At 42.8% G+C, this 72089-nt stretch overlaps 2 protein-coding genes across 5 annotated transcripts in view; both read left to right on the forward strand.

Moving 5' to 3' along the window:
• Positions 1 to 9554, forward strand: part of LOC135552426 (protein S100-A1-like) — a 10128-nt gene extending 574 nt beyond the window's left edge. Inside the window, exons 1-3 of one of the 3 annotated variants that reach the window (XM_064984023.1) lie at positions 1 to 5540; positions 7600 to 7766; positions 8896 to 9554. The exon at positions 1 to 5540 is cut by the window's left edge and continues 574 nt beyond it. In XM_064984023.1, coding sequence (XP_064840095.1) covers positions 5522 to 5540; positions 7600 to 7766; positions 8896 to 9066 — 357 coding nt within the window. In that variant the 5' untranslated portion in view covers positions 1 to 5521 and the 3' untranslated portion in view covers positions 9067 to 9554. The other 2 variants (XM_064984024.1, XM_064984025.1) reach the window with 2 other exon arrangements.
• Positions 9555 to 15652: 6098 nt separating this feature from the next.
• LOC135552428 (tripartite motif-containing protein 46-like) lies at positions 15653 to 46794 on the forward strand. 2 transcript variants are annotated; one of them, XM_064984027.1, is made up of 12 exons: positions 15653 to 15844; positions 21920 to 22184; positions 22369 to 22522; positions 24643 to 24841; positions 24921 to 25067; positions 25436 to 25531; positions 27608 to 27861; positions 29093 to 29214; positions 30341 to 30679; positions 33998 to 34227; positions 44465 to 44532; positions 44882 to 46794. In XM_064984027.1, exons 1-12 carry the CDS (start codon positions 15830 to 15832, stop codon positions 45339 to 45341), a joined length of 2349 nt encoding a protein of 782 aa, XP_064840099.1. In that variant the 5' UTR covers positions 15653 to 15829; the 3' UTR covers positions 45342 to 46794. The 2 variants fall into 2 exon arrangements, with proteins under 2 accessions (XP_064840099.1, XP_064840098.1); XM_064984026.1 differs by lacking the exon at positions 15653 to 15844 and adding an exon at positions 16837 to 16895.
• The last annotated feature ends 25295 nt before the right edge of the window (positions 46795 to 72089 follow it).

Raw genomic sequence — 72089 nt, forward strand, 5'->3', positions numbered from 1 at the left:
AGCTCAAGTTTGTTGCCTATGTTGTAGGCCTAGTGTTAGTTTGACTCATTGTGTACAGTACTTTGCTTTATTTGACAGCATTATTTTAAAGGATTTGAGGGTTAGTTTAAGAGTTGGGGAAAACAGGGCAATGAGTCATTAGATCAACCATTGAAGATTTTATGCACAGGGAATAGGCTGCTATAAACCCATAGCACTGTTGATAGTATACCTTGGATACTGTGGATTGCTGCATGTTGCATACATGAAGTGTATAAACCCTGGATGACTGACAAGGGGCGCTGTATTGAAGTCCCCTCACAGCCATCTTCGCATCTCTGCAATGTAAAACATATTTTTGAAGATATAGAAGTGCATTTATTAATGTCTACATTCATTTCCTGACACATTTATTATATTACAGACACCATAATGCACACTTTTAAATTATATAATGTGAGCTAAACATATACATATATATATATATTACAAAATCCTAAAAGTATATATTTTTGGAGAGTACTAATGGTACTGTCCCCAACAACAACAAAAATATTTAAATAGCCGTGGGAAGTAGGGGTGCTGCAGATAGATTACAATAAAAAAAAAGTGTTAATAAAAAATACATATGTTTTTTAAAGAAAATGAAAAATGTGTTTATCACTAGGCCTTTATTACTCCTGTATGAGAGGAGCAGAGAAAAAAAACTCCTTATCAGCAGAGCCCGCAGAAATGCCTCCGTTCTTTCACCATTCATTGTTCCCATAGGGGGATTTTACAACCACTTCAAACAAGGTCTGTGTTTCATGTAGGCTTTCCCTGGCGTGACATTTTGATAACCGTGTCAATCTCTCTCGGACAAGGTGACTTTTATCAATATATTCAGCTCTATTTACCCCCAGATTCTAAAATACTAATTAGCCTCAAAGGCAACATGTGAAAAACTACAAATCCCTGTAAGCTCCTGTGAGTCATCTCTAGCTGACACCTTTGCTGTCAGATAGCTAACTACTAGCTACTGTGTTAGAGCTGGGCTGAGACAAAACCCTTCCAATACTCCTGCTCTTCAGGACTTCCTGCAATGACTGAAACAGACCAAAGCAGGAGAATAGTATTCCGGGTTGAAACAGTTTACCTAGTTGAGAGGTGATAAGACTCAGGCATACCCATTGGTTCTGGAATAGAGAAGGTTTGCAATTTTGCATCAATTACATGACAGTTATTCTACCTAAAAAACAAACGTGTGAATATCAATTACCTTCCACATTGGTAGTTACAGTCTTGTCCCATCTCTGCAACTCACATACGGACTCGGGAGAGGCGAATGTTGAGAGCCATGCCTCCTCCGAAAACACAACCCCGCCAAGCCACACTGCTTCTTGACACAATGCACGCTTAACCCGGAAACCAGCTGCACCAATGTTTCATAGGAAACACCGTAGACCTGGCAACTGTGTTAGCGTGCATGCTAGAGCACGATGGGACAAGGACATCCCGGACGGCAAAACCCTCCACTAACCCAGACGACACTGGCCCAATTGTGCGTCACACCATGGGTCTCCTGGTCGCGGCCTGGTACTGTACCAGGATCTGTAGTAAGGCAGCTAGCACTGCGATGCCATAGTCCGCTGCGCCACTCTGGAGGCCCCAATTCCAATTAATTTCAACCATATTATAACAAGTAGGACTAAATAAGGTTACATAACCGTGTCTAGTAGCTTTACTAATAATTTGCTGTCCAGAGTGTAACAGCAAACAGATCAATGTCTTCCCGAAGTAAAGTAAGTAGAAAGTTGACTCAAGAGAAGCAAATCAGTCAAAAACTCTCAAAAAGCCAGACCAAAATAATACAGCTAGCTAGCTAAACTAACTACAAGTCAGGTAGTAGGTTACTGGAAATAGGCTTCCCACCCCTCACCCACAGACACAAACAAACATGATCAAGAATGCCTCGCTTCATCATCAAAGTTAGTTAGCTAGTTAACTAGCAAGCTAGACTGTTGGTTTATAAAAGCCAAAGAAAGCTAACGTCGTTGTTAGGAATTTCTCATGCATTTAAATATCAAGACAAACAGATGGCTAATGTAGCCAGTCTACACTTAGGCTCCCAAGTGGCGCAGTAGTCTAAGGCATTGCATCTCAGCTAGAGGCGTCACTATAGACAACCTGGTTTGAATCCAGACTGTATCACAACCGGCCGTGATTGAGAGTCCCATAGGGCGGCGCACAATTGGCCCAGCGTTGTCTGAGTTTGGCCGGTGTAGGCCATCATTGTAAATAAGAATTTGTTCTTTACTGACTTGCCTAGTTAAATAAAGGTTAAATAAAATGTAGAAAATGGCTAACTAGCTAACCATTCGCTAGCCTACAACTCAACATCTTACAGAAACGTTCTCACTGGCCAAGCACACGCACGTTCGTGAATGGTCCGGTCACTTCTGACACCAATTTAATGAAACAGACAGGGAGCAGGTCTGTACCCTCAACCTTCTGGCACGAAGTCCAGCGCGCCATCGACTGTGCCCCAAAAGCATGCTCGAGCGGCAGAGTCGATATTTACGCTTATAAACCCAGGGTCATTACAGTATTGATAAAAGTAGATGTAACGGCGTTCTTCTGTTGAAGGAGGAACGGACCAAAATGCAGCGTGGTGGTTACTCATGTTTATTGATGAAAAATGACTAGACATGAAATAACTGAAACGTACAAAAACACAACAGACGGAAACGTGAAAAACTATACAGCCTATCTGGTGAATATAAACACAGAGACAGGAACAACCACCCACGAAACACTCAAAGAATATGGCTGCCTAAATATGGTTCCCAATCAGAGACAACGAAATCACCTGACTCTGATTGAGAACCGCCTCAGGCAGCCATAGACTACGCTATACACCCCACAAAACCCCAAGACGAAACACACCACAATAAACCCATGTCACACCCTGGCCTGACCCAATAAATGAAGATAAACATAATATATTTTGACCAGGGCATGACAGTAGACTTGTCTGAGAGTTATTTACACAGTTCTCAAAAACACAGTTATCAAAGTGTTTCTAAAATCCCCCATGGGAAAAAGTAATGGTGGAAAAACGATTGGAACCGTTTCCATGTTTGACCACTAGGTTTTTATGGGTATTATGACTCATACTGTGATACTTTATGGCCAATACATAGCATCAGCAATCCAGGGTTTATATACCTAAATGGTTGCATATTAAGGGTGTGTTCGTAAATTCACTCTAGAGTGTCAGAGAGCACTTGGGGTGTGCTCTGGGCGTTAGTAAATTCAGAGTGTTGTCAGATTGTCCATTTGTAAATTCAGAGCTGGTCCGAGTGTTCTGACCTCGCCCATTTTACTCGCCCTAGCAGAGCTGGTTAGGATGTTTTCATGTTATCGAGAGCATTGGTGATGATAACTGTGACACTGGCAACAACTGAATTACTTTTTTTGCCGACGTTTACTGATATCGGTCATATTGAACGGGTGTTGCACGTTCATAAATGCATCAGTTATTCTGCGCTCTGGCACACTCAGACGAGTGCTCAGAAATCGGAGAAAATAACCAGAGTGAATTTACGAACTCACCCTAATATTACTATTGTGATGTATAATTGCTATGGTAATTTGGAATATCCAGTCAATGAGCATTAGGGGTAATGTAGTCATTATACAGAATCTACATTGCAAGTGCTTACAAGTGCTTACATCATTTACATTGTAACAGCATGGTATCCCAGGGAAAAAAATGGAAAATAAACAAAAATACAAAACACAGGAGGACATGTTTCTTTTAAGCCTAAAATTAAGATATTCATCCCAAAATCAACTGCAGTTTAGAGGCTTAAGGTATAGATGCCACATTAATAAATGCCTGTTTAATTTGAATTTGTTTGCCCGGGTGTTTTCTTTGTGAATAAGGTTTTTGTTTTGTAGAATGAGGAATTTATAAGGAATTTTTTGTGTCAATAACATATGTACCAGTAGGCTAATTAATATGTAATAATAATATTATGCGGTGACACCATTTCCTTGTACTATAAGGATAGTTGAGATCAAATTGTATTAACATGGTTGCATTGGTTATGCTAGTAAATTAATGAAACTGTTTCCTATAAAAGTATAGCCTAACGAGTGTGTCTTTCTGAAATTCTGTCAAAATCAGCAAAAGCGTGGTAGGCTGTCTGTCCTGTCCCAGTATGGCGTCTGTGAGCGCACAGGCAGCGCCATTGAAACACACCATTGCGAACTCTCTAGGCCTACATCTCTATGGGGACAACGGGAAATAATGGGGAAGTGGGTAGACTCTCGTTTCATGATTATCAGTGAAATTAACGAATGTATAAAATATGAATGACTATGTATAGCTTTGTAAGACTATAAATATCTATATTTGGAGTAGTTAGAATGTCTGTTCCCCTGCTTTTGGGAGGAGCTAGCGACTTCCAGCAATTGTGCTAAAATAACGGGTTGGCTGGATATGCTTCCTTCAATAATCTCCAAACTGCATGCAGAGACATTCAAATGGTAGGTCTATACCTGCGTTCGTCTGACTCTGGGTAAGTAGAAAAACGACTTAAACAAATATAGTAGGCGACAGTATGAAGTTTGGCATAAACTGCTTCTCCAATAGAAATCCCACTTCTGATACCAGTGTACCGAACGGAGGGGAAGGGAAGAGAAAGGCAAACACACCCTGGTGCATGCCTGGGTTGAGAGGCAAACACCCTCGCGCTAATAGGGTTAACTCACTCGGTCGGAATTGTAACATGGCTCATATACTGGAGGATCGCTACAAAATGTTTTATCTTTGCCGTTAATAAATTGACAAAAGACCCAACGACGTTTGTAAAGCGTTTTTTTTGGCACGCGTTGATGAATATTTGCAATCCCACTTGACAGTGGCGAACCCACTGTTTTTCCCCCGGTGAACAGCAGTCATTTATTTTGTAGCCTAAAATATCAACGTAATTGAGGCCACTTTAACAGGGTTTATTAGGCTACACATGCTCAGGCTATATAGTCAGTTTAACCCCACCCCATTATATTACAGTGTAACCAGCCAGCAACAGCAGAGACAGAAACCCCTGAATCGTGGTAGATTTGCCAAAATTTATGCGATTCGGTAAAGGAAGGGTGGGAGACGTCTGAGCGGGGAGGATCCCCCCAAGCGCATCATCTGGCAGCACTTGGAATTGTACATTTTTGTGATCGGATGATCGTTGTGCCTACATTTGATTTCGTTACAAATTTATTTTCTCTCTTCCATTTGGCTTCATTTTTCTATTGGGTTGCAGGCCTATAATGTAGTCTATAGCCTTTACTTGCTTGCGTCCAGTTCCAGCCTTACTGCGCAAAACAGATGCCTTATTAGGGCAAGGCCTACTTCAGCTAAATTAACTGATCTTCCAGGATTTATGAATATCTATTTTGCAATATTTGCCTTTATGGCACCTGTTGTTATTGTTATGATAACGGTAGGGGTATCATGTGTAATTCATCGAAGGAGGCACAGTCGGATTGAACGCTCGCTTCAATGATGGACGCTCTGGTTCGTGAGTAGCCTGTGTCTGTGGTCGTGTCAGTGTGTGTTTTGTCTGTGTTTACATGTTTTGTTGTTTTCCCGTTGTAGTTATAGCCTCTGACATTTTATAGGCTAACGATGATGCATGCAGACAAATCTCCCCCTCACCCCTCCTTGTGGCGGGGCAGAAATACCCCCCCCCTTTCAGTTTCTATCCTCTCCGGGAGCATCGCTCCGATAACCATGGAAGAAACCTTCCTATCATGGCGGCTAGATTCCAGGTGAAGGTAAGAAATGCGCTGTTCTGGAAAACAAGCTGGTGAGAGACAGACGTCGCATTGCACAGCAATTTGCTCTGAAATAGGCTATCTGAACAAATTGCTGGTCTACATCAGTGTATTTTAGCATAGCATGCACTGTAAAGAAAGGGGGGGGAATAAGTAATTGTTGTTTTTAAGGTAATATACTGTCTGCCATTTACCTGTACTGTTAAAGCAAAGTTTAGACCTATTTGGAATTTATGGTAGGCTAACATACTGCACTTATCCCCCCCCCCCCCCCAGTAATTTACAGGTAACTGGCTGACAGTAAGTTAGGGGAGACCAGGGATGGATGTAACATCGGTTGATTGTAACACTCTCAATATCCTCAATCAGGAACAAATTAGAATCACAACTCACTGTGCACATGCCGTTTAATCCTCAACCCTCATGTGAAGAAGTAAGACCCGGTGATAGATTTTATTATCACAAATCTGATTTTGAGGTAAGAAAGTACTTTTTTGCAGATGGTATCACCTGCTTTGTAGTTTGATTCACCAAACGTATATCAGGTTTATAACCAGTGTGTGTAGATATTTTTTATGTAAGTCAGCAATGCTAGAGTTTTAATATGTAGCTGAAATTAAGCTAGCTGAAGACCGCAAAGGGTCATGGTTAGTTGTAACAAGCCTAAGGAGGTCTGGGTGCAGTCGTAGGAATATAAATGATGGGCCCACCAAGCCTGTATCCCAAGACTACCATGCCACTGTCCCAACTGTGACTCTGATTGAATGAACATGTACAACACACATGCTCTGCCTTTCTCAGACTCACTCATTCACTCACTCACCCTCACACATACATGCACACACACATGTTTTTGTTAAAAAAAAGTTAATGGAGCATAAAAATAATACACATTTTATGATTATGATTTATTATATTTTTATTTAAAAAAAATTCTGCCACACAAAATGTTAAACATGGCAATGTTGTTCTCATGTTCTCAAAAAATACCTTAAATATTTCGTTGCATGTCATGATTTATGCAATTTTTCAAACTGTTACATTTTACCCTAAGCCCTGTTACCACTGTCCTGGGAGGTGGGGTAAATTGTAACATTTCACTCCTTGCATTTGAGACAAAGTCACACCGTGTCTGTTTGATTTAGAGAGATAATACCTACACTAATATGTAGCAGACAGATGTAAGTTGTTCGTATCTCATTTTGAATATAGTAGCTCAAACAGTCTCTGAAAAATGAACAAAAATGCAAAAAGTGTTATAACCAACCCTACCTAAAAATAACATGATTTTTTTTACAGTGTGGATATTCCTTGTTTAATCGGCCGCTTAGACTGAAGCGTAAAATATAACATTGATCAATAGGGTAGAATGCAGGAATTTATCAAATAAACCATTTAAAAATACTTTTGAAAACAACACATTATTCTTCATGCATGTGTCATTTTGAACACTCATTTACATAGGGTACAGCTGTGTGACTGTTAATGATTCTTTCCTAAAGATGTACTGTTCATAATTATTTGGTTCTTTACTAGACCCACACTACTTTTTCAGAAAATTATTTGAAATAGCGCCAACATTCATTTACATGCATTCAAAACACGAGTTGAAATGTCAGTTACCTGTGTGATATCATAGGTCTGAGTAAACTGTTATCAATTTATCATGGATATTCTGCATGTAGTAATCACTTACTTACATGATGTACTTTACTTACTTACTTTATTCCTGTGCAGAACATAAGGCATTCCAAATGTAAGCTGCTTGCCTAGTAGTCTACTTATAATAGTTTCCACCCCCAGGATCACCGTCAGTCTCAGACACCATGGCACAGCCCACACCACTGGAAACCTCCCTGGGACCCCTCATCATGACATTCCACAAGCACACTGGCAGTGGAGATGCTAAGACCCTCAGCAAGAAAGAGCTAACCAACCTCATCAAGGAGGAGTTGCCCAACATAACTGGGGTGAGTCAATGCAACAACTCGGGCCAGTTTCCCAGACCCCCATTAAAGCTTATCATCCTGGACTTAAAAAGCACTTTCAATTAAGATTGTCCATTGAGCATGCTTTAAAAAAAAGATGTAATCTGCAAGGAGGAAACAGCAATGTGGTATAAAAAAGGAAATACAGTGCATATTCTGTTGTTCTATCGAGCCGACCTGGTCTCAGAGCATTTCGTATTATTACTGTACGTAAGACCGATAAGCTCCATTTAGAATGATATGTTACATTTGGTATGGTTACATAAGACAGATGGTTACTTAAGGCAAAAATCAAAGGAGGGTGCTTTGGTGGGCGTATAACGCGATTGTCTAGCAACCCAAAGGTTGAGAGTTTGAGTCTCATCCCGGACAAATTTAGCATTTTAGCTAATTAGAAACACCTCAACTACTTACTATTTTTTAGCTACTTTTCAACTACTTAGTATGTTAGCTAAACCTTCCCCTAACACTGACCTTAACCCTATAACTTAACTCCTAAACTTAACCCTAACCCTTAACCCCTAGCCTAGCTAACGTTAGTGATCTAGCTGAAGTTAGCCACATAGCTAAAATTCGTAACATATCATACATTTGCAAATTCGTAACATATTGTATGTTTTGCAACTTGTAACATAATACCAATTGTAATTCGTAACATATACAAAATGAGTGATGACATCCACAAATTAATACATACCAAATGAAACAAAAATTAAGTATTCCAGCTTTAAAGTCCAGGACTAGGCTTAATCTATGTTTGGGAAACTGGTCCCTCATGAGACAGCGAATGCTATTCTAATGCTACTTTTTATTGTCAAGTGTTGTGATTTTAATAAAAAAATGCACTTGAAATAAAGTTTGATTGTGATTGACTGATTCTATATAATATAATAATAATAATATATATTGCATGGAGTCTCATTCATTTAGGACTAATGACAGCAAAGTAAAGAAATCTTCATGTATTGTGTCTTCCTTGTGTTCTAATCCCCTGCTTATGTTCTTTTGACATGAGTGAAGTGTCAGCAATTCAGTGTGAATGACAACAAAATACAGAAATCCTAATGTATTGTGTCTTCCTTGTGATCCTATATTACATTGACATGAGCAGAAGGGTGGTCCTGACGTGGGTGAGCTGATGACAATGCTAGACCACGACGGTGATGGAGCTGTGGACTTCAAGGAGTACATCACCCTGATTGAATCCCTTGCCTGCATGTGCAACTGCTTCCTGGAAGGGAAAATGTATCTTCTATCTGCTTTCTGCAGTGTATTGCATTAGGCCTGCATGTCACATTAATAATGTCTCATTGAGTAAATTGCATACACGCCTTCCTCTGTGTCCACGCGCATGCCCATATGCACACAAAGACGCAAAGAGTTGCATAACTCTGCAACAATTATAAGACTGATCCTCAAATACATGCACCCAGGTGGATTCTCTTGTCAGAAATTGGCTCAATTGGTAGTGCATGGCGCTTGCTATGCCAGGGTAGTGGGATTGATTCCGGGTACCATCCGTACGTAAAATATATGCATGACTAAGTCGCTTTGGATAAAAGTGTCTGCTAAATTACACGTATTATTATATATTAGGCTATTAAGATCTAAGGAATGCTGCTACACAGAGCATGTGAGATAGTAAACACGATGTGTAGGCTATTTATTTACTGTGTTGTGCATGTACAGTAATTCAATCAGTCTGTTTGGAATTATTGATATGTTTTGTCTTTACTGCTAATAAATGGGGAAAAGACCCAACTAAAGATTCACGTTGGTGAAGCGATTTGTTTTGCATGCTGTCACGGGATTCTTCCGTCGAAGGAGAGGAGGACCAAAATGCAGCGTGGTTGAAATTCATGTTTGTTTTTAATAAGAAAACTATACATGAATAAACTACAAAAACCAACAAACGTGTAAACCCGAAACAGTCCCGTGTGGCACAAACGCTGACACAGGAGACAATCACCCACAAAAGCCAACACCAAACAGGTTACCTAAATATGGTTCCCAATCAGATACAATGACTAACACCTGCCTCTGATTGAGAACCATATCAGGCCAAACACAGAAACAGACAAACTAGACACACAACATAGAATGCCCACTCAGATCACACCCTGACCAAACAAAACATAGAAACATACAAAGCAAACTATGGTCAGGGTGTGACAGTACCCCACCGGGTATGTACCGCACCGGGCTATGCACCCGCACTGGGGACGCCGTGCGCTCCACAGCATAACACGGTGCCTGCCCGGTCTCTCTCGCCCTCCGGTAAGCACAAGAAGTTGGTTCAGGTCTCCTACCTGGCTTCGCCATACTTCCTGTGTGCCCCCCCAAGAAATTTTTGGGGCTGCCTCTCGGGCTTCCTTGCCAGCCGTGTTCCCTCACATCGTCGGCTCCTCTCTCCGGCTGCCTCTGCTCTCCTAGCTGCCTCCACCTGTTCCCATGGAAGGCGATCCTTTCCCAGCAGGATCTCCTCCCATGTGTAGCAACCCTTGCCGTCCAATACATCGTCCCATGTCCATTCGATCATTAAGTGTATCTGTACCGCTCCTGCTATCTCCAGAGAGTTGAAAACAGCAGGTCTGGGACAGGTAGCACGTCCGGTGAACAGGTCAGGGTTCCATAGCCTCAGGCAGAACAGTTGAAACTGGAGCAGCAGCACGGACAGGTGGACTGGGGACAGCAAGGAGTCATCATGCCAGGTAGTCCTGAGGCATGGTCCTAGAGTTCAGGTCCTCAGAGAGAGAGAGAGAAAGAGAGAGAATTAGAGAGAGCATACTTAAATTCACACAGGACACCGGATAAGACAGGAGAAGCACTCCAGATATAACAGACTGACCCTAGCCCCCCGACACATAAACTACTGCAGCATAAATACTGGAGGCTGAGACAGGAGGGGTCAGGAGACACTGTGGCCCCATACGATGATACCCCCGGACAGGGCCAAACAGGCAGGCTATAACCCCACCCACTTTGCCAAAGCACAGCCCCCACACCACTAGAGGGATATCTTCAACCACCAACTTGCCATCATGAGACAAGGTTGAGTATAGCCCAAAAAGATCTCCGCCACGGCCCATCCAAGGGGAGCGCCAACCCAGACAGGAAGATCACGTCAGTGACTCAACCCACTCAAGTGACGCAACCCTCCTAGGGACGGCATGGAAGAGCACCAGTAAGCCAGTGACTCAGCCCCTGTAATAGGGTTAGAGGCAGAGAATCCCAGTGGAGAGAGGGGAACCGGCCAGGCAGAGAGAGCAAGGGTGGTTCGTTGCTCCAGAGCCTTTCCATTCACCTTCACACTCCTGGGCCAGACCACACTCAATCATATGACCCACTGAAGAGATGAGTCTTCAGTAAAGACTTAAAGGTTGAGACCGAGTCTGCGTCTCTCACATGGGTAGGCAGACCATTCCATAAAAATGGAGCTCTAGGAGAAAGCCCTGCCTCCAGCTGTTTGCTTAGAAATTCTAGGGACAATTAGGAGGCCTGCGTCTTGTGACTGTAGCGTACGTGTATGTATGTACGGCAGGACCAAATCGGAAAGATAGGTAGGAGCAAGCCCATGAAATACTTTGTAGGTTAGCAGTAAAACCTTGAAATCAGCCCATGCCTTAACAGGAAGCCAGTGTAGGAAGGCTAGCACTGGAGTAATATGATCACATTTTTTGGTTCTAGTCAGGATTCTAGCAGCCGTATTTAGCACTAACTGAAGTTAATTTAGTGCTTTATCCGGGTAGCCGGAAAGTAGAGCATTGCAGTCGTCTAACCTAGAAGTAACAAAAGCATGGATTAATTTTTCTTCATCATTTTTGGACAGAAAGTTTCTGATTTTTTGCAATGTTACGTAGATGGAAAAACGCTGTCCTTGAAAAGGTCTTGATATGTTCGTCAAAAGAGAGATCAGGGTCCAGAGTAACGCCGAGGTCCTTCACAGTTTTATTTGAGACGACTGTACAACCATCAAGATTAATTGTCAGATTCAACAGAAGATCTCTTTGTTTCTTGGGATCTAGAACACGCATTTCTGTTTTGTCCGAGTTTAAAAGTAGAAAGTTTGCAGCCATCCACTTCCTTATGTCTGAAACACAGGCTTCTTGCGAGGGCAATTTTGGGGCTTCACCATGTTACATTGAAATGTACAGCTGTGTGTCATCCGCATAGCAGTGAAAGTTAACATTATATTTTCGAATGACATCCCCAAGAGGTAAAATATATAGTGAAATTTACAGTTGATTTGTCAGAGGACAAACCATCCACAGAGACAAACTGATATCTTTCTGACAGATAAGATCTAAACCAGGCCAGAACTTGTCCATGTAAACCAATTTGGGTTTCCAATCTCTCCAAAAGAATGTGGTGATCGATGGTATCAAAAGCAGCTCTAAGGTCTTGGAACACGAGGACAGATGCAGAGCCTCGGTCTGACGCCATTAAAAGGTAATTTGCCACCTTCATAAGTGCAGTCTCAGTGCTATGATGGGGTCTAAAACCAGACTGAACCATTTCGTATACATTGTTTGTCTTCAGGAAGGCAGTGAGTTGCTGCGCAACAGCCTTTTCTAAAATTTTTGAGAGGAATGGGAGATTCGATATAGGCCGATAGTTGTTTATATTTACTGGGTCAAGGTTCGGTTTTTTCAAGAGAGGCTTTATTACTGAGACTTTTAGTGAGTTTGGTACACATCCGGTGGATAGAGAGACCTTTATTATGTTCAACATAGGAGGTCCAAGCACAGGAAGCAGTTATTTCAGTAGTTTAGTTGGAAAAGGGTCCAGTATGCAGCTTGAAGGTTTAGAGGCCATGATTATTTTCATCATTGTGTCAAGAGATATAGTACTAAAACACTTAATTGTCTCCCTTGATCCTAGGTCCTGGCAGAGTTGTGCAGACTCAGGACAACTGAGCTTTGGAGGAATACGCAGATTTAAAGAGGAGTCCGTAATTTGCTTTCTAATGATCATGATCTTTTCTTCAAAGAAGCTCATGAATTTATTACCGCTGAAGTGAAAGCCATCCTCTCTTGGGGAGTGCTGCTTTTTAGTTAGCTTTGCGACAGTATCAAAAAGACATTTTGGATTGTTCCTATTTTCCTCAATTAAGTTGGAAAAATAGGATGATCGAGCAGCAGTGAGGGCTCGTCGATACTGCACGGTACTGTCTTTCCAAGCTAGTCGGAAGATTTCCAGTTTGGTGTGGCGCCATTTATGTTCCAATTTTCTGGAAGCTTACTTCAGAGCTCGGGTATTTTCTGTGTACCAGGGAGCCAGTTTCTTATGACAAATGTTTAAAGTATTTAGGGGTTCAACTGCATCTAGGGTATTGCGCAAGGTTAAATTGAGTTCCTCAGTTAGGTGGTTAACTGATTTTTTTCCTCTGACATCCTTGGGTAGGCAGAGGGAGTCTGGAAGGGCATCAATTAATCTTTGGGTTGTCTGAGAATTTATAGCACGATATTTGATGCTCCTTGGTTGGGGTCTGAGCAGATTATTTGTTGCGATTGCAAACGTAATAAAATGGTGGTCCGATAGTCCAGGATTATGAGGAAAAACATTAGGATCCTTAACATTTATTCCATGGGACAAAACTAGGTCTAGAGTATGACTGTGACAGTGAGTAGGTCCAGAGACAGTTTGGACAAATCCCACTGAGTCGATGATGGCTCCGAAAGCCTTTTGGAGTGAGTCTGTGGACTTTTCCATGTGAATATTAAAATCACCAAAAATTAGAATATTATCTGCTATGACTACAAGGTCTGATAGGAATTCAGGGAACTCAGTGAGGAAGGCTGTATATGGCCCAGGAGGCCTGTAAACAGTAGCTATAAAAAGTGATTGAGTAGGCTGTATAGATTTCATGACTAGAAGCTCAAAAGACGAAAACATATATTTATTTTGTAAATTTAAATTTGCTATCGTAAATGTTAGCAACACCTCCGCCTTTGCGGGATGCACGGGGATATGGTCACTAGTGTAACCAGGACGTGAGGCCTCATTTAACACAGTAATTTCATCAGGCTTAAGCCATGTTTCAGTCAGGCCAATCACATCAAGATTATGATCCGTGATTAGTTCATTGACTATAACCGCCTTTGAAGTGAGGGATCTAACATTAAGTAGCCCTATTTTGAGATGTGAGATATCACAATCTCTTTCAATAATGTCAAGAATGGAGAAGCTCTTTATTCCAGTGAGATTGTTAAGGCGAACACTGCCATGTTTTGTTTTGCCCAACCTAGGTCAAGACACAGACACCATCTCAATGGGGATAGCTGAGTTGACTACACTGACTGTGCTAGTGGCAGACTCCACTAAACTGGCAGGCTGGCTAACAGCCTGCTGCCTGGCCTGCACCCTATTTCATTGTGGAGCTAGTGGAGTTAGAGCGCTGTCTATGTTGGTAGATAAGATGAGAGCACCCCTCCAGCTAGGATGGAGTATGTCACTCCTTAACAGGTCAGGCTTGGTCCTGTTTGTGGGTGAGTCCCAGAAAGAGGGCCAATTATATATAAAAAATCCTGTATTTTGGGAGGGACAGAAAACAGTTTTCAACCAGCGATTGAGTTGTGAGACTGCTGTAGAGCTCATCACTCACCCCAACTGGGAGGGGGCCAGAGGCAATTACTCAATGCCGACACATCTTTCTAGCTGATTTACAAGCCGAAGCTATGTTGTGCTTGGTGACCTCATCCTAACATCATTGGTGCCAACATGGATAACAATATCCCTATAGTCTGTACACTCGCCAGTTTTAGCTTTAGCCTGCACCATCTTCAGATTAGCCTTAACTTCGGTAGCGCTGCCCCCTGGTAAACAGTGTATGATCGCTGGATGATTCATTTTAAGTCTAATACTGCGGGTAATGGAGTCGCCAATGACTAGGGTTTTCAATTTGTCAGAGCTAATGGTGGGAGGCTTCGTCGTCTCAGACGGGAGGAGTAGAGACCAGAGAAGGCTCGGCCTCTGACTCCGACTCACTGCATAATGGGGAAAACTGGTTGAAAGTTTCTGTTGGCTGAATGAGGGACACCGGTTGAGCATTCCTACAGCATTTCCCTCCAGAAGCCATGACAAAGTTGTCCGTCTGTGGGGACTGTGCAAGGGGATTTATACTGCTATCTGTACTTACTGGTGGCACAGACGCTGTTTCATCCCTTCCTACACTTAAATTACCCTTGCCTAACGATTGCGTCTGAAGCAGGGCTTGCAGCACTTCTATCCTCTCCACAAGGCGAACGTTCTCATGTATATTATGAGTACAGCGACTGCAATTAGAAGACATAATGTTAATGTTACTACTTAGCTTCGGCTGTTGGAGGTCCTGACGAACCAAGTCCAGATAAAGCGTCCGGAGTGAAAAGGTTGAATGGAAAAAAAAGCAATCCCAGCTGTGCTATAGATGTCCCAGCTGTGCTAACTCATGTTCTCAAAAAAGGCCTTCAATATTGCTTTAGACACTAGTGTTATTTTGTATTATGTTTATTGTATTATGTTTTTTTTAATGTAAAGTAGGCCTATTCATTAATTTTCACATTTTTTGGGGTGGTCACTTTTTGGTAACAGGGTTTATTACGCATGCTCCGACTACTGTAGTCCTTTTCACCCGCCCCTTTATTACAGTGCATAACAGAGACAGAAACCCCAGAATCGTGGCAGAATATCCGAGGTTGATGCGATTCGATAAAGGAAGGCTGAGAAATGTCTGGGCTGGGAGTAGTTTACCAAGCGAATAATCTGTCAGCATTTGGGATGGTGTGTGCATTTTCATGACCGTTTACATTTATTTCGTTTAAATAAAATGCCTCTCTACCATTTGGCTTCATTTTTCTATTGTTAACGTTTTTATGGGTTGTAGCCTCACGCGCCTGCGCCCAGTTCCAATAATCTTATTGTGGAAATGGTGAATCAGGATTTATGAATATCTATTTAGCAATTTTCGCCTTCATGGCACCTGTTGTTATTGTTATGATAACGGTAGGGGTATCATGTGTAATTCACCGAAGGAGGCACAGTCGGATTGAACGCTCAATTCTTCAATGATGGACGCTCTGGTTCGTATTAGTATGACAAGCCTGTGTGTGGTTGTGTCAGTGTATTGTTTGTGTTAACATGTTTTGTTGTTTCCCCGTTGTAGTCTCCTAATAGCCGAGGATATTTTTATAGGTTAATGATGCAGACAGTAACCTAACTATTTCTTTTCAGGTGTCTGATTCGCCCCAATTTGCACCTGTCCGACCACTCTTATTTCATAATAATTTCCTAAATTTAACAGGGCTCATTGTCACACATTAATATTTAAAAAAAAGTGATGTAGGCCTAGCATACGAAAATATATATATTCCTATTCCACCCCATTCATCTACCTGGTCATGATTTCGTTATGTTGTCTAATAGTCTTCAACCTAGACCAAAAGGAAACAGAAAGGACTATTTATGTTTTAAATAACACTGTAGCCTTTACCATACTTTCCCATTCAATTCACCTGTAAATATGTGGATGCCTACCAAATGTATTGAATCACTCATAGGCCTATTATAGGCGTTACCCATTTTGGTGCACATTTTTTTTAGAACTATAAGGTGCGCTATAATGACCTGGTGATTTTTTTGTGGACAACAAACATGCGTTAAAGATGTAGACCCTATGCTTATTCGAATGCAACACTTGACACGCTGGAAACAAACAAAGAAGCCGTGCAAATAAAATGTCACACGTTTTGTGCGAGCTTGTAGGATGTGCAGGTACCAGGGATGCTTGTTACCATGGAGACGGGACGCAGGCACGCGGTGCGGTCTTGTGCTGCATAGGGGGAGATCAAATAAAAACGAGGGTACCGAAGATCGCACAGCGCATAGGCTATTGTAGTTTTCAACAAAGAGAACAATGAAAGACTGACAATCACTATTTTCAAGTACTATATCAACAGGAATTAAAAGGTAGTCTTTAAAATAATAACATCTCACAAATCTCCCATGTCACACCTCCTTGTAGTTGGGCAGAAATCCCCCCGCTTTCAGTTTCTAGTATCACCTCTCCGAGAGCACCGCTCCGATTACGGTGGAAGAAACAATCCTATCATGGCGCCTAGATTCCAGCTGAAGGTAAGAATTGCCTTGTATCACAACGCGTGTTCTGGAAACCAAGCCGGTGACAGATATTGCATTGCGAAGCAATTTGGGCTTTTAACATGGAATGCAGTTTGGACAAATCATTTGTGGACGTCAGCGGATTGTAGCCAGTGTAGCATAACCTGGCTAGCATATTGCTCGAGTAGAACAAGAAAGAACAGGACGGAGTTGACATTGGTGAATGACATAGAGACAGTGTGACTCAAACCATATCGTGCTGATAAATTATAAATGATCTTTCTTTGACCTTCAGATCTGCGTGGTTTGTGATGTGATGTTTGTGTGTGTGAAGGGCTTGGCTTCATATACATTATATTAAAAATATAACTTTGGTGCATTTTCACAAAAGCACAAAAATCTAAACAGATCATGTTTCAAAACTCGAATCAATTTTTTTTATTGACCAAGTACAACAAACGAATTCACAGTCACTTGTTCAAAAGTGAACAACAAATCACTCTAATCACTCAATTTGGATGCATTTTCAATTTAATTATCTGCTTTTCAAAATGCAATATTCACTTTAAGCCTACATTTGATATGATATTCTTATCATTTGTTAACACTACAATTCATTATCACTTAATCAAACTGCTCATAACTTAATTACTGAACTAAACTGATGTAGTGCCTAGTTAACATATATAGTTTGATAACTGTAAATGTATATATTTTTACCTCATAAATGTATCAATTTGACATCAATTTAAGTTGGAAGGGGAAACTAAATCATACTGTATATGGATGTGATCATTCTCCAGAAGCCAGTGTGCTTCAATAGGACAACGTGGAAAGAGTTACTCTTATGTGCTACCATTTGGAATTACAATGCACGGCTGAAATAGCTGGGTTGTATATAACCATATATTCCACTCATTTTCTGAATTTCATTGATACACTCACTGTAAGCTGATTCATTTAGTTGAGCAGAGAGATAGGAGATACTGTATAGAAACACATAGAAAAGGTGATCATGTAAAATGATGCAAGGGGCAGAAATGACATACAACACCATAGTACATGTGACAATAAAACATGTTATTATTATTATTATTTTTAATTATACACCATATTTCTGATGATTTGTCCTACATTTGTACTGTATAAGGATAATGAAAACGTAAGACTGACCTATTTCCCAACATGCTCACAATGTGTATATTGTATTGTTTTGCTGTTGGATTAAATAGTAGTTTAAATAACGAAGTGGCGAACCTGTCATTATCTGATGCATTGGTGATTTTGCATGAAGGACTGGGTGTGAAAGATATGTGCAACCCCAATGACTGCACAATCAAATGTTATTTAAAAAGATAGGGGACATTACAAGTGTTATCAGTTTAGAGTTTTGTACTTAGAGTTTTGAAAATAGACCACTTACAGTGCATTTGGAAAGTATTCAGACCCCTTGACATTTTCCACATTTTGTTTTTCTAAAATAGATTAAATAAACATGTTTTCCTCATCAATCTACTCACAATATCCTATAATGACAAAGAGAAAACAGGTTTTTAGATTTTTTTGCAAATGTATTAAAAACAAACAGCAATACCTTATTTACATAAGTATTCAGACCCTTTGGTATGAGACTCAAAATTGAGTTCAGGTGCATCCTGTTTCCATTGATCATCGTTGATGTTTCTGCAACTTGATTGGAGTCCACCTGTGGTAAATTCAATTGATTGGACATGATTTGGAAAGGCACACACCTGTCTATATAAGGTCCCACAGTTGACAGTGCAAGTCAGAGCAAAAACCAAGCCATGAGGTTGAAGGAATTGTCCGTAGAGCTCAATGTCTGCAGCATTGAAGGTCCCCAAGAACATAGTGGCCTCCATCATTCTTAAATGGAAGAAGTTTGGAAACACCAAGACTCTTGCTATAGCTGGCCACCTGGCCAACCTGAGAAATTAGGGGAGAAGGGCCTTGGTCAGGGAGGTGACCAAGAACCCGATGGTCACTCTGGCAGAGCTCCAGAGTCCCTCTGTGGAGATGGGAGAACCTCCTAGAAGGACAAAAATCTCTGCAGCACACCACTAATCAGGCCTTTATGGTAGTGGCCAGATGTCAGCCACTCCTCAGTAAAAGCCACATGACAGCCCGCTTGAAGTTTGCCAGAGGCACCTAAAGGACCCTCAGACCATGAGAAACAAGATTTTTTGGTCTGATGAAACCAAGAATGGACTATTTGGCCTGAATGCCAAGCGTCACGTCTGGAGGAAACTGGGACCATCCCTACAGTGAAGCATGGTGATGGCAGCATCATGCTGTGGGGATGTTTTTCAATGACAAGGACTGGAAGACTAGTCAGGTTCGAGGGAAAGATGAACAGAACAAAGTATAGAGAGATCGATGAAACCTGCTCCAGAGCACTCATGATCTCAGACTGGGGCGAAGGTTCACTTTCCAACAGGACAACGACACTAAGCACACAGCCAAGATAATGCAAGAGTGGATTTGGGACAGGTCTCTAAATGTCCTTGAGTGGCCCAGTCAGAGCCCGGGCTTGAACCCCGATCTAAGATTTCTGGAGAGACCTCAAAATAGCTGTGCAGCGACGCTCCCCATCCAGCCTGACAGAGCTTGAGAGGATCTGCAGAGAAGAATGGGTGAAACTGCCCAAATGCAGGTGTGCCAAGCTTGTAGCGTTATACCCCAGAAGACTTGAGTCTGTAATCGCTGCGAAAGGTGCTTTAAACAAAGTACTGATAAAGAATCTGAATACTTATGTAAATGTAATATTTGTAATAAGTTTTTATTTTTAATAAATATGACAAAATGTCTAAAAACCTGTTTTGCTTTGTCATTATGGGGTATTGTGTGTCGATTGATGAGGGGAAAAAATGATGTATTCAATTTTAGAATAAGGCTGTAACGTAACAAAATGTCAAGGGGTCTGAATATTTTCTGAATGAAACTGTATATCTGAAGAATGTGTCAAAGTGATATAAATAATAAAACTGTAATGTGGGAAAAGTATCACTTGATTTAGGCTGAGCTATAGTGTTGCTTAAAGCATATAATCAAGTACAAATCATGTAATTTAAAACCTGTTGACGCGAGGCGTTCCCCTTAGGGAACGCCACCTCCCCCCGTTCAGGGGAACGGTGGCGCATGGAATGCAAAAATATTCTTAGAAATATTTAACCTCCACACATTAACAAGTCCAATAGCTCAAATGAAAGATAAACACCTCGTTCATCTATCCAGCGAGTCAGATTTCTAAAATGTTTTACGGCGAAAACATAGCACATACAGTGCCTTGCGAAAGTATTCGGCCCCCTTGAACTTTGCGACCTTTTGCCACATTTCAGGCTTCAAACATAAAGATATAAAACTGTATTTTTTTGTGAAGAATCAACAACAAGTGGGACACAATCATGAAGTGGAACGACATTTATTGGATATTTCAAACTTTTTTAACAAATCAAAAACTGAAAAATTGTCCGTGCAAAATTTTTCAGCCCCTTTACTTTCAGTGCAGCAAACTCTCTCCAGAAGTTCAGTTAAGAACAAAATCTTATTTTCAATGACGGCCTAGGAACAGTGGGTTAACTGCCTGTTCAGGGGCAGAACGACAGATTTGTACTTTGTCAGCTCGGGGATTTGAACTTGCAACCTTCCAGTTATTAGTCCAACACTCTAACCACTAGGCTACCCTGATGCATCCTGCAACAGTTAGGCTACTGATTCTTCTACAGTTGACATGGTGATTTTATTAATTAATTCATTAATTTCCTTCACTTAGAGTAGGAATGCTGATCTAGGATCAGGTCCCCCCTGTCCATGTAATCTTACTCATTATGATCTGTTTTAGCAAGTGCGGGACAACTTCTGGTGAAACTGGAGGGCGCTCAATTCAAATAAATAATCATAAAAATTATGGATATTCTTGTTAATCTAACTGCAGTAGCTATTACAGCGAAAACATGCCATGCTATTGTTTGAGGACGGCGCTCCATATCAACATATTTTTCCACCGGCACAGGTTTTATAAATTCACAAATAGCGATCAAATATTCACTTACTTTTTGAAAATCTTCCTCTGATTTGTCATCCATAGGGTCCCAGCTATAACATGTAGTGTCGTTTTGTGAGATGAAATCCTTCTTTATATCCCAAAAAGTCAATTTAGTCAGCGCCATTGATTTGAATAATCCACTCGTTCAACATGCAGATAAAGGAATCCGAAAATCAACAAGTCAAAATATGTTTCTATTCACGCCTCAGATACCCTAAAATGTAATCAAACTATAATGTTTCTTACGGAAAGAAGTATGTTCAATAGGAAACCGATTTTAGCAGGTGCGTTCTGTCTTCTTTGCGCTCGCAAACACGAATTTCCAAGACTGTGTTCCTGTACTAAAACTGACATTTCTTATTCGTTTATGAAGTTACAAGCCTGAAACCTTGAACATAGACTGCTGACACCCTGTGGAAGCCATAGGAATTGGCTTGTTTAATTTTGGCTTATTTCCAAAATGACCTTATTACTTGCCATTCTAAGAGGATGGTCTCTCTCTCAAAAACAGTTCCGGTTGTTTTTTGTTTGGATTTTCTCCTACCTTATCTATTGTGTTATATTCTCCTACATTATTTTAACATTTCTACAAACTTCAAAGTGTTTTCTTTCCAATGGTACCAATTATATGCAGATCCTGGCTTCAGGGCCTGAGCAACAGGCAGTTTACTTTGGGCACGTCATTCAGACAGAAAGTGGAGAAAAAAAGGGGCCTAGCCCTAAGAAGTTATTAACCCTAAACCTAACCCTAGCTCCTAACCCTAACATTCCCTTGAATATCAAAGTAAAAGTGACCCATGAATATCAAAGTGACCGGTGACATACAGTAGCGAGTGCACATATTCTCATAGTTTTTTTGTACAGGTCCCCCAGGGGAATCAAACCCACAACCCTTGCATTGCAAGCACCATGTGCTACCAACCGAGCCACACAGGACCCCTACCTGTGTGATTCATTGACTCTCCCTCCTCCCCAGTCTAACGTGAAGAGCATGGAGTGCGAGCTGCTTTGCCCAGTGTGTAAGGAGATCGTCAAGCAGCCCGTGGTCCTGCCATGTCAGCACAGCGTCTGCCTGATGTGTGCCTCAGAGGTCCTGGTTCAAAATGGCTACCCTCCTCCGGAGCTGCCACCCGAGCCCAACTCTCCTGCCTCCACCCCCAACACCCGCTCTCCCCGCCAGGCACGCAGGCCCATGCCCAGCAAGGCCGACCATCGACCCATCGACCGCGTGCTACGTTCAGGTAATGTGTGTGTGTTTGTGTAAATGTGTGTTTGCACGTGAGAGAGAGTGTGTGTATGTGTGTGTGTATGTGTCTTTAGATTCAATGTCAAGTCATTCTCTCTTTCTCTCTATTTCCTCCACTACCCATCCCTCTCTCCTCATCCCATTGACTGACTCCTCCCCCTCTGTCACCCTTTGTCCAGGATTTGGGACGTATCCGTCGCCGGGGCGACGGCGTAAGGAACCGCCCCCCGCGATGTTGTTTCCGTGCCCGCCCTGTGGGAGAGAGGTAGAGCTGGGAGAGAAGGGCCTGACTGACTGCCTGCGTAACCTCACCTTGGAGCGCATTGTAGAGAGGTAACACACACACACACTTACATTTATACACGCAAGTACGCACACATGCACTATGCACAGGTCTTGGTCTTGTGAGCTGTTACTGAAAAGACACATACATTTTATGTGATCCCATGTGATCTTATGTGAAGTTAATGTAATAACCTGTAAAGCAACATGTGATAACATGAAACTACACATGTGAAAACACGTGATCACATGTAAAGTGTGCCATGAACCCATTTTCACATGATTTACATGTGAAATTTCACATGAAATAATGTGATTTGCCACTTGTGAAATCGTGTTTTTTCTGTAAGGAAGGATGTAGCCCTGCCTTAGGGCTGGGTGGTATACCGTATTTTGATGCACAGACTGGTTTTGGTGTTTTTACTTTACCTTCTATAACGGATATTGAATGTTTGGTTTGTTAAATGTGATACACCATGTGTAACGTCCATTTTTATAGTCATCTCTCTCCATGCTGCTTTCCACACAGACCTAGCCCCCTCACCCTGTCACTCAAGGATCTCATTTGTTGTTCCTCGACCACGAGACACTTGCGTTCAGTGGTCAATGCAGCACATGCAACAATGATGACAACGATGCTGTTTTCACTTTGCTTCTTAATATAAATCCACTAGCTTCCTATAATTACACTATTAGTTTGTGTTTCTTACATCTGCAAATGGCTAGTTTGTCTTTTCTTAGCAGGTTGGGCCTAAAGTTGGGCCGAAATTGCCACTAATGCTAATTGCTAGTTAGCTGGCTAGCTAATACATGTACTGAGTCAGAGCAAACGTAACTAGCTATACAGCCTGATAATACCAGGGATGGTGCGACCTAAATCAGCATATCGTTTGTGCAACAGCATCTTCTAAATCCAAGAGGAATATGCAAAGCATGAGCATGTTAGCTACATGAATTATCTAAGAGAAAACATTCAAACATTCAAGGTTATAGGGTCCCCTATGAAACACTGGCCATCACTTTGGTTCCTACCCTGTCACAATAACTCCTCCCTGGCATTTTTATTCGTTGTCATGTCGAACAACACTGTATTCGAAGTGCCCACTATTATAGTCTAACTATAGAATTAGAATAATCATTCTATTTCCATTATTCCAACAGTTCAGCCAAATGGTTTGCTCTAAATCGCAACTGCAACATTTTATTTAAAATTGTTTGCCCATATCGTGCAGTCCTTACGTGGCAGTGTGGAAATGATCTCAAATGAGTGCATTTATGAAAATGCTGAAAATGATTTTTGTTTTAAGTTGAATTGAACAGTATAAAACAATCAGAAGGGAGAAAGACCCATTGAAATTGCTTAGAATGTATGTGTTGGCATCTTATGGTAACACACTTCTCGTAAAGCAAAATTAGAACTTTTATTATTCAAAAACATAAAATACCTTGATACTGTATGATATTTTGGCCATATTACCAAGCCTTACCCTGCCTGCAAAATCAGTGTCACCGTCGGGAAGGAATTTCCTCTTGGTCTGTTGAAGACGTTAAATTTCCAGTCGGTTCAGATCTCACCCGTGACACACACACACGCACACACACACACACACACACACACACACACAGTGAGAGAATGTGTCCAAGTACTGCTTTCCAAATAGCACGCTGGTCAAAAATAGTGTGGGTCCTGGTCAAAAGTAGTGCACAATATAGGGAATAGGGTGCCACTCTTGTTAATCAGCATGGAGCTGACCTAGAGAGGAAATTAGCAGAGCTCCCAGACTGCAACACACTGCAGCAACCTACTGTAGCAGAAAGACACTGCACTTCCACTGGACTACTGCAGTGTAACTGCTAAAAGCTTATTTTCCCCATGTAGAGTAACCTCTTTTATGTTATTTATCACCCGGTCTACTCATCCCCTCTCTCTCTGTCTTAGCCCTGTTCTCTCCATCGATCATTCTTATTTTTGTCTCTCTTTCTTTCGCCTTTTCCAACCTCGCCCACCCCCTATCTACTACTATCCAGCCCTAATTCGCCCATGCTCTCTCTAGCTCTCTCTCTCTCTCTCTCTCTCTCTCTCTCTCTCTCTCTCTCTCTCTCTCTCTCTCTCTCCCCTACCCTCCTTCCTTTAATCATTCCCCTCTATCTTTCTCTCCCCCCTCTCTTAGGTACAGACACACAGTGAGCCTGGGCAGTGTGGCTGTGATGTGTCAGTTTTGCAAGCCTCCCCAGTCCCTGGAGGCCACTAAGGGCTGCGCCGACTGCCAAGCCAGCTTCTGTAACGAGTGTTTCAAGCTCTACCACCCCTGGGGGACTCCTCGCGCCCAGCACGAACACGTCCAGCCCACCCTCAACTTCAGGCCCAAGGTGAGGCCTGACTCTCTCTCATCCCTCTCTCAACCCTCTCTTCTCTCCTTTCTCACCCTTCTTGTCTCTCCTCCTCCAGGTTCTGTCGTGTCCGGAGCATGACCAGGAGCGTCTGCACTTCTACTGTAGGACGTGCCAGCGGTTGCTGTGCCCGCTCTGCAAGCTGCGCCGAGTCCACGCCGGGCACAAGGTGGCGCCAGTCGCCCAGGCATACCAGACACTCAAGGTAGGCATCCGGGTGCAATGGCTTAATTGGTTTTAGCATGGTTCCTGCATTGGCCTTTTACTGTGGAATTGACTGGATAATGTATGTAATACCTGAGCTGCTTTGAACAAAAGTACCTAAATGGCAATATTGTTATAATCAATTGCATTAGTGGATATCACACGCAATGGGGATTGGCCCTCAATGGTTGGTTGTTAGTCTAGTAGTACAGTGCATGGCAGAAAAGGGGTAAGTCGCCATTGAACTGTGGGTTTAGATCATCCAGTGTGTAAGAGATGAATACAGTTCAAATGTAGGGTAATACAGAGCTACTGATGTGCATTAGGATTAAGTCTGGTCAGGGCATTAACTCTTTGTTTATTTGACAGGACAAGATTACCAAGGAGATGAACTACATTCTGTCCAACCAGGAGACAGTGCTGGGCCAGATCTCACAGCTGGAGAGTGCCACCACTCAGACAGAGGTAACTAAATAATACTGCAGTCTGCAGAGATACAGAAATAACCCACCAGAGGGGTATACCACAAAGCAGGGCTAACTTTGATAAACAACCAGAAATAACTTTTGATTAATTAAGAAAGTTTACCTTAGATATGTGTTTTTGGATGTTGAGTCAATTAGACCAAGTTTTCTTTTGTAAAAAAAAATGCCAATTCATCATCATTCACTGTGCGGGCAATAATTTATAATAATATTTAAGCAATTTAACTGGCTAATTTATTGATGCTACTGACCACACCACCATAGACAGCATTGTTTACCACAGTAGACATCATATGCTCATGTACAGTGGGGCAAAAAAGTATTTAGTCAGCCACCAATTGTGCAAGTTCTCCCACTTAAAAAGATGAGAGAAAATCACATTGTAGGATTTTTAATGAATTTATTTGCAAATTATGGTGGAAAATAAGTATTTGGTCAATAACAAAAGTTTATCTCAGTACTTTGTTTATATACCCTTTGTTGGCAATGACAGAGGTCAAACGTTTTCTGTAAGTCTTCACAAGGTTTTCACACACTGTTGCTGGTATTTTGGCCCATTCCTCCATGCAGATCTCCTCTAGAGCAGTGATGTTTTGGGGCTGTTGCTGGGCAACACGGACTTTCAACTCCCTCCAAAGATTTTCTATGGGTTGAGATCTGGAGACTGGCTAGGCCACTCCAGGACCTTAAAATGCTTCTTACGAAGCCACTCCTTCGTGGCCTGGGCGGTGTGTTTGGGATCATTGTCAAGCTGAAAGACCCAGCCACGTTTCATCTTCAATGCCCTTGCTGATGGAAGGAGGTTTTCACTCAAAATCTCACAATACATGGCCCCATTCATTCTTTCCTTTACATGGATCATTCGTCCTGGTCCCTTTGCAGAAAAACAGCCCCAAAGCATGATGTTTCCACTCCCATGCTTCACAGTAGGTATGGTGTTCTTTGGATGCAACTCAGCATTCTTTGTTCTCCAAACACGACGAGTTGAGTTTTTACCAAAAAGTAATATTTTGGTTTCATCTGACCATATGACATTATCCCAATCTTCTTCTGAATCATCTAAATGCTCTCCTAGCAAACTCTAGACGGGCCTGGACATGTACTGGCTTAAGCAAGGGGACACGTCTGGTAGTGCAGGATTTGGTCCCAGCTCTCTGCATGTCATTCACTAGGTGTGGTTCTGGGATTTTTGGTCACCGTTCTTGTGATCATTTTGACCCCATGGGGTGAGATCTTGCGTGGAGCCCCAGATCGAGGGAGATTATCAGTGGTCTTGTATGTCTTCCACTTCCTAATAATTGCTCCCACAGTTGATTTCTTCAAACCAAGCTGCTTACCTATTGCAGATTCAGTCTTCCCAGCCTTGTGCAGGTCTACAATTTTGTTTCTGGTGTCCTTTGACAGCTCTTTGGTCTTGGCCATAGTGGAGTTTGGAGTGTGACTGTTTGAGGTTGTGGACATGTGTCTTTTATATTGATAATAAGTTCAAACAGGTGCCATTAATACAGGTAACAAGTGGAGGACAGAGGAGTCTCTTAAAGAAGAAGTTACAGGTCTGTGAGAGCCAGAAATATTTCTTGTTTTTAGGTGACCAAATACTTATTTTCCACCATAAATAGCACTTTGAGATATCAGCTGATGTACGAAGGCTATATATAAAAATAAATTTGATTTGAATAGCAAATAAATTCATTAAAAATCCTACAATGTTATTTTCTGGATTTTTTTCTTCTCATTTTGTCTGTCATAGTTGCACTGTACCTATGATGAAAATTACAGGCCTCTTGCATCTTTTTAAGTGGGAGAACTTGCACAATTGGAGGCTGACTAAATACTTTTTTGCCCCACTGTAGCTCTATGGTCCTAATCTGTGTGTTGCTGTCTAATACATCATCTCTGTGTTCCTCCTAACCTCCCTGTGTGTTGCTGTCTGACTGTTGAACAGCGTAGCCAGCCTTAACCACAGAATGAAATAGAACACGATCCTGGAATAATATTGATTGAAATACATTATATCTCTACCGTCCTACTCCTGTGTGTTGCTGTCTGTCCACAGGCGAACAGCGTAGCGGCACGGGAGCAGCTGTCTCAGAGCGTGAGAGACCTGACCGCCCTCCTCGCTGAGCGCCACGCCGCATTGTCTCAGGCCCTGGAGGGGGCAAGGCAGAGGCGGGGCGAGGCGTTGGCGGGCCAGGTGGCGGAGAGGCGGAGCCTGCTAGAGCATGCAGGCCTCATGGCGTTCTCCCAAGAGCTGCTGAAGGAGACGGACCCGCCCTGCTTCGTCCAGGCAGCGCGCCAGACACACAGCAGGTACTTTACACACAACAGGTCTAACTTGCTGGGCAGCAGACAGCGTGGAAGCTTATACAAATAGCACCCTATTCCCCATAGAGCTCTGATCCAAAGTATTGCACTGTAGGGAATAGTGTTCTATTTTGGACGAATACCCAGGGCTCTTTAACGCCCTAGTTTTGTTGAATTTTCTGTTTCTTTGTTTTTTTGTTTCTTTGTTTGTTTCTCTGTTCTTATTGTTCTATTTTCTCTCACCCAGTCCTTCAATCAATGTCTATTGTCTATTCTTCTTTCGCTCTTGTGTATGCTTTCACTGCTCATCCCACGGCATCAGCAAAAAACTTTTTTTTTTTTTAACCTTTATTTAACCAGGCAAGTCAGTTAAGAACACATTCTTATTTTCAATGACAGCCTGGGAACAGTGGGTTAACTGCCTGTTCAGGGGCAGAACGACAGATTTGTACCTTGTCAGCTCGGGGGTTTGAACTCACAACCTTCCGGTTACTAGTCCAACGCTCTAACCACTAGGCTACCCTAGAGGGAGCCAGTAGACCTGTTTATGAAAGAGAACGTGGCGTGGATTTGGTGATGGTGTGCTATGTCGTTGTGCTCCAACCAGTGTTCACTGTTTCCAATGATGGCTTGTTAGACTGACACGGGATTAGTGGCATGAGACATGTAGTTATACAGGTAGACAGTAGACTGCTACAGTATGTAGTCTCATTAATCTACAGTATCTGTAATCTCTCGTGGACAGGTCTATGTAAACATAACTGGTACCATAGAATCTGTAGGGAATGGAATGGGTTGTGTGGGATAACAAGCAGCAGTAGTTCCGGTGTTTGGGTTTTTTGTAACTGGTTATTTGGCCAAATCACGATTTCGCAGGTATTAGCATCTTTTGGATTTCGGAAGGGGAGGGGACATTCGGCCCGGCCCGTAACTTGCAAAGAGAGACGTTGGAGCTCCTCGTTCCGGTTCTGCTCCTTATTCTAGCGTCTCTTAGTTCCTTCTCTTAACATGCATGGACCCAAAATGTAATCAAGCAGCTGACCAATTACGTGAGACTTTAGTTCTGGATTAAACAAGATGAATCTATCTGCTATCAATTAAAGTTACTCTAATTGCGTATTACCCTAATAATAAAGTGGTTAAGTCTGTGTAGTGCATACCTCCCTCCTCGGACTTGTTATCTACTCCCAAACAACTATTCTAAAATTCTCCCCTCTCCCCCTCCTCGCTCTCCAAGGTTATCCACGTCCATCGAGGGGCTGCAGTGTTTCTCTCTGGCTGCTGATCCCTCCTTCAGACACTTCCAGCTGGACGTCTCCAAAGAGCTCAAACTCCTCACAAACCTGCAGTTCATCCAGGGTGAGACAGAGGAGAGGATAAATGAGGGGATAGGGGGCTAGGGAGGGGTAGAGGGATAGAGCCAGCCAGAGAGAGAGGAGGATAAAGGAGGAGGCTAGGGAGACATTGAGGGTAGAGTCAGTCAGAGAGAGCGGAGGAGAGGAGGATAAAGGAGGAGGCTAGGGAGATGTAGAGGGATAGAGTCAGTCAGGGGGCTAGGGAGGGGTAGAGGGATAGAGCCAGCCAGAGAGAGAGGAGGATAAAGGATGAGGCTAGGGAGACATTGAGGGTAGAGTCAGTCAGAGAGAGCGGAGGAGAGGAGGATAAAGGAGGAGGCTAGGGAGATGTAGAGGGATAGAGTCAGTCAGGGGGCTAGTGAGGGGTAGAGTCAGTCAGAGAGAGCGGAGGAGAGGAGGATAAAGGAGGAGGCTAGGGAGACATTGAGGGTAGAGTCAGTCAGAGAGAGCGGAGGAGAGGAGGATAAAGGAGGAGGCTAGGGAGATGTAGAGGGATAGAGTCAGCCAGAGAGAGAGGAGGATAAAGGAGGAGGCTAGGGAGACATTGAGGGTAGAGTCAGTCAGAGAGAGCGGAGGATGGAGGAGAGGGCTATAGAGACATAAAGGAATAGTCAAGCAGAGAGCAGGGTTAGAGCCAGAGTTTTGAAAAAGGGATTTAGGATGGGAAAGAGAGGATATAAGAAAAATGACATACTACAGAATGCAATCATGTAACATTTTGGTGGTAATTCAATTTAAAGGACTCAGCAAGATGAAATAAATGCACAAGATAAACAGGAGAGTGGGTCAATTTCCGCAACAACTAAGAGCGTTAAAGCACAAGGTTAAACTTGTCCTTTAGCCATCACGTTGTAGAAGTGTGAAGCACACCCGTGCATATGCGCAGATACTCTGTGTGGCTGTGTGAGAGCAAAGTGTTGCTCATCTGAATATCTGCGGTGCTGCTCATGGCAACATCATCTCGATGAGTCTGCCATTAATTATGTCGTTTTACTGAATCATACTGTATCTTCAACTATGCATTAGCAAACTGTAGTGAACATTTGGTAGTATTGCATATGTAATAAAGCCAGAGAGTATATTTTTGTATCCAACATCTGACTGACAGCTGTAATGTTTTTTCCCATCAGCCCCTCTGGCCCCTGTTATTGACACCCAAAAGACCCTGGCCTATGACCAGCTCTTCCTGTGTTGGCGGCTGCCTCAGGAATCGGCCCCCGCCTGGCACTTCTCTGTGGAGTTTCGTCGCCGGGGGGTGGTGCCAGGAGGCGGAGCCAGGGGTGGTATCCAAGGGCGATTGGCTGCGGCCCGCTGGGGCTGGCAGCGGCTGGAGGAGGTGGGCGGAACCAGTGCTGTGATTGACAGGTTGGAGATGGACAGTGTGTATGTGTTGAGGGTGAGAGGTTGCAACAAGGCGGGCTTCGGGGAGTACAGTGAGGAGGTGTACCTACACACCCCGCCAGCACCAGGTGAGGTCTATACACTGTTCTATAGGTACACACACACACACATACACACACACACACACACACACACACGATCTCATCAGTATTGGTATAACTGATATGCATCAGAACAGTATCCATAGAGATCATCTTAATGACTAATTTCTCTATTTTTCTGCCCATTCCCATCCTTCTCTCTACCCATGCCATCCAACTCTCCTCCCATCCCATCTCTCTATCCAACCCCTCCTCTAAACACTGTCTTCACACGTCTCTCCTCAGCTCACTCATTCCACTCCTAGGTCCACTCTCTCAATCCACATCTCTCCCTCTGCCTGTTAATGTGAGCATCAACACTCTTTTCTCATTTTTCCTCTTGTTGCTTCGCACATATCTCTCTACCTCTTTTTACATTTATACCATGCATATCTTGTCCTCCCAGCCACCCTCGTTCTCCCTCCATAATGAGATCTCAGAGTGTGTTGATGAGGTTTGCTATTTGTTAAAACTTGAGGCTTAACACATGGATTTGGTTGATTGAGATCTATGCTAATGAGTCTGGGAAGTGCTGCGTGGTCAATGTCTCCCTTGGTAAATAATTCTATTCTGCTATGTTTCCCTCAGGAATATTAATAATCCCAATTTAGGAAAGATGCATCTCCTTCTCCTTTGATTGACCTTCTGCTTTGACTGTTTTCTATTAGTTTCTAGTTTGTTGATGAAAGACAGTTTGACTCCCTCTCTCCTAGTCCATGTCTCCTTTTTTCATTCCAGAGGAGTTGCATGACAGTTCTTTATTCCTCTTCTCTGTTAAGCCTCTCAGTTCCTTCTTTGTTGCCCTGGTTCTATACAGTGCGTTCAGGAAGTATTCAGACCCCCTTTCCACATTTTGTAACATAACAGCCTTATTCTAAAATGTATACAATTGTTTTTTCCCCCTCATCACATCACATCTACACACAATAGCCAAATAATGACAAAGCGAAAACAGTATTTCATTCATTTAAAAACAGAAATACCTTATTTACATGAGTATTCAGACCCTTTGATATGAGACTCGAAATTGAGCTCAGGTGCATCCTGTTTCCATTGATCATCCTTGAGATGTTTTCTACAACTTGATTGGGGTACCTCTGTGGTAAATTCAATTAATTGGACATGATTTGGAAAGGCACACATCAGTCTATATAAGGTCCCACAGTTGACGCTGCATGTCAGAGAAAAAAACCAAGCCACGATGTCAAAGGAATTGTCCGTTGAGCTCCGAGACCGGATTGTGTCGAGGCACAGATCTGGTGAAGGGAACCAAAACATTTCTGCAGCATTGAAGGTCTCCAAGAACACAGTGGCCTCCATCATTCATAAATGGAAGAAGTTTGGAACCACCAAGACTCTTCCTAGAGCTGGCCGCCCGGCCGAACTGAGCACTTAGGGGAGAAGGGCCTTGGTCAGGGATTTGACCAAGAACCCAAAGGTCACTCTGACAGAGCTCCTCTGTGGAGTTGGGAGAATCTTCCAGAAGGATAACCATCTTTGCAACACTCCACCAATCAGGCCTTTATGGTATAGTGGCCAGATGGAAGCACTCCTCAGTAAAAGGCACAGGATGGCCTGCTTCGAGTTTAAGGACTCTCAGACCATGAGAAACAAGAATCTCTAGTCTGATGAAACCAAGATTGAACTCTTTGGCCTGAATGCCAAGCTTCACATCTGGAGGAAACCTGACACCATCCCTACAATGATGTATGGTGGTGGCAGCATGCTGTGGGGATGTTTTTCAGCAGCAGGGACTGGGAGACTAGTTTGGATCGAGGGAAAGAAGAACGGAGCAAAGTACAGAGAGATCCTTGATAAAAACCTGTTCCAAAGTGCTCAGAACCTCAGATTTGGGCAAAGGTTCACCTTCCAACAGGACAATGACCCTAAGCACACAGCCAAGACAACGCAGGAGTGGATTTGGGACAAGTCTATGAATGTCCTTGAGTGGCCCAGACAGAGCCTGGACTTGAACAACATCTCTGGAGAGACCTGAAAATAGCTGTGCAAAAATAAATGCTCCCCATCCAACCCGCCAGAGCTTGAGAGGATCTGCAGAGAAGAATGGGAGAAACTCCTCAAATACAGGTGTGCCAAGCTTGTAGCGTCATACCCAAGAAGACGAGGCTGTAATCGCGGCCAAATGTGCTTTAACAAAGTACTGAGTAAAGAGTCTGAATACTTATGTAAATGTGATATTTCCAGTTTTTTTTAATAGAAATTATCAAAAAATTCTGAAAAACTGTTTTTGCTTTGTCATTATGGGGTATTGCGTATAGATTGATGAGGGGAAAACAATTTATAAGGCTGTAATATAACAAAATGTGGAAAAAGTTGGGGTCTGAATACTTTCTGAATATACTGCATCTTACTACTCTATCCCTGTATTAGTGCTGCTCGATTAACAGAAATATCTGTTATTTTTTGTTTTTTAAACAACTAATAGACCAACATCGGTTCAATTATTTTGAATTTCACTTTGTTCTGTTTTGTTCTGTGAGCTCAATGTGCGGTTTCTGTATAGATAACTCAGATCAAGCCTGAACTGTGCGATGTAGTAGGGAGTTTTAGTTTTCAACAGGCAAATATTATACATTGTTTAGCGCAGAAAACCTGATAATTAACTACAATGACCATAATCCATTGTGTGCCCGCTTGAACTTGTCTGGTCTGTGCGGAGCAGACACAGAGACTAAGACAAGACAGAACGTGCAATGAAGAGGAACAGAAAGCAGTTGCTTCACGAGCCTGTAAATACATGTTCTAAGTGATTAATTGTTGGTATTGAGCCGTCATAAAAGTATGTCTTATTTACCTTGAAAAATGTCTAAAATAGTGATTCTCTCAGACAGCATAGGCAGCAGCTCTATAGAGGTGAGATGACTTGGAATTAAATATAGAGTTATCAAATAAAACAAATATTTTATGAAATAATATGAATAAATGATGGTTAAGTAATAAGCAGTCACTACCATCATTGTTTTATTCTGTGTTTTTACAGCATTCAGCCCACATAATGCACATTGCATTTAATGTCAATTTCTTTTATCGAAATAAAAATAAAAAAGTGACTATTTTTGAATAATCGAACCAACCTCAAAAAGCACTAATTGCTCAGCACTACCCTGTATTTACCTCCTCTGTGCCCTTATCGTCTTCCCTCCCTCTCTCCTACTTTGCTTCTCTACTCTATCTCATCAAAACCCACCTCTTCCCTCCTTCCTACTTATGCACTCCTCCTTCCACCCTCCCTCTTTCTTTCCCCCTTTCCATCTCCCTATGCTCCCCTGGCCTCCTCTCTCTCAGTGTTAAATTTCTACCTGGACTCTCGCTGGGGTCTCCATGCCGACCGGCTGGTGGTGAGTAAGGAGCAGCGCTGCGCCCGGAGTGTTCCCGGCCTGTCCCTGATGCAGGCCGCCGACCGAGCGCTCACTTCCTGTCACCTGACTGCAGACCTCCTGGTAGGCGACGTGGCCATCACCCAGGGCAGGCACTACTGGGCATGCTCAGTGGAGCCCGGCTCCTATTTGGTCAAAGTAAGTGGAATGACTGGGAGGAGAGTTTGTCCCAATCCCAAATCGTCCCATAAGGCCAGTGCCATATTCACCTGTGGAGATCTGAGAGGATTTGCCCTCTGCTAGGTGGAAGTTAACCCTTATTGCTTATACCAATCAAATCCTTTCAAATCTCCATAGGTGCATAGGGCAGGGATCAGCAACTAGATTCAGCCATAGGCAGATTTTTTCTTTTCTTGTGCGGATGGTTGGGGGGCCGGAACATAGTTACAAATAATTTGAATGCAAATTGATCTGCAAGAAGCCCAAACAGATACTAAAACATAACCATTTCAAACCTTGCTTACATTGTATGTTGACTCCACATTGACTCTGTACCAGTACCCCCTGTATATAGCCCCACTATTGTTATTTACTTCTGCTCTTTAATTATTTGTTATTCTTATCTCTTACTTTCTGGGGGGTATTTTCTTAAACTGCATTGCTAGTTAATTAAGGGATTGTAAGTAAGGATTTCACTGTAAGGTCTACCTACACTTGTTGTATTCGGCGCATGTGACAAATAACATTTGATTTGATTTTGATATGATCACGTCTCTCTGCTATGCATGAAAATAGTTGGGAACAGATTTCTTAAATGAAAATCACTTGGAGCTGATATCCTGGATTTTTTACAGTCTTATGTTCAACAATGAAAATCCCCCCCCCCCACACACACACAAAAAAATCTCTATATATTTATAAATAAAAATCGTATAAATAAAACCATTTGGCCCGTGGGCCGCCAGTTGGGCCCTTAGAGGACGATTTAGAATGGGCCCTTACTGTGTTGTATGGTGTGTATTTATGTTTTTTTTTTTGTATATATACACAAAACTATATACAAAATACTATATACAAAAACGTGTATGAAAATGTATGTGTGAAATTATTGGCACCCTTGATAAGCAAGAAAATGCTGAGCTATATTGTATGCTACAAAAGAAAATCTGGAAATGTTATACTAATATAATTGCTCAGAGAAAGAGATTGTTTAACAAGTAATATTACTTTTTTCTCAAAAAGATAATGGTAAGAATTATTATGCACCCCTGTTTTCAATAACTTTCAATACCTCAGCTTGTGAAGATAACAGCACTGTGCTAAAAATGTTTTATGAGATTGGAGAACTATTGGACTGGAGGGATTTTAGTCCATTCCTCCATACAGAATTTTTCCAGATCCTTTATCTTTTGTCTGCGCTTATGGACTGCCCTCTTCAATTTGAACAACAGGTATTCAATGGGGTTCAAGTCTGGAGTAGAGATCCTCACGGGTCCAACTGTTGGACCCCTTCTGAAATGAACCTGGGGCTTTTCCACCCGGAACAGACATGCAAAAATTCATTTTTAAAATAGTGACCCGTTCCGAACGAACCCGAGGACCACTAGACCCGTTCCGTATAGACCTGGACAGATCCAAACCCTGTCCGATCCGAATGAGGGAAGCAGAAAAGTCACTTTTTAAGCTTCTTCATTAACCAGAGCTGATAAAGCGCGAGAGAGAGGGAGAGAGATGTCCACTCTAGCAGGTGGGGAGGGGCCTTGATACTGTGAGCGAGTGACTCGGGGAGCAGGCTAGGCTAATTGAGGCTGCTAAGCTAATTGAGCATGCATGCTCTTTCTCGTCCTACAATTACAAATAACAACAACCCCGTTTAGAATATTAAGTATAGCAGCCTACCTGTTAGCTCTTGGTTATTGTAGCTTGTCCTTCTCCTTAACTTTTAATTCTGTCATTTTAATTCCATCTTCCATTGATTAGATATCTCCTAACTTTGAGGCTCTATGACTGTAGCCCAATTGCACTTTGATGACTTATAGTTGGCTAACAACAATAACAAGCTACACGCGCCACTCTTGAAAAGAGCAGCAGCATAAATTATACAAGGTCTCTTGCTCCTCTACTGCAGCAGTCTCTTTCGGATCTGTACAGGTCCTTTCGGAGAAGTCAGTTAAAATTACACCTTTCTTGAGAACCTTGCCAATCATATCAGAGCCGACCCAGACCTGTGACAGTATCTAGAATTCTGGATCAAGACCCTCTCAGATCCTGGATCGGGCCTTGGGCCCTCTCTTCTGGAGGTGTTGATTTTGATTTTGTGGTCAATTTACTATTTGTTTGTTGATTTTGATGTGTGCTTGAGGTTATTGTCTTGCTGGAACATCCCCTTGCGGCCAAGTTTCAGCCTCATGTCAGAGGCAAGCAGGTTTTTGACTAATATACTGACACATAATCACACCAGAGAAAGTTATTTCCATCAAGACAGTATCCGAATCCAGTAGATAAAGGGGATGTACACAGTCGAAGTCAGAAGTTTACAGACACCTCAGCCAAACACATTTAAAATCCGTTTTTCACAATTCCTCACATTTAATCCTAGAAACATTCCCTGACTTATGTCAGTTAGGATCACCACTTTATTTTAAGAATGTGAAATGTCAGAATAATAGTAGAGAGAATGATTTATTTCAGCTTTTATTTCTTTCATCACATTCCCAGTGGGTCAGAAGTTTACATACACTCAATTAGTATTTGGTAGCATTGTCTGTAAATTGTTGAACTTGGGTCAAACGTTTCGGGGAGCCTTCCACAAGCTTCTCAAAATTAGTTGGGCCTGGGGGCTTAAAGTAGGTCAGGTGGAAACGTCCGACAGATCTCAACTCCATAAAAGGAGGAAATTGCCATCGCCTGATCTCGCTGCTTTCTCTTCCTTAACTCCATCTGATCCAGAACTTCTGTGCGTCCATGAATCCACGTAAGTCCACCGACTCTGTTATCTTTCATCTGAACTATCTGTTGCGATCCGGAAAGTGGGCCATCAGTTATTGTTTATAGTTATTACCGCGGAACGCGGCTTGGAGCGCACGCTTCAAACATATTGTGTAATGTGAATTGTCAATGATCACGGCCCTACGGATCCTCATAGGCCAATTATGCAATCGATATGGTTAATATGTAAGGACATTGTTTACATGAAGACAATTGAAATGAGAAACGTCATTGTTTGCTAAATGATTGACTTTGATATCAAACTAATTGGGATTATAGATTGAATAACCACTGTTTGTATTCTTTCATGATTTATGATAAATAGTTACGAGCCTAAATGACTCACGGATGATTGCTATTGACTTCTAAATTAACTAGATTGTTGACTTCCCTAATTATGTTAATCATGAATGATTGCTATGATATGATCTTTGGGATGATGAATTTGATCGGATACATGTTATTTGTTTCCTTTGTTATGCAGCACAGACGACCCAGTAAATATACCACTTTATGGTTAAAGGAATTCCTGCCTCAGTCTCGTCCATTCCTGTCACCTGACACGTGACCACCTGTTCACCTTCACTGTCAGTCATCCTACCTGTCCAGCTACCCACACAGATTCCACTAATCTTTCAATGGTCCTTCGAGCTGGATGATGACTGAACCAAAGACAGGTTAAAAGGAAATGGAGGAGGAGAGGGAAGAATTGTCTCCACTGGAAGGAAGAGGAGGAGAGAGCAGCTGAGGGAAAGGTCTTGGAACAAAGGAAATATCCAGGAGCTAAGCCTAAAGCAACAATGACTTCATCCTCAACCACCAGCAGCACCAGAAGAACAAGGCAAGCACCTGGTTATCTTAAGGATTATGTGGTCGAGTTTCTGACATCAAAGGGCAAGCCCACCAGAGCTCAAAGTGGTGATGGATCAGCTGTACGTTTCAGCATCAACCATCCCCTCTGAGCCAAGGACCGGCTCCGCTCACCCCTTAACTAATGGGAAAACGTCAAGGCACTCTAGACGGAGTGGGGGTTCAAAGGGGTATCCACTGGTCGGAAGTAGCCATGGCAGCCGCCATTCACTAGCCCTCAGCGATTCACAGACCGCTGTCCTTCAAGAGAGGATGAAGTTATTAGCTTTGGAGGAAACTGAGCGTCATACTGAGGAGGAATGACAGGCTGACGAACGATGTCACCAATTGGATGTGCAGGCCCGTAGAGCTCTACAGGAACTGGAATTCATTGCCAATGACCTGGCACAGCAGCGCCGGCACCGTCAAGCCAGAAGGGAATTGGAGGAGGCACGGATGGTCTCATCCTTCCTGGAGAGGAACAAACAGGGAGTTGACCTGACCACCCCTCCACATGGACCTGACCTATCTGCCTTTCTTTCCCAATCTGCCCATCTGGTACAGAATGGCACACAGTCCCCGGAGGCTCCGGGGTCAACAGCCAACATGGAGCACGGGGGACAGGCCGTTCCACCAATGCCCTCTATGCCAGTGACACAAGTTAGCATTCCTCCATCTGGACAAAGCATCACTCCTTCGCCTTTCCGGCAAATCGTTCCCCTCAGCCAGGGCCAGGCCAGTCCTCAAACATCAGGTGGGAGCGCTCTTACCCAATTCCGGCTGCCACCAATGGAGGGTCTGGGACAGTAGGGGATCTGCCCAATGAGGCCACAGTGGGCTCATCAGAAGTCCCGGGTTTATCCTTCACGTAACCAGAAGAGGGAGCGAACATTATGAAACTTCTAGTAGCCTCAGCCTATGGAATTCCCAGACCCAAACTGCCATACTTTGAGAGCAGAAAGGAGAGTGAATTTGTCCTTTTGGAAATGGCATTGGAGAGCCTACTGGGTATTCACAGTCATCTCTCAGAATGCTACAAATACCAAATACTAATGGATCATTTGCGGTTTCCCAGTGCATACAGGCTGGCCCAATTCTTTATGCTCTCCAGGCCCTGAAGGCGAGATATGGTGAGCCACGCCAGCTAGTCCAGAATGAACTAAACAACATCCTGAACATTAAAATGGGAGACCATGCTGCCTTCCAAGAGTTCTCCCTGGTTGTCCAATCCCTGACCTCGATGCTCCAATCTGTTGAAGGAGAAGACAGGAACGAGCTGAAATGTGGTTCCCACGTGGACAGGCTTCTTAGCAAACTTCCAGTGTTCCTCAGACAGTTTCATTGAACAGTGTATGAACAAGGGCATCCTGAGAGAGGGCTCGAGATGCACCTATGCTCTCAGAGACCTGGCTGCATGGTTGGAGGTGAAGGCAAAGGCGAAGAGCATCGCTCACCAGGCCACAATCTCAGCCATAGCCACCGGGGGAAGGAAGGAGTTTGAACGCCAGGAGGGACAGAAAAGGCCAAATCCCACTACCATGTACTTAAATAGTCAAGCCGGGGAGGAACCCAGGAAGAAGACCCCTCAAGAGCAAGAATATCAAATTCCAGCCTTACTGCCCATATTGCAATAGTAAGGGGCACTTCCTTGGCTCATGCCCCAGGGTAAAAAAGCTCACTCAAACTCAATTGAAGGACTGGATCACTTCAGGCGTGCAACGCTACAAGTGTGTCCGTATGCATAAGGCGGAGACCTGCACATTGAGGAAACCCTGCATTCGCTGTAAGGAAATCCATCTCACCGTGTTGCATGATGTAATTCCCCAAGCACAGAAAGAGCAGAGTATGCTCATGGTAGGAGCTGCAAAGGAGGTGCACCTCTCCAAGGGTCATGTTGAAGGTGGTCAAGATCACTTTGCAAAGTGAAGGGAGAAGCATCGATACATTCGCCGTTCTAGATGATGGGTCAGAAAGAACTATCATTCTCACGGCGGCCACCCGTCAGTTTAACCTGGGGGGGACACCCGAGACCCTTAATCTCAGAACGGTGCGACATGATGTTATCTAAATATCTCAATGAAAGGCGCTGCTGTGACCTTTAGCATTTCACCTTCAGGGAACTGGGATGTGGCCTATAACATCACCAATGCCTTCACAGCAGATGGCTTGAACCTCTCAGAGCACTCCTGCCCGGTAAGTGTTATACAGAAACAATATCCTCATCTATGAGGATTGCCTCTTCAGAGTAGCGCCACTTATCCTGATTGGGACAGACCACCCACATCTCGTCACCCTTGGGTTGGGCTGTGCAAGGTCCAGCCCATCTACTTCTCTCCACCCAAGCTGTACAGTCACAGCAAGTCCTCTTCACCAGAAGCTATCCAGCTCCATCCCCCTGTGCAGCCACTGACCTCCTTCGGAATGTTGAGATGCTCTGGAAGATGGACACCTTCTCCAACCGGAAGCTACAGGAGGTCACCCGCTCGAGACATGACTGATGCATTAGACCTCCTGGAGAAGTGCACCACTGAACTGGATGGCGTTCAGAGGTACGCCATCCCACTGCTACGGGTGCCCAACCATCCTCCTCTGGCAACCACAACACGGGCTGTACTCCCACTACTGCGTGGAACTGAGCGACTCCTGGTGAAGAATCCTGAGCTTGCTGAAGTTTATAGCCTGCCTTCACAAGGTTATGAATCTCTCGGTTATGTCACAAAAGTGACCGCTCATTGAGAGGGAAACCCACTCAGCGAATCCTGGTATCTTCCTTACCATGTTATCCAGCAACACGGTGGGAAGTACCGACTTGTCTTCAACTGTACATTCCAAGCTGCTGGTCAAAGCCTGAATGACTGTCTACTCCCCGGACCAACCTTAGGTCCTTCCTTGCTCGGTGTCCTTCTCCGGTTCCGGCAGCACTCTACAGCCATCAGTGGAGACATCAAAGCCATGTTTCATCAGACTGCCTTCCGACACCAAACTGCTCCGGTTCATATGGCGAGATATAGAACGAGACGCTGAGCCCACCATCTATGAATGGCAAGTACTCCCATTTGGCACCACCTGCAGTCCTTGTTCGCACACGCTTTTTCAGTTCTGCCCACACATTTTCTATAGGATTGAGGTCAGGGCTTTGATGGCCACTCCAATACCTTGACTTTGTTGTCCTAAAGCCATTTTGACACAACTTTGGAAGTATGCCTCGGGTCATTGTCCATTTGGAAGACCCATTTGCGACCAAGCTTTAACTTCCTGACTGATGTGTTGAGATGTTGCCTCAATATATCCACATAATTGTCCCCCTCATGATGCCATCTATTTTGCGACGTGCACCGGTCCCTCCTGCAGCAAAGCACCCCCACAACATGATGCTGCCACCCCCGTGCATCACGGTTGGGATGGTGTTCTTCGGCTTGCAAGCCTCCCCCTTTTTCCTCCAAGCATAATGATGGTCATTATGGCAAAATGGTTATATTTTTGTTTCATCAGACCAGAGGACATTTCTCCAAAAAGTACAATCTTTGTCCCCATGCGCAGTTGCAAACCGTAGTCTGGCTTCTTTATGGCGGTCTTCCTTGCTGAGCGGTATGTTGATATTGGACTCGTTTTACTGTTGGATAGATACTTTTGTATCTGTTTCCTCCAGCGTCTTCACAAGGTCCTTTGCTGTTGTTCTGGGATTGATTTTCACTTTTCGCACCAAAGTACGTTAATCTCTAGGAGACAGAATGCGTCTCCTTCCTGAGCGGTATGACGCCTGCGTGGTCCCATGGTGTTTATACTTGCGTACTATTGTTTGTACAGATGAATGTGTGTTAGTTGAGAATTATCTGTTCATTGAATGATTCGAATATTCCGCCCTGAAACATATAATTGTATGGAAGTGAGTAGAATGTATAAAATCATAAGCAATAAATGTGTAGTCCTAGTCGGAATTAGGGTAAAGACAATATGTCTTTATGGTATTATAAACACAGACTGTCTGAGCTTGGTGCCGACCTGACTAGAGATTGGGAGAGAACAGGGAGTATGTGTCAAGAACAAGGTCACTAATCTCTGTCGGCTGGGTAGCAGGACATGTGTGTGCATTTGTTTGTATGTACGTATGGTTGTGTGGGCGTGAGAAGTAAAATGAATGGTTTTGTATTCTTGACTGGGGAACGTTCCCGTGAATAAACTTTTTTGACTGTTTAGCTGGTCCTCCGTCTGTTTCATTCGACCAGGATCTTACAAATTCTGTTTTGTAGACTGAGTAATACAATTAAATTGGGTTATGAACCTGGAGAACAAATTTCTCTTATCAATGTGATACCTTCAGGCATATGGAAATTGCTCCTAAGGATGAGCCAGACTTGTGGAGGTCTACAATTTTTTTTTCTGAGGTCTTGGCTGATTTCTTTTGATTTTCCCATAATGTCAAGCAAAGAGGCACTGAGTTTGAAGGTAGGGCTTGAAATACATCCATAGGTAGACCTCCAATTGACTCAAATGATGTCAATTATCCTATCAGAAGCTTCTAAAGCCATGACATAATTTTATGGAATTTTCCAAGCTGTTTAAAGAGTCAACTTAGTGTATGTAAACTTCTGATCCACTGGAATTGTGATTAAGTGAAATAATCTGTCTGTAAACAATTGTTTGAAAAATGAATTGTCATGCACAAAGTAGATGTTCTAACTGACTTGCCAAAACTATAGTTTGTTAACAAGAAATTTGTGGAGTGGTTGAAAAACGAGTTTTAATGACTCCAACCTAAGTGTATGTAAACTTCCAACTTCAACCGTATATATTGCATTTGTAAAGTATTCAGACCCCTTCACTTTTTCCACATTTTGTTAAGTTACAGCAGTTTTCTAAAATTGATTTTTTTTAAAACCTTCAATCTACACATAAAACCCTATAATGACAATGCGAAAACAGGATTTAGAAATGTTTGCAAATTTATTAGAACTAAACACATTTACATAAGTACTCTGGCCCTCAATTGAACTCAGTTGCATCCTGTTTCCATTGATCATCCTTGTTGTTTCTACAACTTGTTTTGGAGTCCACCTGTGGTAAATTCAATTGATTGGGCATGATTTTGAAAGGCACACACCTGTCTATATAAGGTCCCACAGTTGACAGTGCATGTCAGATCAAAAACCAAACCATGAAGTTGAAGGAATTGTCCATTGAGCTCAGACAGGATTTGGTCAAGGCACCGATTTGGGGAAGGGTTCCAAAACATTTCTGCAGATTTGAAGGTCCCTAAGAACATCATTCTTAAATGGAAGAAGTTTGGAACCACTGAGGCTAGAGCTGGCTGACAGGCCAAACTGAGCTATCAGGGGAGATTGGCCTTGGTCAGGGAAGTGACCAAGCACCCGATGGTCACTCTGACCAGAGATCCTCTGTGGAAATGGTTGTCCTTCTAGAATGTTCTCATCTCTGCAGCACTATACTAATCAGGCCTTTATGGTAGAGTGGCCAGACGGAAGCCACTCTTCAGTAAAAGGCACATGACAGCCTGGTTGGAGTTTGCCGAAAGGCACCTGAAGGACTCTCAGTCCATGAGAAACCAGATCCTCTGGTCTGATGAAACCGAGATTGAACTCTTTGGCCTGAAAGCCAAGTGTCAGGTCTGGAGGAATCCAGGCACTGCTTATCACCTGGCAAATACCATCCCTACGGTGAAGCGTGGTGGCAGCATCATGCTGTGGGGATGTTTTTCAGCCGCAGCGACTGGAAGAATAGTCAGGATCGAGGGACAGATGAATGGAACAAAGTACAGAGAGATCCTTGATGAAAACCTGCTCCAGAACGCTCAGGACCTCAGACTGGGGCGAGGGTTCACCTTCCAACAGGACCCTAAACCCTAAGGACCCTAAGCACACAGCCAAGACAACGCAAGAGTGGCTTCGGGACAAGTCTCTGAATGTCCTTGAGTGGCCCAGCCAGAGCTCTGACTTGAACCTGATCTAACATCTCTGGAGAGCCCTGAAAATAGCTGTGCAGCGATGACACCCCATCAAGCCTGACAGAGCTTGAGAGCATCTGTAGAGAAGAATAGGAGAAACTCCCCAAATACAGGTGTGCCAAGCTTGTAGCGTCATAACCAATACTTGAAGCTGTAATCGCTGCTAAAGGTGCTTCAACAAAGTACTGAGTAAATTGTCTGAATACTTATGTAAATCTGATCAGTTTTTTTGTTTTGAATACATTTGTAAAAAAAAAAAAAAAAAAGACCTGTTTTTGCTTACTCGTTATGGGGTAATTTGTGTAGATTTAGTAGGGGGAAAAAACAATTGAATGCATTTTAGAATAAGGCTGTTGCGTAACAAAATGTGGGAAAAAATTCAAGGGGTCTGAATATGTTCCGAAATGCACCTGTAGATACATAAAAAAAAGCTACGTATTACTTGTTAAATAGAATATGTTACTCTGAGTAATTGTATTAGTATACAAGAATATAATAATACAAATATATAGCATACAATATAGTATTTTAATTATTTATTTATACATTGTTTTGTTCATATTTTCAAGGATGCCAGTAATTTCGGATCCCACTGTATGTTGTTGCCCCCTTTCATTGCCTCTCTCTGTTCCACAGGTGGGAGTGGGCCTAGAGGCCAAACTACAGGAGTGGTTTCACCTTCCGCAAGACATGGCCAGTCCCCGGTGAGTGGTGCTGGAGGATGAGGCTATAAAGTGCAGGGAGGACAGGAAGTAGTCAATGGAAAATTGGTTGAGGAGAGACTATCAGGGCTTGTATATAAAAAAACCCATCTCAGAGTAGGAGTGCTGGTCTAGGATCAGTTTATCCTTTTACATCATAATGAATAAGATTACATGGAGAGGGGGAACAGATCAGCCTTCCTACTCTGAGATGCTTTATGTATACGGGCCCTAGGTGTGTGTGTGTGTATGACTCCGCACTCTCTATTTCCTTCTCTCTCTCTCTCTCTCTCTCTCTCTCTCTCTCTCTCTCTCTCTCTCTCTCTCTCTCTCTCTCTACCTCCCCCTGTAGTTATGACCCAGACAGTGGCCATGACAGTGGGGCAGAGGATTCCCTGGAATCCCCTCCCCCCTTCTCTTTCCTCACCATGGGCATGGGCAAGATCTTCCTGCCCCAGGCTCCCAACCATCATAACAACCATGGTTGCAATGGCACCAACCCCCGCCGCAACCCCACCATCGCCAACGGCAACAGCCCTGCCTCCTCGCCTACGGGCCTCACCTACCCCCTGCCTCCCAGGCTTGGGGTGTGCCTTGACTTTGAGAAGGGTCGCGTCACTTTCTACGATGCCCACTCGCTCCGTCCTCTGTGGGAAGGGCCTGTCGATTGCTCCGGCCCTGTTTGCCCGGCTTTCTTTTTTATTGGCGGAGGGGCACTACAGTTACAGGAGTTGGTGGCCAATCGGATGGCAGACCAGACTCCAGTCAGGAGGGTCACCATCCAATCACGTGTCACAAATCTGAATAACTAGGCTGCGATTCAATTTGAAACCATGGTGTAGCACGCACTTGACATTTTAAAGGTAATTTCCAATTGAGCCGACCTCTACAGCGTTTACCCTGAATGTGATCTCTGCAAACACAGTAACATTGCCTTTTAAACAGCGCATTGAATCTCAGCCTTAATCTTAGGTGATTGATTGGACATAGAATGTAAAGTTAATTGTAAGCTATTTACTTGGCCAGAGCAAAAAGTTAGTAACCTCATTTTGTTGTTTTTTTTTTATCTCATTTGTATGAAAAAAACTAGTTTTTATTGCAACTGATATGCAAATGTATTTAACTTTATTACATACTTTTTGGTTTACACATTTTATTTTGCCAGAAATGCTAAATTGCTTAAGTAGGGGCTGGCAATTTACACACACAGCAATTATGTAATGTCTCCTATCTTTGACGCTTGCTCTATTAACCAATTAACCACACTATACTGTATATATTTACGGTATATATGTATATATGCAAGAACATATATTTATTTTAGAAAAACTGTTTCTCAGTCATGTTCTGTCTGTGTGTTAATCTATGTCCATGGTATTCAAATCTTACCCTACGAGGTCCGGACTACTGCTGGTTTTCCGTTTTACCTGATAATTAATTGCACCTACCTGGTCTCCCATGTGGAAATTACTTCGAGATCCAGAAATTAATTGGAGGTTCTTAGTTTTCTGATCATGTTACAGTTCCCCCCTTCACTGTACTAAAACTATTTACACATCTACTGTACGTCTGTGTATCTCCAATGGAAAAAATATCCTGACTGTTAGTGAAATCTTCCCACTCACTTCATCACAACCCCAAGTAAAGTGATTTATCTGGTCTAAATACCGTTGTCATTGAGTAGACAGTTAGGAGTTAGGAGAATAACATGTCATGAGGAAATACTGAAATTAGGAACTGAATGATACCGCTTCAGCTTCAGCCACCTTTATCACTTGATTAATGTGTTTGTGCATTGGTTGCTTTTCCAACGTTTAACTGTGTGTGTGTGTGTGTGTGTGTGTGTGTGTGTGTGTGTGTGTGTGTGTGTGTGTGTGTGTGTGTGTGTGTGTGTGTGTGTGTAGGAATGAGACTGCAGTTAAAATAATTCACATGTCTGATAATCATATTAACCACCATTTGCTGATTATAACTGTCTTTTAGGGAATATTTTGTATTATTTCTAAGTGTGCTTGATTGTAAGTTATGAACAGTACTTATGAATGATAAGCTTTCTAGAAATGTAGGTTGTTTCCAAAATGACACCCTATTCCATATATACTACTTTTGACAAGGCCCAACGCTTGGTCAAAAGTAGTGCACTATTTAGGGAATAGGGTGCCATTTGGGACGCAGGCAAATGTAGACTTCACCTGCTGGCAGAATGTTTGTAAAAAATAAATACAAAAAACAGACAAACAATTTACGCTAAATAAAGATAAATTCTGAAAATGAGAACCTGACCTCCTTATTGTTATGTGTAGTAGTAGTAGTCAAACCAGCTTCAGTTAATTTGCTTCATCATGTGTAACATTCTCCAACTCTCTAAATTCATATTGAAAGTACTTTCATGTCAAAACAGACCCTTGATATTTATGATAATAGTACAGTGTATATATACAGTATATATACTAATAGTACAGTAAAATATATATGTACAGTGCATTCGGAAAGTATTCAGACCCCTACCCTTTTCCACATTTTGTAATGTTTACAGCCCTATTTTAAAATTGATTAAATCATTTCCCCCCCTCAATCTATACACAATACCCCATAATGACAAAGCAAAAACAAGTTTTGAAATGTCTGCAAATTTATTAAAAAACAAAAACACCTTGACATAAGTACTCAGACCCTTTGCTATGAGACTGAAAATTGAGCTCAGGTGCATCCTGTTTCCATTGATCATCGTTGAGATGTTTCTACAACTTGATTGGAGTCCACCTGTGGTAAATTCAATTGATTGGACATGATTTAGAAAGGTACACACATGTCTATATAAGGTGTCATAGTTGACAGTGCATGTCAGAGCAAAAACCAAGCCATGAGGTCAAAGGAATTGTCTGCAGAGCTCTGAGACAGGATTGTGTTGAGGCACTGATCATGGGAAGGGTACTAACAAATCATGCAGCATTGAATGTCCCAAGTGGCCTCCATTCTTAAATTGAAGAAGTTTGGAACCACCAAGACTCTTCCTAGAGCTGGCCACCCAGCCAAACAAAGCAAACGGGGGAGAAGGGCCTTGGAAAGGGAGTTGACCAAGAACTCGATGGTCCTTCTGACAGAGTTGCAGAGTTCCTCTGTGGAGAAGGGAGAACCTTCCAGAAGGACAACCATCTCTGCAGCACTCCACTAATCAAGCCTTTATGGTAGAGTGGCCAGACGGAAGCCACTCCTCAGTAAAAGGCACTGAAAGCCTGCTTTCACTAGATGTGTTTGTATGTATTTGTCAATGTGAGGCTTTGAAGCCACCAGACTGACATATTGGTACTCCTCAGAAGGAGCAGTCCTCAATAGGAATGAATGGAATTCTACAGTATTTCAATTAAATGTTTCAAGGACAAAATTACATGTATATTAAGTATTTTTTGTTGAAGTGGGGACAGTAATATTAGTATTTTATAAAAATGTTACTTTAAGGAAATGTTTTTATATTTTTTTATGTTTAGCTCACATTATATAAACATATGCATTAAGGTGTCTGTAATAGAATAAACGTGGCAAAAACTAATGTAGATATTAATACATTTCTATAGCTTTCTAAATCTACCAACATGGAGGTGTGGCAGCTTCAAAACAGCATCCTTTGTCATCTAGTGTAAATACATATAATTTGATTAGACCAGTATCTGTGCAGTGCTTCTCCTTGACCACTGAGTGGCAGTAGAACATGAATTACTCTAACAGTAAACCTAATTCATACATTGGGAGAATCTCAACTGATTTGCCTTAATTCCTTGCATCCTCTCTCCTGGCCCCCTTCTCAAAACCCATTGGATGAGAAAGTCAGGGGCGTGACCAAGTGGTTTTAAGAAGGCAAGGAGAGAGAGGACGCAAGGGAGAGAGGACGCGAGGAATCAAGGAAATGCAATTAATAGTCTCCCCCTGTCCTATATTCAGTATGTACTGTGGACAGACAGCAGTAATTAAGGAATGTACTTCACTTTATCAAACATGCATAAAAACCCTAATACATTAAAATCAGCACTGCCTAAAAAACAATCTTCGGGATAAAAAAATATGTATATTATATGGTGAATTAAATAAAGAACCATTGTCAGATACTTTAGTGTTGTGGAGGAGCCACCTGTTGGCAGATGATGACAATAGAGTCACTAGCCTGGTTCCTGATCACTTGGATTTAGAAGCGGGGGATGGATATATATATATTTTTTTTATTCAGCCGGATACAGATCCAAACAGCCTACCCTACCGCTCAGATGCGTCTGCATGGTCCTAAAGCACACTGTTGCCTCGTTTTGTAGACTTGACTAAAGCACACACCCAGATCTGGAACCAGGCTATGCTGCTACCCCAGCCTTTTATAAACAATATGGTTTATGTCTATTACACTTTATTGTAGTTGAATGGAAGGAAAAATACAGGTCTGCTTCCAAGTTGCCTAAATGCCGAAGATGGATGACAAATTTAGACTACACAAAAATGTTAACAAATTCCACATGGTTAATGAAAACACAATTCTGACTGTAAAATTCTATATTTAAAGAAATATTAACACTTGGCTGCAGTGAGAAATGACATGTTTTGATGAATCATAAATAAAATGAACATCTGCTAAATCATGGGGCAGCAACAGCAAGAGCTGTCATCTATCTACCTGAGCAGAGCCCCCCAGACGGCAAATAAAATAGGGGCTGGCTCTACCCATCCACCCATTCCGAATTCCAGCTCCTTCCCTCTGTACACAGGTACTGACTGCCTACGCTCTAAAAATGAGGGGTTCAACAAGGGTTCTTCTAAGATCCTTAAAGTTCTTTGAAGAACCTTGGGGTTCTTGGCACCGAAAATGGCCCCCCCAAAGGTTCTTCCAAGAACCTCATTGAGGAACCGCCTTAGTTGGTGGGGGTTCTCGCAGGAACCTAACTGCCCAACTGAAACACTTGGATTTGGAAGGACAGCAGGTGCAGGCACTGAAGTTACAAACGTAAAGATCTCAAATTAAAGGTAAGGTTTGTCTCTTGTATGATCTAAATTGATATTGTTTTATTATTATACCATCTATCTTTTCACATTTGTGCAAATCTTTCTAAAACAGAAAATGGACACAATTCAACAGATATCAATCAACAAAAAGGTGTAGACTATAAGAATAAGTTGATGGTTAGCTGTATTGGGGGCAGATGACTGAACTGTTCACTTTTGTGTCTGTAGGTATACAGACAAGGAGGCGTACAAAGGTATTTCAATGTGTATGTTGTGCAGATCACATTTACCATCCTCCTTCCTTACCTCATAAATTAATATCCCATAGGCCATTACATTATGGATGAGGTATGTGTATGAAAACCATTATCAAAACAGTTTTTTTCATTCACATTCACAGCAAAAACCAAGGTATGAAAACTGTCGTGTGCATATTTTGTTAGTCTGTATAATTGAAATATTCAACCTCCCTACACCTCTGATGAATATAAGAGGAAACCTGTTCGATCACCATGCACGGCAAAATCATTAGAGCGTTGGGGCAGTAACCGTAAGGTTGATGGATCGAATCCCGAGCTTACAAGGTAAAGATCTATCGTTCTGCCCCTGAGCAAGGCAGTTAACCCACTGTTCCCTGGGTGCCGAAGACGTGGATGCCGATTTAAGGCAGCCCCCCCGCACCTGTCTGATTCAGAGGGGTTGGGTTAAATGCGGAAGACACATTTCAGTTGAATACATTCAGTTGGACGACTGACTAGGTATCCCTCTTTTCCCGATGGATACGGAGAACATCAACATCAACACGCCAGAGGATATACCCATTGGACTTGGGGCTCTGCTGGGAGTGGCACCTCTGTTAGATTTCGTCTAAATCTGTAACAGATTGGTGAAGGCTGACTGGAGGTATGCAGCCACAACACCAAATGCAGCAGGACCACATTATCCTCCCAGTGAGTATTACACCCAGCATGAGCCTTGTTTTAAATACCTCAGAGGAATTACCACCGATATTTAATCTCCATGAACATCATGTAACATGTACGGGGGGGGGGGGGGGGGGGGGGGGGACTTGAAAAGTCATTTGAAATGATCTGATGAAGGCCTGGCTGGTTGTGAGATCCAATCTGGAAGAGCTGTACTGCAGCCTGCCATCTGGAAGACCCACACTGCACATTCTGGTTGTTGAGGCTGGTAACGTCACTATCTGTACAAGATCTGTTTTTAACTATGCCCTCTAAGCCAATATCATTCTAAGGCCCAGTGTACTAAATACTGTCTGTATAGCATGAGTTCCAGTCTGTTTGTGCTATTATGACTCCCAGTCAGCAGCAATGGAATAGGCAAGCGCACAAACAGATCTGTGACCAGGCTACTGTCTGTATACATGGCCTATATTTCATTGTTTGTTGAGAACCTGTCCTATGTCGTACAGTTAAAGTCATCATTACCATGCTTTGCTGTAATGGAGTTTCTCAGTATTACATATAGACAATGCCCTTTATTATCCAGTATAAACAGTAGCCTTCCATACCACCTACATGGCACCAACTGTCCCACTTTGATTGCAATGTTCACAAGTTACATAGTAACACAATTATATTTGTTCTCCTTTTCACATTTGGCATGCTGTAACATTCACATTACCCATTGTTACAAATTATATTTTTTCATAAATATAAAACAATTTCACACTAAAAATAGGCCTTTGGCTAGAAATACAGTTGAAACATTCAGTGCTTCTTTCATCCATCAGCGGCATGAATATATTCCTGTCTGGCTACCTAATTAAAAATGAGAAGCTGAACCGAAGTGTAAAAAAAAATGGATTTGAGAAGCCATTGTGAGGCCATCTTCACTCACTGTAATAAATGAGGGGTGACAGTCCATATGGCCACTTAGTGTAAGCTAGTGCACTACGATGGGTGGAGGGACATGGCTAATTCAAGGACCATTTACACTCCCAAAGCCATTTGAATTGTTTTTCCATATTTCTGTTTTCTCCAAACAAACTCTGATGTTAGTGTTTCACAATAAAGATGAACTTGCAATATGAATGTAGGCAGGCATAAAAACGTTGGCATTGGTCTCGCTGCAGTAGCTATATCCCTATATCCCTGAAGTGGGATGTTACAATATTGCTGACTTAAACTGTGGCATCGCCCTCAAAGACTTAGACTTTTCATTCATACCCCTTAATTTATTCCACATAAAAAATAAAGTGTTACAGCCTAAATTAACATCCCATAATGACAGTGAAAACATTTTTAGAATTGTTTGCTAATTTATTGAAAATTAAATACCAAATTTACTTACATAAATATTCACACCACTGAGTCAATACTTTGTAGAAGCATCTTTGGTGGTGATTATAGTTTCGTCATCTTGGGTATGTCTGCATCAGCTTTGCGCATCGGGATTTGGGGATTTTCTCCCATTCTTACAAATTCTCTCATTCTCTGTTAAGTTAAATGGGGAAGGGCAGTGAACAGCAATTTTCAAGTCTTTCTACAGATTTTCAGTGGGATTCAAGTCTGGGCTTTGGCTGGGCTACTCAAGGACTTTCACATTATTGTTCTGAAGCCATTCCAGTGTTGCTTTGGCTGTATGCTTGGGGTCATTGTCTTATTGGAATATAAATCCTTGCCCCAGTCTAAGGTCATATGCACTCTGAAGCAAGTTATCATCAAGGATTTGCCTGTGTTTGGCTCCATTCATTGTTCCCTCTATCCTTACCAGTCTCCCAGTCCCTGCCGCTGAAAAGCATTCCCATAGCATGATGCCGCCACCAGCATATTTTACGGTGGGAATGGTGTTAGACAGGTGATGAGTTGTGCCTGGTTTTCTCCAGACATAGCGCTTTGCATTCAGGCCAAATAGTAACATGTTTGACTCATCAGACCACATAATCTTTGCCTTATGCTCTCAAAATCTTTCAAGTGCCTTTTTGCAAACTCCAGGCATGCTGTTATGTGCCTTTTTCTCAGAAGTAGCTTCCATCTGGCCACTCCCACAAAGCCCAGATTGATGAAGTGGTGAAAGTACTGTTGTCCTTCTGTTAGGTTCTCCCATCTTAGCCAAGGAACTCTGTAGCTCTATCAGAGCGGTCATTGGGTTCTTGGTCACCTCCCTGGCAAAGGTCCTTCTTGCCCGGTTGTTCAGTTTAGTCGAACAGCCAGAGTCCGGGTAGTTCCATATTATTTCAATTTCCCAATGATGGAGACCACTGTGCTCTTGGAAACTTTCAACACTCTAGAAATTGTTTTATATCCTTCCCCAGATATATGCCTCATCACAAGTCTATATCAAAGACCTACAGACAGTTCCTTAGAATTCATAGTTTCTGCTCTGACATGTATTGTCAACTGTGGGACCTTATATAGACAGGTGTGTTTCTTTCTAAATCATGTCCAAACAATTTCATTGGCCACAGGTGAAGTTGTAGTGAAGTTGTAGTGACATCTCAATGATGATCAAAGGAAATTGGATGCACCTGAGGTTAATTTGGAATGTCATAGCAAAGGGGTGTGAATACTTACTGTATGTGAATGAGATATTTCGATATTACATTTTCAATAAATTAGCAAACAAGGGGTTTCTAAACTTTGTCTTTATAAAGATATATTCAATTAATTTTGAATTCAGGCTGTAACACAACAAAATGTGGAATAAGTCAAGGGGTATGAATACTTTCTGAAGGCACTGTAAATCAAGTGTGTAGGAATCCAGCAAGCCATGACACCCACCATCTCAGATTGTTCTTCAATTGTTTCTGTAGTTAGAAACAGATAAGATTAGCATTCCTGCAACATTATTTTGTTGTAATATAATTTGATATCTGATAAATTAAGCTAATTGATTGCACCCAAATTGGCCTTTTTATTTATAGGATTCATATAATATTCTATAAATATACACTGGCCAAAAAGTATGTGGACAACTGCTCGTCAAACTATATGCAAATAGCCATTGCCATAGCCAAGTTATCGTTACTCATCGTGTGTCTATTATTACTTTTATTATTACGTGTTTAACTTTTCTGTAATTGATATATTTTCATTCTCTTTGCATTGTTGGGAAGGACCCGTAAGTAAGCATTTCGCTGTTAGTTGACACCTGTTGTTTACATTTGAGGCGGGCAGTTAGCTACTTTTTTAGAATGGCTTTCCCTCCCCGGTCAAACACCCTGTGCTGACTGGAACCACCTACAGTCTCAGAGCTGTTAAAATTCCAGGTCCCTGAAAAGTGAAAACCGAGGTAAACCCGCATGTCAACAAGGGGTTTCTAAACCACACGTTTCCAGGACCGCTCTGTCAGGAGCAGCTGTGCATACATCACATCCCAGCCCTGAAGGTGTGTAGCCATCAGGAGTCACATGACACGCACCCTGAGAGATGGACAGAGTGAGAGAAAGAAGAGAAAGAATCAGGGGAGAGACAGGCAGCGAAGGGGAGGGAGGGGAGAGACAGACATTGAGGGAGGGAGGGAGGGAGGGAGGGAGGGAGGGAGGGAGGGAGGGAGGGAGGGAGGGAGGGAGGGAGGGAGGGAGGGAGGGAGAAAATACCAAAGTATAGAGAGGGTTAAGACAGATGAGGGAGGGAGGGGTGGTTAAAACAAGTGACCTGTGAGAAGAGAAAAACAGTCTGAGCTGTGAGAAGAGAAAAACAGTCTGAGCTGTGAGAAGAGAAAAACAGTCTGAGCTGTGAGAAGAGAAAAACAGTCTGAGCTGTGAGAAGAGAAAAACAGTCTGAGCTGTGAGAAGGGGAAACAGTCTGAGCTGTGAGAAGAGAAAAACAGTCTGAGCTGTGAGAAGAGAAAAACAGTCTGAGCTGTGAGAAGAGAAAAACAGTCTGAGCTGTGAGAAGGGGAAACAGTCTGAGCTGTGAGAAGGGGAAACAGTCTGAGCTGTGAGAAGGGGAAACAGTCTGAGCTGTGAGAAGGGGAAACAGTCTGAGCTGTGAGAAGAGAAAAACAGTCTGAGCTGTGAGAAGAGAAAAACAGTCTGAGCTGTGAGAAGAGAAAAACAGTCTGAGCTGTGAGAAGAGAAAAACAGTCTGAGCTGTGAGAAGAGAAAAACAGTCTGAGCTGTGAGAAGAGAAAAACAATCTGAGCTGTGAGAAGAGAAAAACAGTCTGAGCTGTGAGAAGAGAAAAACAGTCTGAGCTATGAGAAGGGGAAACAGTCTGAGCTGTGAGAAGAGAAAAACAGTCTGAGCTGTGAGAAGAGAAAAACAGTCTGAGCTGTGAGAAGAGAAAAACAGTCTGAGCTGTGAGAAGAGAAAAACAGTCTGAGCTGTGAGAAGAGAAAAACAGTCTGAGCTGTGAGAAGAGAAAAACAGTCTGAGCTGTGAGAAGAGAAAAACAGTCTGAGCTGTGAGAAGAGAAAAACAGTCTGAGCTGTCTCTTTGCAGTCTGGGATTGTTGGCCCTATCTGTTACAGAGTCAACATTTGACCCTCTTCAAATGCTCCCCAGGTTCACAGGTCAGAGGTTGGCAGGTGCCTGAGGGGCCTCTGGGGCTGAAGGTTCAGGGGTCAGATTTCTGGAAGGTAAAGGGGGGGCTGGAGAGCACAATATGCCCAGTGTCCAGACTAAAGCGATCGACAGTCAGGTCGACTTAGCCCAGCAGTACAATCTAATCAGCCTCATCTACTGATTGATACCCCCCCCCCCCCCCCCCACACACACACACACAGAGACACCTGTCTAGAGCGACCACCAGAGTCAGCTGTCAGTGTAATACTGAGGGGCAGTCAGAAGTTGACCTTTCCCATTCACACGTCTAGTTCATAAGGTTGTATTTGAGGTCTATAATACATTTATATCCCTACACTATTTATGTAAATGTGAATATGAATGTAAATATACATTTAAATGTACAATATTGGTTTAATTGGATAACTATTTGAATCAATGTACCATAGTTTAATATAATCTGTTCCAGGTAGTTAGTTTAATATGAATCATGTGCAACTTTCCCTATAAGCGGATCGCAAATCACTGAACAGAAAATGCCCTATTTAGACATGAATTACTGATATACTAGTGACCTTGCAGACCAATATATCACTACCAATGAATAACCCATGCAGAAGTGGATACCCTCATCTGGTTGGACAACATAAGATATTAATTGTATAATGAGAAGCTAAAGGCTATATAATGTTTTCCTTGTGAGTCACAAAAAGCCTATTATCCCATAGTTAGGCTATCCTAATTTGTTTGTGTCCGTAGACTTTTTTTTAGGGGTAGATCAATTTTAATATCGCAGATAGATTTTGTCTTCTATCAATGTAATTGTCCAAATAATTTCCGATCGCCCGTATGTATGTTTTTGTAAATATATATATTTTGTAATATATTTTCCTTTATTATGTTCCCCTAACCCTACGACCCCTCCACTAATTGGAGTAAACTAATAGACAACAAAACTTAGGCTTCTACTTCCAGCTTATATTACTATATATATTTTACAGACAGCATATTTTACAATAGTTATATTTTGCTTGTTTTTAGATCCATCCTTCAGCTACCTTCAACCCCTCCCATCTCTCTCTGAACACCATCCAGTCCCATCCTTCAGCTAACTTCAACCCCTCCCATCTCTCTCTGAACACCATCCAGTTTTGATTTTTATTTGCCATATATTTTTCAACTATGGAGTGATATTTCACAAAAGTTCTGAACCGTTCTATTCTCATAGCTTCGACAGTAAATGAAAGATTAACCTTTTGGCTAAGAGTATTATTATTTTATTGATTGATTGACTATGACTTTTTAAATCACCCAGCAGTGCTATTTGCAGAGTTTGCTCCAGGAAATTGTTGCAATTCTTCAGCCAGTCCTGAACAAGATAAATATGGACAAGCTACACATGGACAGTACCAAAACAAACAATCTAATGACTCTTCATATCGAAATCTGCAGAGCTCATATGGTTGTATCCCCATTGTATTTCTACACCTAGGGTTACTATACATAACTTTAACCCACTGTGTAAGATATTCTCCATAATTTAAATATTACAGGCATTTAAATATACAGTTGAAGTCTGATGTTCACATACACTAAAGTTGGAGTCATTAAAACTCATTTTTCAACCACTCCACAAATTTCTTGTTAACAAACAATAGTTTTGGTAAGTTAGGACATCTACTTTGTGCATGACACAATTTTTCCAACAATTGTTACAAACAGAATATCTAATTTATAATGCTCTGTATTACAAATCCAGTGGGTCAGAAGTTTACATACACTAAGTTGACTGTGCCTTAAAACAGCTTGGAAAATTCCAGAAAGTTATATCATGGCTTTAGAAGCTTCTGATAGGCTAATTGACATCATTTGAGTCAATTGGAGGTGTACCTGTGGATGTATTTCAGGGCCGACCTTCAAACAGTGCCTCTTCGCTTGACATCATGGGAAAATCAAAAGAAACCAAAAAACCTCAGAAAAAAATTGTAGACCTCCACAAGTCTGGTTCATCATTGGGAGCAATTTCAACAACTGAAAGTACCACGTTCATCTGTACAAACAATAGTACTCAATTATAAACACCATTGGACCACACAGCCGTCATACCGCTCAGGAAGGAGACGCATTCTGTCTCCTAGAGATGAACGTACTTTGGTGTGAAAAGTGCAAATCAATCCCAGAACAACAGCAAAGGACCCTGTGAAGATGCTGCAGGAAACAAGTACAAAAGTATCTATATCCACAGTAAAACGAGTCCTATATCGACATAACCTGAAAGGCCGCTCAGCAAGGAAGAAGCCACTGCTCCAAAACCGCCATAAAAAAAGCCAGACTATGGTTTGCAACTGCACACAAAGATCGTACTTTTTGGAGAAATGTGCTCTGGTCTGATGAAACAAAAATAGAACTGTTTTGCCACAATGACCATTGTAATGTTTGGAGGAAAAAGGGGGAGGCTTGCAAGCCGAAGAACACTGTCCCAACCGTGAAGCACGGCGGAAAAAAAATCAAGACAAACATGTGACCAACAGAGGGTGCTGGGTGAGTTTGGTGCTGACTCACCTGGGGTGACCGAGAAGTGTTCCGCCTGCCATCTCGACTCCCAGACGGACCCCCCCAGCACCGATCGGCCGTGTGTCCTCTCCGACCACAGCTGGTGCAGGGGGAGCCTCCTCCTCCGGTATCCCTCGGCACGGCCCCTCCCAACTCCATCGGAATGGGAGCGAGGGTGCTGGGTGGTGGAACGCACAGGACCCTCTCCGAACGCCCGCGGGCAGCCAGCAGATTGTCCAGCCGGATGGACATGTCAATTAGTTAATCTAGGGAGAGAGCGGTGTCACAACACGCTAGCATCCTACGGACGTCATCCCGGAGACTAAACCGGTAGTGGTCGATAAGGGCCCTGTCGTTCCACCCAGATCCAGCGGCCAAGGTCCGGAACTCCAGCGCGTAATCCTGGGCACTCCTCCTCTCCTGCCTAAGATGGAACAGTCGCTCTCCCGCTGCTCGGCCCTCTGGGGGGTGGTCAAACACGGCACGAAAGTGGCGGGTGAACTCTGGGTAGTGCTCCTTCGCTGAGTCTGGGCCATTCCAGACCGCGTTTGCTCAGTCCAGAGCACGACCCGTCAGGCAGGAGACGAGGACACTCACCCTCTCCGCTCCCGAGGGAGTGGGTCTCACGGTCGCCAGGTACAGTTCCAGTTGGAGTAAGAACCCCTGACACCCCGCCGCCACTCCATCATAATCCCTCTGGAGCGCAAGACGGAGGGCGCTGGAGTCGGGGGATGGGGAGAAAGGAGAAAGGGAGTCTTGAGCTGGGGAAGCCGAAGGTGGAGAGAGGAGACCACTCCTCTCCCATTGGTCCATTCTCTCCATCACTTGGTCCATGGCGGATCCGATCTGATGGAGGACGGTGGTGTGGTGGAGAACACGTTCCTCCATCGATGGGAGGGGGTTGGCCGCTGCTCCTGCTGACTCCATATTTACCGGTGCGGGATTCTGTAATGTCCGGGGTGTAGTGGATGAAGGAGTCAGACACAGGAGACAGAGAGTTCAAAGTAGGCACATCTTTAATACACCGACCAGGTGAAAAAGCAGACGGCACTCAACACAAATACCCCAAACCACAGGGGACCTAAACTGTTTCCAAAAAAACAGCTCACGTACACGAAGCAGCCGTGACATACATGCGTGCACGATAAGTACACATAGAACAATCCCGCACAAAGAGCAGGCTGGCTAATAAAGCCCAACTAATAACCAAATTAAAACCTATAGTGACTCCCCATCCCACAAGCGGGAGCGTAGTCATCGCCTGACACTAATTAGCGTAACGCAATGGACATAAATATTCCTAGAAAATATTCCTATTCATGAAAATCTCAAATGAAATATATTGAGACACAGCTTAGCCTTTTGTTAATCACCCTGTCTTCTCAGATTTTCAAAATATGCTTTACAGCCAAAGCTAGACAAGCAATTGTGTAAGTTTATTGATAGCCTAGCATAGCATTTTGTCCAGCTAGCAGCAGGTAACTTGGTCACGGAAATCAGAAAAGCAATCAAATTAAATCGTTTACCTTTGATGAGCTTCGGATGTTTTCACTCACGAGACCCCCAGTTAGATAGCAAATGTTCCTTTTTTCAAAAAATATTATTTTTGTAGGCGAAATAGCTCTGTTTGTTCTTCAAGTTTGGCTAAGAAATCGCCCAGAAATTGCAGTCACGAAAACAGCGAAAAAGAATCAAAATTAGCTCCATAATATCGACAGAAACATGGCAAATGTTGTTTATAATCAATCCTCAAGGTGTTTTTCAAATACCTATTCGATAATATATCCATTGGGACAATTCGTTTTTCAGTAGGACCGATTGGAGTAATGGCTACCTCTGTATTTTACGCGAGAATATCTCTGGGAGCATCAGGTGACCACTTGCGCAATGTAGCCGCAACATCAGTTTTGTTGTACTCACAGACAATATATTTACAGTTTTGGAAACTTTAGAGTGTTTTCTATCCTAAACTGTCAATTATATGCATATTCTAGCATCTTGTCCGTTTACTACGGGAACGTTTTTTTCCCAAAAATGAAAATACTGCCCCCTAGTCACAACAGTTATAACAGGTGTAACCAATAAACAGACAAGGAGGGGGAGGAAAAAACATCAGTGGCAGCTAGTAGGCCGATGACGACGACCACCGAGCCACCTTCGGTAGGAGTCGTGACAAAGCCTTTGTCAGCTATGAATACCAGTTCTGGTTTCCCAGATTTTTCAATGTGTTCTATTGTTTCCAGTACTCATCTTATATTATCTCTAAAGTGTCATCCATATAAAAAAACCTTTCTGATTAGGATGAATAATATCCAACAATATCTTTTTAATTATATGTGCTATGCATTTTGCTAGAATTTGTGCATCACAACACTGAAGTGTAAGGATCATCCAAATTATTTTTCAATGGACTGGATATTTACCACTTGGATCCTGTTTCAGTAATAATGAAATCAGGCTTTCTTGTTGAGCATCTGCTAATCTGTCATTTTTATCGGAGTGGTTAAAACATGCTAATAACGGTCCTCTGAGTACATAAAAAATGGTTTGATATACCTCAACTCGTATTCCATCCAGCCCTGGAGGTTTCGCAGACTTAAAGGATTTAATTGGGTTCACATGAGTCTTTCTGTACAGCTGTTCATTTTACATTATTAATAGGGGGAAAAAATTATATTGCTTCTTCTCAAAATATTGCTTGTGGTGAATCATGGTTGACTCCGTAATTTGTAAGTTTCAGTAAATTATTTTTGGTAGTATTTCTATATTAAAGATTTAACAATTATTTTGTGCATTTTCCCTATATTTCCATTCAGTTTGCTTTATCTTTTATAATATATTACTCCATTTCTTTTAGTTTTTCCTATAACGTATTCTGTGCTTCTATGATTCCGTTTTTATTGCTATCTATCTTTACTGTTAGTCCCTCTTTGCCCTTTTTTGATATGAATTATTTTGACTTTAGTGAACAATATCTTTAACATGAGCTTTATTTCAGTGACCTTGATTGTATTCAAATCAAATCAAATTTTATTTGTCACATACACATGGTTAGCAGATGTTAATGCGAGTGTAGCGAAATGCTTGTGCTTCTAGTTCCGACAATGCAGTAATAACCAACAAGTAATCTAACAATTCCAAAACTACTGTCTTATACACAAGTGTAAGGGGATAAAGAATATGTACATAAAGATATATGAATGAGTGATGGTACAGAGCAGCATAGGCAAGATACAGTAGATGGTATCGAGTACAGTATATACATATGAGATGAGTATGTAAACAAAGTGGCATAGTTAAAGTGGCTAGTGATACATGTATTACATAAGGATGCAGCTATGGGCACACGCAGAGCAACATAGGACAAGCAAGACATAGCATACAGACAGAGCAACATAGGACATGCAAGACGTAGCAAACAGACAGAGCAACATAGAACATAAAGCAGCAAGACAAAATTCATAAAAGCAACAAAGTGTTTCCACACCTCACAAGCTACAGACAACATGGAAAGTGGCAATACACAGCTAGGGATTACGATCACAAATCTGATTGACCTTTAGCCATGTATTCATACATTTTGTGAAAGTGTGATTGAATTTATGGTACACTCCGGAATTATCGGAAGTCATTCATGAAAGAGATGATGCTTGGGTCAAGACCAGGAACATAGGCTTAGGCCCGGACTGGCAAGCTTTTAAGCAACAGAGAAATCATTTTGCATGACAAATCAGAAAGGCTAAATCTGATATTTTGGATTGTAATGGGAACAGAGCTAAATTCTGGAAAAATGTCAAATCCCTGAAGGGTTCTACTTCCTCTTCTCTGCCACAACAAATTAATTCAGACACTTACATCATTGCGGAAAAAATGCAATCATTGATCTCTTTGAAATAACTTCTAAGCGTATTCACACTGATTTTGTGCTGGATGCTGATAGGGGAAACTTGCTGAATGATCAGAGAAACCATAGTCAAAGCTTTTCTTTTAGGCTATTTGTAGAAAAGGAAGTCCTGGAATCTTTGCTAGCAATAGACAACAAGAAATCCACAGTGGCCGACCAATTGGATCCTGGTCTGCTTAACTGCGCAGTGCCAATCATTGATGGCTATGTCACGCCTGCTCCCCCTCTCCCTCTCCGGAGCTAGAGGGTGCCAGGCTGCCTTTCAGTACACACACCTGTCACCATCATTACGCGCATCGGCGCTCACTGGACTCACCTGGACTTCTTCACTTTGTTGATTGCCCCATCTATATCTGTCTGTTCCTCCATTGGTTCCCGGTGTCAGCATTAATCTTGTTATGTTTTCATGTCCAGCCGCTGTTCTGTTCCTTGTCCGTTGTTTATTAAATGTTCACTCCCTGTACCTGCTTCTTGTCTACCAGCGTTAGATCCTTACAAAATGATGACACCACTGAAGGAAGCATTAGGGAGCTTGGGGAATTTTGTTTTGGTTGGTGACGTCGGGTCCGGGTGACGTGGCCGATGGAAACGGGGGTGCCTCGGCTAGCTTGCCGGGCTTCAACGTCTTAGCTGGCTCGAGAGGTCTTCTTGCCTAGGTTGGCTCGGCAGACGCCCACCCCACGTCATGCTTCAGCCAGCCAATTGGCTCCCACGCCACAGTCGGTTCGTTGGGCTGCCATGCCTCAGCTGGATCGTCAGGCTTTCACACCTCTGCCGGATCGCCAGGCTCCCACGCCTCTGCCAGCTCGTGGGGCTTCTACACCCCTGCCGCGGCCATGCCCCGGCTGGCCCGTCAGGCTGTCCCAGGTGGGACGCTAGGTGGCGCCCCTAGAGGGGAGGGGGGGGGGGTTTACTGTCACGCCTGCTCCTGCTCTCTCTCTCTCATTAAGCGCATTAGTGCTCACTGGACTCACTTGGACTCCTTCACTTTGTTGATTGCCCCATCTACATCTTTCTGTTCCTCCATTGGTTCCCGGTGTCAGAATTAATATGTTTATGTTTTCATGTCCAGATGCTGTCCTGTCCTGTTCCATGTCCATTGTTTATTAAATGCTCACTCCCTGTACCTGCTTCTCGTCTACCAGCGTCGATCCTTACAGGCTCAATAACCCACATTTTTTATTTAACATTGTTATCAGGAAATATTAAAAAATATGGAAACCAGCTCTTGTCCTGCCACTCCATAAGAGAGGGGATAGTAGTGACCTTAATAATTATCGCCCCATTTCAAGGCTTCTTTGTCTAGCTAAGATTCATGAATCCTTGATAAATGTAGAACTTTGATATTTTTTTCTGAGAAATGTATTTAGTCTGTTAACCAATCAGGGTTTAGACCTGGGCATTGCACTATTACAGCAACCACTTTAGTTGTTAATGATCTTGTCAATGCTTTAGACACTAAAATGAAATGTGCTTCTCTGTTTGTGGACCAATCAAAAGCTTTTTATACTGTTGATCATGCTGTTTTATTGAATAAGTTGTCCTCGATAGGCCGGAGCTCGGACTTCTGTTCATCGTTTCATGATTAATTATCTTAGTAACAGAACTTAGGCCACCGTGATTGTTGGGGTTAAGTCTGAATTTGTTTTTAAACATAAAGTTGTACCACAGGGGTCGATTTTGGGACCTGTTTTCTTCAATTTTTATAAAAACACCATTGGTCAATCTGTTAAAAATTGTAAACTTCATCTACAGTCCATTCGGAAAGTATTCAGACCCCTAGACTTTTTCCACATTTTGTTACGTTATAGCCTTATTCTAAATGGATTAAATTGTTTTTCCCCTCATCCTTCTACACACAATACACCATAATGACAAAGCAAAAATAGGTTTTCAGAAATGTTAGCACATTTATATATATATATATATATATATATATATATATATATATATATATATATATATATATATATATATATATATATATATATATATATATATATATATATATATATATATATATAAAAAAAGTATTCAGACTCTTTACTCAGTACCTTGTTAAAGCAAGTTTGGCAGTGATTACAGCCTTGAGTCTTCTTGGGTATGACGCTACAAGCCTGACACACCTGTATTTGGGGAGTTTCTCCCATTCTTCTCTGCAGATCCTCTCAAGTTCTGTCAGGTTGGATGAGGAGCGTCACTGCACGCTATTTTCAAGTCTGGGCTCCGACTGGGCCACTCAAGGATATTCAGAGACTTGTCCCAAAGCCACTCCTGCGTTGTCTTGGCTGTATGCTTAGGGTCGTTGTCCTGTTGGAAGGTGAACCGTCGCACCAGTCTGAGGTCCTGAGTGCTCTGGAACAGATTTTCATCAAGGATATCTCTATACTTTGCTCCCTCTGTTCATCTTTTCCTCGATCCTGACTAGTCTCTCTGTCACTGTCGCTGAAAAACATCACCACAGCATGATGCTTCAATCACCATGCTTCACTGTAGGGATGGGTGAATCTTGTTTTTCATGGTCTGAGAGTCCTTTAGGTGCCTTTTGGCAAATTCCAAGTGGGTTGTTATGAGCCTTTACTGAGGAGTGGCTTTCGTCAAAGATTGATTGAGTGCTGCAGAGATGGTTGTCCTTCTGGAAGGTTCTCCCATCACCACAGAGGAACTCTGGAGCTCTGTCAGAGTGACCATAAGGTTCTTGGGCACCTCCCTGACCAAGGCCCTTCACCCTCGATAGCTCAGTTTGGCCAGGCAGCCAGCTCTAGGAAGAGTCTTGCTGGTTCCAAACGTATTCCATTTAAGAATGATGGAGGCCACTGTGTTTTTGAGGACCTTCAATGCTGCAGAAATGTTTTGGTACCCTTCCCCAGATCAGTGCCCCAACACAATCCTGTGTCTGAGCTCTTCAGACAATTCATTCGACTTCACGGCTTGTTTTCTTTCTCTGTCATGCACTGTCAACTGTGGGACCTCATATAGACAGGTGTGTGCCTTACACAATCATGTTCAATCAATTGAATGTACCTTAGGTGGACTCCAATCAAGATGTAGAAACATCTCAAGGATGATTATTGGAAACAGGGTGCACCTGTGTTTTTACTCTGGTGCCGCACACGCAAGCTTGTTAGCTAATGCTGCACGTGCTGCACACACAAGCTTGTTAGCTAATGTTAGCTAGCTCAAGCTTGTTAGCTAGCAAGCACAAATGAGATTCAAAGTTCCTCCATAGAAGCTGCTCCTCCTAGGTATAGTTCTGTGGACCTAATTCAGATAAGGCATGTCATAACAAGATGCCCAGCTCTTCAAGCCTCATTCTCACTCTCTCTCTCACTCTCCCCAGTCCCACCCGCACATTTTCACTCGCATCTTGCACCATAGGCTACACTTGTCTGTCCCATCATGCATGTAAACAACTAGCTTGACTGATGCTCTACACTCTTTGAAAAAAAGGTGTTATCTAAAACCTAAAGATTTTCCTGGATCCAAACAGGGTTCTCCAATGGGGACAGCCAAGTAACCCTTTTTTCTAAGAGTGTATCTGCACTGATTGGTGAAGTGAATGAGCTAAATGTAAAAAACTATTGATTTCACAGGTTAAAAAAGAACAGAAGGGAACGATGTAAATAGGTACTTTTTTGGGGTTCAAACTGTTTCAGAACTTTATTTTGCTGTAGGGAAAAGTGTAACGAAATGAAAAATATAGTGGGATCGATTGGAAAGTTATTTTGTTTACAACCCCTGGGTGTGAATACTTTCTAATTTGAGTGCCCAAATTTACGTTTACTATAATACGTCTAGTCTATGAGACCAGGCTGCAAATCGATTTGTTTGATTGTATATATGATTAGCCATCAGGTCAGAATACTGCACATTATCCAAGTGGTAAAAAAATCACTGTCCTACAATGGTTATATTAACAAACCCTGAGCTTCTACTTAGTTAACAAAGAACTGACAAATATAAAATAAAAATATATATAAAGATTATCTGGACAGACAATCCCATCCATATTCAATTGGCACACTATTCCCTAGACCCACTCCAATTTGCATACCGCCTCAACAGATCCACAGATAAAGCAATCTCAATCGTACTCCACGCTGCCCTTCACACCTGGACAAAAGGAACACCTATGTGAGAATGCTATTCATTGACACAGTTCGGCGTTCAACACCACAGTGCCCACAAAGCTCATTACTAAGCTAAGGACTTTGGGAATAAACACCTCCCTCTGCAACTGGATCCTGGACTTCCTGACGGGCCGTCCCCAGTTGGTAAGGGTAGGCAAGAACACATCTGCCACTCTGATCCTCAACACTGGGGCCCCTCAGGGGTGCTTGCTCAGTCCTCTCCTGTAATCCCTGTTCACCCACAACTGCGTGGCCAAGCACGACTCCAACACCATCATTAAGTTTGCTGACGATACAACAGTGGTAGGCCTGATCACCCACAACAATGAGACAGCCTGGTCAGAGACAACAACCTCTCCCTCAATGTGAGCAAGACAAAGGAGCTGATCATGTACTACAGGAAAGGGAGGGCCGAACAGGCCTCCATTAACATCGATGGGGCTGTAGTGGAGCGGGTCAAAAGTTTCATGTTCCTTGGTGTCCACATCACCAACACACTATCATGGTCCAAACACACCATGAAGAGGGAACGGCAACACCTTTTCCCCCTCAGGAGACATAAAATATTTGGCATGGGTCCCCAGATCTTCAAAACGTTCTACAGCTGCACCATCAAGAGCATCCTGACCGGTTGCATCACCACCTGGTATGGCAACTGCTCGGCATCCGACCGTAAGGCGCTACAGAGGGTAGTGCGTACGGCCCAGTACATCACTGGGGCCAAGCTTCCTGCCATCCAGGACCTATATACTAGGTGATGTCAAAGGAAGGCCCAAAAAATTGTCCAAGACTCCAGTCACTCAAGTCATAGACCGGTCTCTCTGCTATCGCATGGCAAGTGGTACCGGAGCGCCAAGTCTAGCTCCAAAAGGCTCCTAGCTTCTACCCCCAAGCCGTAAGACTGCTGAACAATTAATCAAATGGCCACCCAGACTATTTAAATTCAGACTATTTACATTTTTACTCTGCTGCTACTCTCTGTTTATTATCTATGCATAGTCACTTTACCCCTACCTACATGCACAAATTACCTCGACTAACCTGTACATTGACTCGGTACCGGTACCTCCTGTATATAGCCTCGTTATTGTTATTTTATTGTGTTACTTTTTATTACATTTTTTACTTTAGTTTAATTAGTAAATATTTTATTAACTATTTCTTGAACTGCATTGTTGATTAAGGGCTTGTAAGTAAGCATTTCATGGTAAGGTCTACATCTGTTTGTTCGGCGCATGTGACAAAAAAAATGTATTTGATATATAGTGCACTTCTTTTGACGAGAGCCCTATCTGGTCAAAAGTAGTGCAGTATGTAGGAAATAGGGGTCCATTTGGGACACAACCACATACATCATCAAACCCATGCTGTTCTGGTACAGTGGAGTGACCCACATTCCCCCATTAAAATCTTTGTATCTGTCAACGTCGTGTGTTTTGGTGGCAGGGAAGTCAGGCGCAGGAGAGTCAAAATGAAGTGTAAATGGAGTCTTTTAATAAATGTCAACAGAACATGCTCCAAAACACTAAAACGTACAGACATGAAAAAACATGGGTACGAGGACCCGTCGTGCACCAACACAACAAAAAATAACAACACTGACAATAAAACAATCTCTGACAAAGACATGAGGGGAAACAGAGGCTTAAATACACAACATGTAATGAATGGGATTGAAAACAGGTGTGTGGGAAGACAAGACAAAACCAATGGAAAATGAAAAATGGATCAATGATGGCTAGAAGACCGGTGACGTCGAACGCCGAGCACCGCCCGAACAAGGAGAGGCAACGACTTCGGCAGAAGTCGTGACAGTATCACCTGATCTCGTGCACTGTTGTTGGGGGGAAATAGCGCAGTCCAATTTAATACAGCCAGAGGTTTTCGTAGCATCATGTGCCAATAAATCCCACGTCAAACATTATAATGTTAGGACAATGCACTCTGGAAGAGTATCGAGCTGATGTGGCTATGCTGTTCCACTGACACCAGGCATTTGATCAAACACACAACAACAACTATGGATTTGGTAGGAGGGGGAACGACGTAGTGTACTAGGGGAACATGATACTCCACAAAGGCAATTTGTAATGACAGCTATTAAGGTATAACAAACAATACCCAAGTGAGAAAAAAGCAGGCCACTGTACATCACATCGGCCTACTGATGTGATATATTATGACAGGATGGCAGGAGGGGAGGCCGAAAGAAAGAGAATGACAGAAGCACATTTTTCTTTTTCATTGCAGCCACTTTTGCTCTGCTCTTCCCTCACAGCAGCAGCTGAAACAGGTGTGCTTTGACTTAGGGCAATGAGGGCACAGAAGTGCTGTCCCATTTTACAGGTCACGCTGACTGAGTACACACACACAGCCACACACTCACTCACCTAACACACCCCAGTTGTATATTCCAACTACACGCATTATACGCAAAATGTCCACACGCACACACACACACACTACGACACACTGTTAGTCACCCTACTCACACAGACACTCATTACAACCATCTCATGGCTACATAACACATGACGGACTAGGTCTTCGGCTCAGGAAACAGAGGGTTCCTGTTTGTTCGCCAAGCTCTATTGTTACCCTAGCTGACTCTCTCCTATACTATATACACTCTCTGCTCAGTGAGTCGCTCTCTCTCTTTCCCCTTCTCTCTGTCTTTCTTCGTGTTACAAAGAATTTGAGTTATATACTGTATGTCTATATTTCTCATTCCAAAATGTTCAATACTCCCTTTGTTCTTTTAGACCCCAATCTCTAATCTGGACCTCTCACTCGACTGATATTGACCTGTCCACACACATACAACATACATTTCTAAAACACATTTTTAAGACTTTTAAGACATTTTTAAGACTCCAGGGAGAGACTTTTATCTCTCCCTGGAGTCATGAGTCATTTCTCCATTCTGACTGAATCATACACTATCTTTGTCAACTCAAACTTTCTTTCTCTCTCGGTATCTTTGGGCCCCCGAGTGGCGCAGCAGTTGGGAGCCCAAACATTATCTTGGTGCTAGAGGCGTCACTACAGACCCTGGTTTGATTCCAGGCTGTATCACAACCGGCCGGGATTGGGAGTCCCATAGTGCGGCAAACGATTGGCCCAGCGTCGTCCGGGTTAGAGTTTGGTCGGGGTTGGCTGTCATTGTAAATAAGAATTTGTTCTTAACTGGCTTGCCTAGTTAAATAAAGGTAAAATGAAGAGAAAAAAAAACGATGTTCCCTCCAAGCTGTAACTTCACACTGTGGGAAGCAGGGGTTCTGTTTGCATGTGGGAGGCAGTCAGGGGTGTTGGGGGATTGAAGAAAAGTCTGGATGAGCATCTAGATTTAATGCACCATTCAGGTCATCAATTCTTCAACGTGCAAATTCCCTTCCTTTTAACCCCCTATCTTCTCAACATTTTGCCTCTGTTTCCCCTGTTCCCTTCCCTCCTCTCCTCCTCTCTCGGCCCCTCTCCACTCCACAAACTCAATCCCCCGTTTTCTCTCTCCCTCCCAACCTCTCACTTTAACCTCTCTCTCCACTGCTTCTCTCCCTCCCAACCTCTCACTTTAACCTCTCTCTCCACTGCCTCTCTCCCTCCTAACCTCTCACTTTAACCTCTCTCTCCACTGCTTCTCTCCCTCCCAACCTCTCTCTCCACTGCTTACCTCCCTCCCAACCTCTCACTTTAACCTCTCTATCCACTGCTTCTCTCGCTCCCAACCTCTCACTTTAACCTCTCTCTCCACTGCTTCTCACCCTCCCAACCTCTCTCTCCACTGCTTACCTCCCTCCCAACCTCTCACTGTAACCTCTCTCTCCACTGCTTCTCTCCCTCCTAACCTCTCACTTTAACCTCTCTCTCCACTGCCTCTCTCCCTCCTAACCTCTCACTTTAACCTCTCTCTCCACTGCTTCTCTCCCTCCCAACCTCTCTCTCCACTGCTTACCTCCCTCCCCCAACCTCTCACTGTAACCTCTCTCCACTGCTTCTCTCCCTCCTAACCTCTCACTTTAACCTCTCTCTCCACTGCCTCTCTCCCTCCTAACCTCTCACTTTAACCTCTCTCTCCACTGCTTCTCTCCCTCCCAACCTCTCACTTAACCTCTCTCTCCACTGCCTCTCTCCCTCCTAACCTCTCACTCCACTGTCTACCTTAATCCCAACCTCTCACTTTAACCTCTCTCTCCACTGCCTCTCTCCCTCCTAACCTCTCACTTTATCCTCTCTCTCCACTGCCTCTCTCCCTCCTAACCTCTCACTTTAACCTCTCTCTCCACTGCCTCTCTCCCTCCTAACCTCTCACTTTATCCTCTCTCCACTGCCTCTCTCCCTCCTAACCTCTCACTTTAACCTCTCTCTCCACTGCCTCTCACCCTCCTAACCTGTCACTTTATCAACTCTCTCCACTGCCTCTCTCCCTCCTAACCTCTAACTTTAACCTCTCTCTCCACTGCCTCTCTCCCTCCTAACCTCTCACTTTTTCATCTCTCTCCACTGCCTCTCTCCCTCCTAACCTCTCACTTTAACCTCTCTCTCCACTGCCTCTCTCCCTCCTAACCTCTCGCTCCACTGTCTACCTCCCTCCCAGTCACTCCTCCATCTCTCCCCACTGCCTTCCCCGTCCCTCTTCCCTTTCCCAGGGAGGCTCTTGTGTCTGCCAGGCCCTCTCTGCTGGAGCACAGGTTCCCTGAGTACAGGAAGAGGAGCTGGCAGAGAAACACATTGAGAAACGCCAGCACGGTCATTCCCACTGAGGCACACATGCACAGTGCTAGTCACACTGAGGTAACACAGACAACTACACTACAAGTCACAGAAACATATATTCGTAAACAAAGGCATGTATTAATATATATAGGTAGATGCAGGCAAACGTACTCACACACTATTGCAAATGCATTTGTAGAGGGGTACTCACATTCACTGTCTGTAATAAATACTATTTGACAATTGCAGTTTTATATACTCAGGCTCAGTACTCAACATACAATTGGAGTCAAATATTCACATATTCTACTAATATACACAAAAACATAGTATCTTACACACTTGTATGCATGTACAAACCCTGTTAAAACAGAAGAACCTGTGCCTGCAGGCACGCACACCATCACTCACACTATTAACAGTAAACACCAACGTCCCATTTTACTCTGTGAATGATGTTAATGTCTCAGTGGCTCTTCAGTGTCTCCCTTGCCCTCCCTAAGTGAATTATGTGTACGTCTCTCTGGCCCCTAAGTACAGTCTAAAAAGGGCAGTGCCCTCCGCTGCCTGCCAGCCACTCCAAGTTCACCACTGTGAATTAACAAATGTGACCCTCGGCACCTAAAGAGGCATTGAACTAATGACGCTGGCTGTGCCACTGAGCACATGAAACATCTGTTGGTCCATTTTTAACTTGGTATATCATTACCATCACATAGGGTGAGACCAAGGTTGGGAATGATAATCTTTGAAAATTAGTTTTGAAATTGAGAGGAGGGGACATATAGCTGAAGTCGGACGTTTACATACACTTAAGTTGGAGTCATTAAAACTCGTTTTTCAACCACTCCACAAATTTCTTGTTAACAATCTATAGCTTTGGCAAGTCGGGTAGGACATCTACTTTGTGCATGACACCAGTAATTTTTCCAACAATTGTTTCCAGACAGATTATTTCACTTATAATTCACTGTATCACAATTCCAGTGGTTCAGAAGGTTGCATACACTAAGTTGACTGTGCCTTTAAACAGCCATAAAATTATGGCATGGCTTTAGAAGCTTCTGATAGGCTAATTGACATCATTTGAGTCAATTGGAGGTCTACATGTGGATGTATTTCAAGGCCTACCTTCAAACTCAGTGCCTCTTTGCTTGACATCATGGGAAAATCAAAAGAAATCAGCCAAGACCTCCACAAGTCTGGTTCATCATTGGGAACAATTTCCAAACGCCTGAAGGTACCACGTTCATCTGTACAAACAATAGTACGCAAGCATAAACACCATGGGACCACGCAGCCGTCATACGCTCAGGAAAGAGACGCATTCTGTCTCCTATAGATTAATGTATTTTGGTGACAAAAATGCAAATCAATCCCAGAACAACAGCAAAGGACCTGGAGGAAGATGCTGGAGGAAACAGGTACAAAAGTATCTATATCCACAGTAAAACAAGTGAATATCAAGATATAACCTGAAAGGCTGCTCAGAAACGAAGAAGCCACTGCTCCAAAACCGCCATAAAGAAGCCAGACTACAGTTTGTAACTGAACATGGGGACAAAGATCGTGCTTTTTGGAGAAATTTTCTCTGGTCTGATGAAACAAAAATGTAACATTTTTCCATAATGACCATTATTATGTTTGGAGGAAAAAGGGGGAGGCTTGCAAGCCGAAGAACACCATCCCAACAGTGAAGCACAGGGGTGGCAGCATCATGTTGTGGGGGTGCTTTGCTGCAGGGGGGACTGGTGCAATTCACAAAATAGATGGCATCACGAGGAGGACAATTATGTGGATATATTGA

The sequence above is a fragment of the Oncorhynchus masou genome, chromosome 13 (assembly GCF_036934945.1).
Source record: "Oncorhynchus masou masou isolate Uvic2021 chromosome 13, UVic_Omas_1.1, whole genome shotgun sequence".
Classification (NCBI taxonomy): Eukaryota; Metazoa; Chordata; class Actinopteri; order Salmoniformes; family Salmonidae; genus Oncorhynchus; species Oncorhynchus masou.

Coding starts and splice junctions, on each gene's coding strand:
- LOC135552428 (XM_064984026.1), top strand. CDS start 16,872: ATGGCGCCTAGATTCCAGCTGAAG. Junction 16,896..21,919: donor CGCCTAGATTCCAGCTGAAG/GTAAGAATTGCC, acceptor CCTCCTCCCCAG/TCTAACGTGAAGAGCATGGA. Junction 29,215..30,340: donor AAACCTGCAGTTCATCCAGG/GTGAGACAGAGG, acceptor TTTTCCCATCAG/CCCCTCTGGCCCCTGTTATT.